The following is a 72089-nucleotide window of genomic DNA, read 5'->3' on the forward strand; positions in this document are numbered from 1 at the left end:
CAGAATGGCAACCATAGTGTTTCATTGTTCACCTCATTCACTGGAAGTACAAAGCACAGAGAGAGACCCTGCTATCTGGACTATGCCAAATGCTTTGGATCTTGGTAAATTGTTTAGTTATAGAAAATCAAAGAATCAAGCTTCCTCCTCTCAAGGTTATTTGCACTTCTCAAAAATTCGAGATAAACTGGATAATCTTAAGTCAAATTGACTTGCCAGTTTGTGTTTATCTGATGTTTGGTTAAATTATATAGATTTCATCTCTTTTTATAGTATCTCACAAGGTACTTTAGGGACACAAGAGAAGTTAAACATGTAAATCAACTCTGGCCAAAAGAATGTTACCTGCTTTGTTTACCCTACAGAGATATAGCTAAGGCCCAAGCATTCCTTCAATGCTCTATCTCTAGTAGCTTAGGTATATTTTTCATATGTTGACTTCTCTTTTGGGTGGTGTGAGATAGCGTTTTTTTGAGATATTTCAACTCCTTGTGGTGAAGGAAATTTTATATTCAGTGTTTTCCCCTAGCACATGAGAAAGATGAATAACACACTATTGCTGCAGTTTCTCTTGATAGTTTTTGTATATCTTTACCAAGACATAGAAGAGGAACTTAATGCTACGAGCATGATTTCTACATACAATGTCAGATGTTTGTTAGATTCATTAATTTTGAAGCATCAAGTGCAATTATTTGGAAATAGTTAAAATATATTGGGGGTTTACATCTTCGAGTTTTTATATCTAAAAACCTTAACAAAATGACATCTCTGTAATTGGTCGTTGCAAAAAATTTCACATGTTTTGTAGAGCTCCCGTTACAGTGTCTAATTTTCTCTCTTTTGAAGCTACAATCTAATGTCTTCCTTTAGACATGATTTGGCTCTATGCTTGTTACTGTTGCCTTAGAAAAACTAATGTGATATATTGATGCTCAGATGCCTTTGGTGAGCGGGTAAGGATGCTGATGAGGGGTTTGCTGCGATTCCTCCAAATGGTGCTTTCTCAGATGCCTTCGTCTCTAGTGGTTGTGCCCCTACCTTTAATGTCTTTTCTTTAGCTGATGGGTAAACAACTGGTGCTTCGGTTTCGAATATTTTTTTCATGAACAACAGAGAAATATTGCCCCGCTAGAACATATTTATATCTCCAAATTTAGAAGTTGTATAACTAGAGGAATATTCACATGCCACTTTGTCTCCCGGATTCACAACATTGTTGGACAGATAGTTTAAAGGAGAATTTACTGTGGTCTTGACATTGTGCATTCTTAATTACCTTCATAGTGTTCATTGAAACATGAGATTCAAACCCTAGTACAACATAAAAATAAATTGTTCAGGTTTCAGTTATTGTTTACTAATATATGAGAGTGCCCTTAATTTTAGCTTTGGCATGAATTCCCTGTTATACCAGTCACAAAACACTAGCACATTTATTCATTAATTTATCACAAAGAGAAGTGGACAATCAATAGAGAATAATTCACAGGCCTCCTGGTAAAAATTCTGCAATCATTCACAATTGAATAATCTCACGACAAGAGGAATTGATTAAAAAAAGAGGTTTATGAAATCCTTGAAAGTACAATACAATTACTGATAGCATTGTTAACATATCACTGACAACATTGTTAGCATAATAATTCCTGGATAAATTTACAAGGAAAGATTCACACTATTGAACTCTTTGCAAGAGTTTCTCCACCAGGATTTTTTGCTGAACCCCACTCAAGTATTCTGCATTCATAATAGCATTTGAAACAAGAATAATTGTCGAATGAGATGGAGCATTCACCTAAAATTGAATAAAAAAACACAAGCTGTTAAATTACACTAATTATTTTAATCCCAAATTGAAAAAAACTTTAGCAGGTGCATGTTCCAGCAAATATGTTTGTTGTAAGTCGAATTGCTGGATACGAAGAAAATAAGGAAACCAATATATTCGAATAAATATATTTACTGTATGATTGTAATTTATATACGTTAATTGTATTATTAGAATGCTCAGTACAATTCTAATTATAACAGCTATGCATTTTTTGAAGGATCCATGGATGTTTTTCTCTTTTAGTACGCGATGTCACAAGAAACATGGTTTATGGTTAGCAATCTCAATAAAGGATCTCACTCTATTGCTTCCAAGCATAGGATGTCAGTGAATTCACTGCAACAATACTTCAAAGAGAAAGATATTGTCTACCAATTAATTAAAGATATCGACCTAGACAACCAAGATCTTTATCCTTCCAACAATGGGCAAGAAGAAACCAACAACCGTGTTTCTCGTTAACCATTACGTTTTGTAAATTAATATGAATTCTAGGTGTTTTCCTAAGACTTTATACCTGCAAGGAATTTTGAAATACTATGACTCTGGGCATCTACAAAACTTTGTTTTGGCATATTTGGACTAACCATCTTACTTTGAAATCATAAAAGCACTCTTTATGTATTCCTTACTATCTAGCTCTATACAAACTTTTATAGCATAAATTTTCTTAGTTATCTTCTGATAAACGAGTACTAAAGGGTAGGGATTCAATTTAGATACACTCACAAAGCCACAAACCTAACTAGAGAGCAAACTAGCCCTTGCACGACCAAGAGGAATGTGGCCACTGTAGCTAAAGGTAGCCTTTCACTTCTTGACTCTGAAAATAACAAGTGAAATCTAATTCAACCCTCAGACTTTCTAAAGAAATCACAAAACTGCCTAATTGCAGAGGCATCATATGGGACAGACTTGAGGTGTGAACACACCAACAAACCTGAAGCATAATACTCTTGCAAGCCGAATTATAGAGCATAGTGAAATTTTAGACCACACCCATATTGTGATCAAAGTGTGTCTCGATGAAGGGTATTTATAGTCCTTTGAGCACTGGAACAAATTTAGTTAGGGCTGACATTCCTAAGGTGAGATAGGGTAGTTTAAAAATAAGAAGGCAATCACAATGATACTTACACTAGTCAGAGTTGTACCTATTGATTACTTATTAGCTTAAGTCGGAATGGTATCTGTAACTGTAAGAGTATAAGTATCATTAGTTACTATTACTATTGGGCATGCTACCAAGTTAACCAATCTTTTTTTGTATTATCCCTCATTAAATAAGAAAGAAACTATGAAAGTAAGAACACCTACAGCAAAACAACCAAGGAAAAAAGTTTTCTTTTGTAACAACATGCATCACAGAACAAACGCTTCTACTACACACACTAAAAACAAAATACCTATTTTTGGATCCATGACAAAAAAGCCACCCGAGATTTGCTTTCCACAAGATCATGAAAGATACCATATTATTAGAAATATATGTGATCAGTGTCCTGCCACCTTTGTAGCTTTGACCAGAAAACACATTTGTTTACATATATTTTATGTAAACAAGTAGCACTTATATACAGATGGATATGCCTTTACATTACAAAACCCCATACCATATCCAACCTTGACTGATTTAGGATCATTTCGAATTAAAAGTCTGACCTTTGCCTGGTAACCAACAATTGTGGCAACCCTCAGACTTCCTAAAGAAATCACAAAACTGCCTAATTGTAGAGGCATCATATGGGACAAACCTGAGGTGTGACCACACCAACAAACCTGAAGCATAATACTCTTGCAGGCTAAATTACAGAGCATAGTGACATTTTAGAGCACACCCATATTGTGATCAAAGTGTGCCTCGATGAAGGGTATTTATAGTCCTTTGAGCACTGGAACAAATTTAGCTAGGGCCGACCTTCCTAAGGTGAGATAGGGTAGTTTAAAAATAAGATATGGGAGTAGGATAAAGACAGTAAAAATTGCACTCTGGTTACATTTGCAAAGTGCCAACCTATTCTGTGAGTTGTTCTAGGGTGTGAGAATATCGTAAATAATTGTGCTTTTAGTTTGTGGGTTTCTTTAGGAAAAACTTATTGGAACTATTGAGTATAAGCCTGAATCTAAGCAGTTGAGATCATCCATAAAGATGGTCTTCACACTAGGTGAAAAGTAATGACAAATCTTTCCAACCTAAAAGCACATAAATTACGAGTAAATGCATGAAATTGTGATTACATACAATATCTAGTAGCTCTTTCTATACAACTTACAGTCTTCACTCGGATCAAAGTTGTACCATAGAATGTGCCCATTTTGAAGAGGGATTGCTCAACAGCTGGAATCATGCTAGTAATTTTATTATGATAAAGATAAATGAGAACTTGAGAAAACAGAATCACATGGTGGGAAAAAATAGTAATAATTCTAACTTGTCAGCCATTAAGGTCCTTCCTCAAACTTATAAATACAAAACAGTTTCAATTAAATCTAGTGACATGATGATCCACTACAAAGGGAACACAAAATAATTTTTAGAACATGAAAGGTGCCCCATAGAAAGTGCACTCAAGCTTTGTCAGCTTAAGGCATCGCATATTTTATATGACGATAAAGTTCACAAAAACATGAGGATAAAGCTACAATGAACTCACTCGAAGCTGCAACATGTGAAAAGGCTGGATCTGGTGACTCCTTTTCAGGAAGCTCTCTGAATTGCTCCTTCAGGAATTCGGCCGAATGGGACAGATTGATAAATTTTTGAATTCATTTCACCAATTTGGCCAAATTTTGTAACTATGTGAATTAAAAACTGAAAAGACATTCTAATTTCAAGGCTGATGAAGTAGCTTTACCCGGAATGAGATCATCCTTGTTTGCTGGAATAATCCTGTTTGCTGGAATAATGGCTGCGGTCTCATCTATCCTTTCGCTTCCCCTTTATTGGTTTGCTACATCTTGGCTCACTAACTCGAATGTCCCTTTTGTTTGCTCCTGTTGGAAATCCGGAATAATATCTGTTGGATTCTTCCCTCTGTCGGTTTTAGAAAAGAACGCTACAGCTGAGAATTTCCCCTTGATGCCCACATAAAGGAGACGTACCAAGCAATCTCTCACAGAATGCCAATGGCAAACTGACTCTAGAGAAAAAGTGATCTTGAAAATATGGTGGATCAAGGATCAACTTTAATGAGCGGTGGAAAATGACCCCTGTTTTTAGCAATCACAAATAACAAAACAAATAAGAAATAACAAATTATATAATTAAAAACTACATAAATTAATAAAAGCAACTAACAACAAAATAAATGTGGTTAATCACGACATGCTTGCATGCAACCCATGTGGTAGTATGACTAAGAAACTGGAAACTGGTGTGGAAGGTTCACCTTATGTTGTTGCTACCTAGTTAAAGAGAATAGAACTAGGTGGCCTTTCCGGGCAACGGGAGGCCCGACCAGAAGGGAGATTTATTGTAATTTCTCCTGTTATTAATCCTATCTACCTGCATGCCTATCTTGCCGATCCGCCTGTTCTCACTCGAACAACCTGCTCTTGGGGTGCTCCCTGACCCCTTCCTTATAAATCAAAAGGTAAGGGGATTCAATAACACTGGCTGCTGATATATTCTTACTTTGGTTCCCCCCTCTCTCAGGCAGGTCAAGACCGTAAGACATACGTGGATCAGACAAAAGCATACAAAATACTTTCAGGATCAACAACAATCGAATTATGGTGGTACAGAAGTATCCTGAGAAGCGGACTCCACGAACCAGTGCCCTCCACCCTCTGATTAATAATCATTCTAGACTTCCTCGGACTCCTGATTCAGCTTTTCAAACAGATCATTCAAGACTTCTTGAAACTGCTCATTCAGATTTCAAGCACACAGGGATGGGTTGGGAGGTAGTGGTTGAAACTTCTCATTCAGATTTCAAGCATGCAGGGATGGGTTGGGAGGTAGTGGCTCTGCTCATTTAGATTTTGAAACTTCTCATTCAGATTTCAAGCATGTAGCGATGCGCTAGGAGGTAGTGGCGGTGGCTCTGCTCATTCAGATTTTGAGCATTCATATTTCAAGCATGCAAGGATGGGTTGGAATTTAGTGGCTCTGACTATGTTATTGGATTGAAATTGGTGGAGAAACATCTCTTTGAGCAGTTGGACCGGATATGGGAAGCAGTTGGTCTGAATATGCTTCTCGTATTCCTTCGAGCAGGCAACCCATGGAGTTGAGCATTAGCCAAATCCTACAACGCTCTCTTTGAGGCCTTTCAGGACCAAACAAATAGGTAAGGTCAGTGTCGCTCACTGATATGAATAAATAAAGCATTCTTCTTTCTTTGTATTGGACCCCAAACACAATAGTAGATTAGAATGTCCTCATCCTCTCTCTCGCAATGGAAATTCTTGTAAAAAGAACTTCTTGAGCTGACCCTTTAAGGCCACAGACCTGTGATTAATGGCAGAAGTGTCCTCAGACACGTAATTTTATTAATCAGAAAAAATAATAACATATTTGATTCTGCAAGAGTTTACACTCTAACAACCAAACACTCTTGCAATGAGCTATTTATAAGCTCAGTGTCCTAACTACTTCTAATTATGGATCACTTATTAAATAACAAGTGTCCACTTACAATAAATGCTATTCAAAACAACTAGCTAACAAATCTCCTAAAATAGAGCCTAAGATACGACACATTTGGAGAGTCATATCTTGTTACAAAAATACTAATTCTAAATGTCTCCATTAAATAATTAAATATTCTAGAATAATAATTATTAATTTAATATCTTAAATTAATAATTAGTTTATTCCAACTTTATAACCTATGATAGTATTTTATTTTTGGATCATCTAGCATTCCCCCCATGATCCAAAGATACATTACAACAGATACCAAGTTCATCCCTGAACTTAGTAAATTTTATTTTGCCAAGCGGTTTCATGAAAATGTCGAAGATCTAATCTTCGGAAGGACAATAAACTAGCTTGAGGACATCTTTGGCAATCAGAGATCTAATATGATGATACTTGCTGTCCACATGCTTTGTCTTTGAATGAAAAACTGGGTTCTTAGCAAGTTTGATGGCTGACTGTCTGTCAATGAATAATGATGTAGCTTCTGCCTGAGAAATGCCCAAGTCCTGCAAAATTATAGGCAACCAAACAATTTCACATGCTACTTCCCATGCTGAAATGTACTCTGCTTCTGCTGAAGAAGAAGCCATTGTAGCTTGTTTCTTACAACTCCAAGATACTGCTGCTAACCCCATGTTCATTAAATAACCTTATGTTGATTCTCTATCATAAATACTTCCAACAAAGTCAGCATCCGAATATCCACCAAGTACAATTTTTTTAGTCTTTGTGTAAAGAAGACCAAAATCTTTTGTTCCTTGGATATATCAAAGAACTCTTTTGGCTACATTCCAGTGGCTGTCGCGTGGGTCCCACATAAAACGTGAAAGAATACTAACTACATAAGATAGATCAGGGCGAGTATTTGTCAAATAAATTAAGCTGCCAATCAACTGTCTGTAAGTCGTACTGTCGAGCTTCCCCCCCCCCTTCAAATTTTGAAAGTTTCAAGTTTTTCTCCATGGAGCTAAGAACAGGCTTGCAATCCTGCATGCGAAATCGTTGAAGAACCTCTACTGCATACTTACTCTGAGAAATGAAAATATGATGTGGACGTTGGAAGACTTCAACTCCAAGATAGTAGTGAAGTAATCCCAAATCTTTCATCTTAAAACCTGCATGTAACTCCTTTTTCACCTGTGCAATATGATCATCATGGTTTCCACTAATGATCAAATCATCTACATACATAGCAAGAATTACCATATATTTCCCTGTTGTCGCACATACAAAGTATCATCAAATTCACTTCATTGAAAACCAACTTTCTTAAGGTATTCATCCATCTTTGCATACCAAGCTTGGGGAGCTTTTTTTAATCCATATAAAGCCTTGATCAATTTTCAGACTTTATGTTCTTGCCCTTCAATTTCAAAGCCTGGTGGTTGTGTCATATATACTTCTTGTTGTAAATCCCCGTTGAGAAAAGCACTTTTCACATCCATTTGATGAACTTCCCATCCTTTCTGAGTGGCCAATGCAAGTGTTAATTGGATGATGTTCCATTTAGCTATAGGAGCAAAAGTTTCCTCATAATCAATGCCTTCCTGCTGTGCAAAACCTTTTGCGACAAGTTGTGCTTTATAATTTTCAAGTTCTCCCTTTTGATTATACTTAATTCTGTAAACCCATTTGCACCATATGGGTTTAACATTTTGTGGACAATCAACAAGTTTCCAAGTGTTGTTATCAATTATTGCTTGATATTCTTCAACCATAGCCTGTTGCCATTCTTTATGTTTTACTGCTTCTTTGTATGTGGAAGGTTCAGTAAAATAATTTTCTATCAAGGTAAAATTGCCTTCACTTCTATGTGACTTTCTAGTGCTTGTTTTATTCTGCTCATCAGGCTTTACATCTTTCAAAAATTGAACTGCCCATTTTGGTAGTTGATGCTCAGTTGTTTGAGTTTCTGAAAAGTCTTCATCATTGTAAAGAGGATTAATATAAACTGATGTTCGTCGATCAGTTGGAGATTCTGGAGGTGGAGAATCACTGTCAAAAGAATTGCTACTGCTTTGAGAAGCGGATGAACTACTATAAGATCCAGATGGTGTTGTTGAAGTAGATGGACTCGATGAATCATCTTCAGATGAAGGAAAATCAAGTTCATACCAATTTGGTGAATTTGGTTGACTTTGTGTATTTCCTTTCTTCGACTACCTTTAGTTTCCAACTTTTGAAGAATTATTTCAATTTCTTCAGCACTCTTACTCTCTGTTTCATAAAAAATTACATCCCTGCTCACAATAAATTTTCCATTGGTCAAAGATGGTACCCTTTCTTCTCATCAAAATAGCCAATCATTGTGCATTTTAAACTTCTTGAGTCAAGCTTAGTTTGTTTTTCTTTCGAAACTAAGGCATAACATATTGATCCCAAAACTCTAAGATGTTTAACTCATGGTTTGAAACCATACCAAGCTTCATAAGGTGTGATTCCATCTAAAGAAGTAGTTGGAGATCTGTTTCTTAAGTAGATAGCTGTGTGAATTGCTTCTGCCCAATATGTTGGACTTAACCTCTTGAAAGTTAACATGGATCTCGCCATTCCTAACAAGGTGCGATTCATTCTTTCTACTACTCCATTTTGCTGTGGAGTGTAAACATTTGTAAAATTTCGTCTTATGCCTTTTTCACTGCAATAAGTTTTGAATTCATTTGAAGTGAATTCTCCCCCATTATCTGTCCTGAGAGTACCTATCTTTTCTTTGACTTCACTTTCAACAAGTTGGCGAAAAATTTTAAACTTCTCAAATGCTTCTGACTTGTTCTTCAAGAAGTAAACCCAAGTCATTCTACTGAAATCATCAACGAATAGTAAGAAATATTTGCAACCACCAAATGAAGTTTGTAGTGGTCCACAAACATCACTATGAACTATTTGTAGCCGCCTGTTTGCACACCATGAACTTGTTGGAAAACTTTCTAGACTTTGTTTTCCATAAATGCAAGCTTCACATTTTGCATTTTCCTTTTTGAAAGTTGGCAATCCCTTAACCATCCCTTGTTTCTGCAATTCCTAAAGACTCTCAAAATTTAAATGTCCATATCTTACATGCCATAGTCTTTTAGGTGAAATACTTGTAGTCACTGCCCCTACAAAATCAGAATGCCTTGGAGTAACTGCCCCTTTCATCCGTAACAATTTTCCATCTTCATAACATGTCATCATAGTTTTCATGATCTGTTTAACTAAATTAATTTTAACTAAGTCATCTTCCATAATTACTTGATGTCCTGCTTGTCTAATCGTGACTAAAGACAACAGATTTTTCTTAAAGGTTGGTACATACCATACATTGAAATCATTTTTTCTCCAATGGCAGGGAGAAAAACTTTAACTGCTCCTTTTCGATAAGGAGTATGTTTTGTATCATTTGCAAGAAAAATGGAATTAAGTTGGCAATCTTGAAAATTCCAAAAAAAATTACTTCAACAAGTCATGTGTTGAGTTGCCCCTGAATCCAAGATCCACGCATCTTCATAGTCACTTCTAAGACGGGATGAAAGTTGTAATGCCAATGAGGAAGTAAAAACATATTCTGAGTTATCATCATCTTGATCATTTGCAAATTGAGCTGAGTGCTGATGAAACTTGGGAATTTTATTAAGAGAAGTGTGACAATGTTCAGCATAATGTCCAACTTTGTTACATCTTTGACACACAATTTGACTTAAGTCTCTTCCTCTTCCTGAAGATTGTCCTCTACCTCTGCTTTGACTTCTATTTTGAGATTGTCCTCTACCTTGATTATTATTTCCTTGTCCTTAAAAATAGCCTCTTCCTTGGTGTTTCCTCTACCTTGAAAATTACTCCTTCCTAAATTGTTGCCTCTATTAAAGTTGTTTCCTCTACTTTGGCTTCGACCTCGACTTTGTACATTATGTGTTGCTTGATTCTGATTGAAATTCCCTCTGCCTCTGCTTCTAGAACTGTCAGTCGATGATTTACTAGTGCTGGCCTCTGTGAAAAAGACATCTTCACCAACTTTCTTCTTCTTCCCAAAGGTTTTATCATGTTGGGTCAACATTTCGTAGAGCTCATCAAACTTTAGTTTCTCTAACTTTCCAGTTAATTGTAGAGTCTCCAAAAAATGTGTGTAGGAAGAAGGAAGTCCAGCAATTAAAATTGTGACCATAAAACTATCATCTATTGCTGGAAAACCAACATTAATGATTTCCTGCCTAATATTCTTAAGTCTTGAGATATATTCAAGAACATCACCTCCTTCAGTCAATTTTTGTTGCAATAATTTTAATTGTAGATCAACTTTCTTTGATTCAAGCTGAGTATCAAAGAGGTCTTTAAAAGTTTTCAAAGCAGACCATGCATCTGTAGCATTTTCTATATGGACATACATTTCATCATTGACAGAAGATTTAATGAGAGCTAAGGCTTTGGCATTCTTAACTTCCCATTTTGCTAGTGCAGCTGCATCTGTGGGTTTATTTGGCTTAATATCACCATCACATATACCCTGCCATAATTCATTATAAATGAGAGTGCTTTCGATGAGGCATTGCCATGTTTTATAGGATTTTGTACCTTCAAGTTTGTCAGAATCAGAAAACAAATTAATTAACTTTGACATTGTAGCATTGAAGCTTCGCACCAAGAATCAGACTCAGAAAAAAAAAATATCAAGATGGGCAACACAACATGCAACACACAACGCAATAAAAAACAATCTATCGGGGCTTGGCCTTGACCCTCGTATAGTCGTTGAAGCAGGAGAAAAATGACTGAGCTTTGCACTTGGCTCTAGTCAATTTCTCAAATATTTACAAGGTAACTTTCAAAATTTGACTGTTACAACGATGCTCTTGCAAAACTTGGTAAAAAAAAGTTACCCCCCTCAAAGTAAAATTACTTTGAGTTACAATGTCACACTTATCCTTCCAAATAAAAAATTACAAATAAAATCTCCTTATTACTCCAAAAAAATTACAAACGACCTTTTTTTCTCCAAAAAACAATAAATTCCCAAAATTCTAAAAATCACCAGATCTCTCCAAAATAAAAAATGAAAAATTACCAAATATAAAATCTCCTTATTACTCCAAGAAATTACAAAATTCCGAGTCGTTCAACTATTGACAACAACTGTTGTGTGCAGAAAAACCTCGGTGAAGTTGATAAGCCCAAAAGCCTTTTTGTTTTCGTATTTTTCCGGCAGTGAGTTAGGAGAGGGTTTAAGACCTCAAACCCTTCATACCTGTTTCTGTAAACTCCCAAGAATATGTCTCATTTCAGTAGATCGGGTCCTCAAAGATAGTTATTCTTCGCTGGTTTTGAACATCACTTTTCGTACAACTTAGGAGGACTGGTGATTCTAGAGAATTTGCTTTTGTCCGCTACAAATACACTGATGAGGCGGAGAAGGTGATCGAGAGGCTTGATGGGAGAAACGTTGATGGAAGGGATATTGTTGTGCAATTTGCAAAATATGGTCCGAATGCAGAATCAATTTACAAAGGAAGGCATTTATTTGTTGTACCAAACGCAGGCCGCCACTCCAACACAGGTCAACCTGATTTTTTTTTAAGCAGAAGCTATCCAATCACTTGCTTGTTGAGCAACTGAAGAATGAGGAGACTGGCCTTGAGATCTCAAGTTTCTCTTTGCAGTATAAATTCAAAATCCTCCAAAACCCTTGTGTCAGGAAGCAACTGCAGCCATGGCGGAGTACGATCTAACATCAAAGATTTCTCCCCATCTGGACCACCATCTAGTTTTCCCTCTTCTAGAGTTTCTGTAGGAGAAAAAACTCTATCTAGACGGACGAATTCTCAAGTCGAGGATCGACCTTCTCAGCAAGACCAATATGGTCGACTATGCCATGGACATCCACAAGAGCCTTTACTGCACCGAAGACGTTCCATAAGAAATGACAGACAGATGCCTTGAAGTAGTTGCAGGACTAAAGTCATTGGAAGAAATGGTTGCACCAATGATTAGTTTTCTACAGAATCCATCACATGTTCAGGAGCTTCGTTCTGATAAGCAATATAATTTCTAGATGCTGAGTGATCAGTACTAGATTGGACCTAACCAGATAGATGCGCTATACCAATATGCTAAGTTTCAGTTTGAATGCGGAAACTACTCAGCGGTAACATACTTTTTATACCAATATCTCACTTTTGTACAAACAGTGAAAGGAGTTTGAGTGCCTTGTGGGGTAAGCTAACATCAGAGATTCTGATGCAAAATTGGGATATTGCTCTGGAAGAGCTTAATCGGTTGAAAGAAATTATTGATTCTAAGAATTTTTCATAATAATAGAAAATCAAGGCACAACAAATTTTTATAATAATACAACAATTGATTTTCAGATTTAAAAATCTAAAATCAATAAAATAAAATAAATTCTTTTCTTTTGAACAAGAAAAGGACAATTTGCATACCAATCATTTGCCAATCAGTTTAATGGAGTTTTCCAAAAACTTGTACAACTAGAATCTCCTCCTCATATCCACTGTAGCATTACTAGAGCTCTGATACCACAATAATGGCAGAAGTGTCCTCAAACACGTAATTTTATTAATCAGAAAAAATAATTACATATTTGATTTTGCAAGGGTTTACACCCGAACAACCAAACACTCTTGCAATGAGCTATTTATAAGCTCAATGTCCTAACTACCTCTAATTATGGATCACTTATTAAATAACAAGTGTCCACTTATAATAAATGCTATTCAAAACAACTAGCTAACAAATCTCCTAAAATAGAGCCTAAGATACGACACATTTGGAGAGTCATATATTGTTACAACAATATACTAATTCTAAATGTCTCCATTAAATAATTAAATATTCTAGAATAATAATTATTAATTTAATATCTTAAATTAATAATTATTATATTCCAACTTTATAACCTATGATAATATTTTATTTTTGGATCATCTAAAAGTGATGAATTATCAACTTTCTTAGTCCTCGAGTTCCTTGCCTCCGCCTATGATCAAGGGAGTTGTGGATCATGCTTTGAGCTTCCTTAACCGATCAAATACAATTCTCCATTAAATTTTGCAACTTGAGCTTGAGCGATGGAGGACCAGGGTCTCATTCAAAGGTTGGTTGTTCACTTCCAAAGCTTCTACTACCAGGTGCATTGATAGTTAGTCATTTAGTGGCGTGTTTGAAGTCTTTAAGGACCTACTCCTTCTCCTTATCTATGAAGGACTATCATATGATGCGCAACCGCACAGTTTGACAGCACAGGGCAAAGCAACCTCACAGTTTGACAACACAGTTTGATAGCACAGGGCAAAGGGATTCAGAATGGCAGACACCTAAGCAACATGCAAAGCAACATGCAGGGTTGGAAACAAGTGGCAACTTCAGCCACTTATAAATTAGTTCGGTTTTTTGACACTTCCAAACTCTACTAGCATTTCATACTGCTAGACTAATGCTAGCATTAGTTTAAACCAATTCCTAATAGTTATGGAATATGAATGAAAACAAGAGAAGGTACTATATTCTTATAGCCTCTCACCTCGGGAAGAGGCCAAATAAGACCACACAAAAGAAGAATATAGTTTTCGAATCACATAGTGTGGACCGAAGTAAAAACAAAGTAAAGACTAACAAGAATTAATGCTATAACAGTGGTTTCCAATTACTATAGTCCATGCCATCTGCCAGATGGCAGGGACTAATAAACTAATAAGTTAGAAAATCTTGTGATGATAAAATGATTTAATCTCCAAACATCCTCTTACAGTTTTTTTGTATTGCTAATAAAGCGATAGATTTGAACTTTTTATATAGAATTAATTATTCCTTTGTAATAATTATTTTTAATTTTTGTATTGTTGTAAAATTTATTTCTTTAATATTAATACAAGTTGATATTAATTCTTAATTTATTAGGTATTCAAATGAATCAAATATCTTAAAATACAAATTTTTTTAATGTAAAATTTGAAAAAAATACATATATTAAAATATTTTTATTTTCTATAAATATATGTTTGGTACTTTTCTGACATGATTTATAATTTTTTAATGTGATATGCAGAATAATTTTCTTTTGTCAATCAAGATGTTTTCATTAGATTATCCGAAAAATGCTGAGTACAAAATTCATTTCAACAAGCCCTTTTCCCTCATTCCGACCACATTTGTTGAGATTGAGACCTGGAGGAAAACATAGACAAATGATGACATTCTTTATTTCCGATAGGCCTATTAGCCTTAGCATACATAGAAAAAACAGAAGAGAACCCAAAATAGGAGGCAACATATTAAGGAGGTGGGTTGGGAGGAATGACAGGAGGAGCAGCAAAGTAGCCCACATGTTCATGCATGTGAAAATCAATATGCTCCACCCTCGCTTTGAGGTTGCGAAGGTGATTGTTGGTGCTTTGATGTTGCTATCAAAGAATGTCTAGTTGTTCCATAATTTTGTTTTGACTGTATTGGATGTCGTTGATGTAGGATACAAGGTCATTACGATCCTCATATATATGCTCCCTCAAAATGGCCATGCTCACCTAGACGTTGCATAGCTAGGCCATAATGGACTCGAGAGTGGCTGGAGAAAGCACATGGTATGGGGAATGGGATGGAGAGATAGCAATTTCCTCCTCCATTTCCCAGTTATCAAATGTGTGTGTGGTGACTGATTGACCAAGCTCGCCACTCAGCATGGCAGTGATTGCCTCCCCGCGATGAGGGCATCCCCTTTGATGCAGCATGATGTCGAGCCGAGGCTACCAGAGGAAGGGAGAGGCTGGAAAACAAGAACCACAAGAACCGTGTATGACCCAATAATCAAACCTGTAGAAAAACCACCGCCGAGATATATAACACCATGCAATACAACCAAACACAAGAATCCTGGTGGATGACATGAGATTATAGTCCCAGGGCATGCCTAAGTGTGGGGCTTTCCTCCAAACCCAAAACTGGCCGATAAAAACACCCCAACCCATGGACACAAAGAATTCCCACTCGTGGTTTGACATCGTGCTCTTAGACTCGCCTTCCTGATTACAGAGGGTAGCAGTGTGAATATGGACTGCCCGTTCTCTTTAAGTTCTGAAAGGAGTAGCACCCCAACAAGCCTGTAGCCAGAGACGAGCCTAATTGTGTAGCTCGGTAGTCCAACACTTGAAACACAAATTGTAGTGGGTAAAAACTAGCTTACGTTGAGGACTAGATGCCTCCTCCATCACCGACACTAACTCTTCATCCCTCGAGAAGAGGTTCCAGGTGGGAAGAGAGAGGAGCTCAAAATTATCGCTTGTGCTAGGATCCTATGGACAGTCCCTAGCCTCAGTGTTGCGCCACCTCGGGCTATCCCATACAATTGTCGCTTTGTGCACCCACTACCTTGACCTCAACAAGGCGTTCAAATACTGAGTACCACTACCCTCTGCACCCTCCCAATTCATCACCCAAAACATACAACTCGATAATTTCCCTCTGTGCCCTAGGTATTTATCAACAATGTTGTGAGCAGGGTGCTCAACTGCAAGTAATTAGAGTAGACCTGACTCTTCATGGGAGATTAATGAAGTGCGTGGAGGTTGGACAATCTTCGTATTTGGCCTAGCTGCTAAATGGTGATCTAGATATAAACCCCCATCATGGAAATATGCATAAAATTACTTACTTTTTTTCCCCTTGGAAAAATCGTAATTTCCATTATGTGAAAGAAAATTACATGTTGTATATGCATAATGCATATGCTGTAAGAGAGGCAGAGTGCCTGTCGAAAAAAAAAGATAAACCAGTGTAACAAAATTGGTGCCTTATATCCACGCAGGGAGGCACAGATCTCTGATGAAGTTCAACAAAATTAAACAAAATTACTCTAGCATAGAGAGTGCATGACTGTTATATATACATCTGATAATTTAAAAGCATGTATGAATATTTACAAATGGTAGCAAAAGAAAAATATAACCAGGCTCCCTCTGAGCCATCTAGTTTGTTATGTCCATAAATGGCCGATGGTAAAACTGGTAATGAGAGCCATCCCTATGTTCCTTAATCATCCAAGTGCCGAGATACCTGACCGCAGCTTCTTTGGATAATATATCATCAGCTAAATTCCATTCCCTGAAGATAACATCGCCCCTGCCCTGGTGAGTGGAGGAGAGGGAGGCCGATGAGGTGTTTTGTTGCACTTCTTTGGGGCCTCCTTTGTAGGTGTCTCCTTAGCTGCTTCAGGGTCAGCATGAATCTCTGCATCTCTAGAGGGGGATGCTCCCCTTGCAATTGAGGTTCCCTTGTCGGAATTTCCTTGCCAGACTCCCCTGCTCTTGCTTTGCTATTAAGTGGGCAGTCCCGAAAGAGATGACCAACCTTATGGCATCTCCTGCATCTGAAGGGCACCCCTTCATAATCCAATATCTGCTGCCTTGAGAAATTTCTCCATTGGAGGGTAATGTGCTCCTGTAATCCCTCCTTGGTATCTAAGTGTACCAGTATCCTTGCATAAGCCATCATGCTGGTCGAAAGGAAGGATTTTTCATGTTCCAGGTATGTACCTAGGGTATTCCCGATGCGCCTAAATATGTCTTCGGACCAGAACTGTAGGGGTAGTCCTAGTAGGCGAACCCAAAGGGGGCCAGCCCCAAGTTGCTCTCTCTCTGGATCAAAGAGGGGATTCCACCAGTGCAGGAGGACGAGAGCCTGTTCAATATGCCAAACTGATGACAGGACCCAGTTTGTATGCTCGACCCTTGCAAATCTTAACGTGAACCATCCCCTGATGAAGGTTTGGACAAAGGGAAGATCGGCCAGATGATGTCCCCATACTTCGGCCGTCCATTGCTTCAGCCTGGCCGCAGTATAATTCCGTCCCCGTACTCTTCCAACCAGAACTTTGTCCGTTGTATCCATGGTGTCTCCCCACTGTATATCCTTGCCCAAACTGAGAATTACGTCCTGTGCTTTAGATCTTACGCACCTCTGCTTCTTGCTTGGCTTGTGCCCTGCATCAGATTGGGCCTGCTGAGGGCCTCTCGAAGGAGGGTTTGTAGTAGGGTTAGGAGGATTTAAAATAGGCCCAGAGGGGAAAGCTCCAGAGATGGGAGGGACCTCGGTGAAACTTTTGGATGGAGGAGCCAAAGAAATCAATGTCGAATGATTCCCTATTGTAGTGGCCAAGGGTTCCCTGGATAGAGTAACAACGGGGTTGTGGGAGCCAGCTGATGGTGGGAAGGATGCGAGGCCTGAGAAAGAATCAACTAGATTAGGGCCTATGGAATGGGCCACAAAATTTATGGTGGACGACGATGGAGGTGGAGTTGTGAAAGCCAACCAGGAGGGGGTGACCTCTGGGAGGGTAATGACTGAGCACGAGGGTCCAGAGATCGAGGGCAACGCTGCTATTGTGTCTATTAGCTTGCAACTGTAAGGGAACATGCTTGTCAGGCTTGTATGGGGGAATGTCTAGATGGGGGCGTCCTCTAATGGGTCCTCTGAATAATCCACTAGGTCCTCCATAACCATCCCGAAAGTCCCGCGCCAGCTACCATCGTGAAGAATTTTGTGCCTGTCACTGTTGAGACCGGGAGCAGGTGGAGTAGGTCGAGGAGGGGGTGGTGAAAAACAGAAGGGTAAAAAGCCTAACCGCAACGGAAGACGGCAGAGGTGAAACGATGTTAGGCATACGATAAACAGAGTGACCAGAACGACACAGGCGCAGGCTCAGAGGGAAACGCTTCAGGCTTCAGAACTCCAGCCCAAACCCTAACCCTTGTCGGGTCTCCACTTTCGTCTCCTCCAACTCATCCTTCTCAATAATTTATTTTTTCATAACATTATTTATATATTTTCTTACTCCTCATTTTTTCATTACTTTTTTAATTGACTCAACATTATATTTTATTATTTTTAATTTTTAATTTAACACTTTATAAAAAAAAACCATTAAAACATGTTTCCATATTAAATTGTAAAATATATCTCAATACAAAAATAATTATTTTAACAATATTTACTATATTGTTAATTAGTTATTTTAATCACTAAATAGTTTTTGTTTTAAATTAAAATAATGAAAAAAAATCTATTTTTTAATATTAATTAGTTTATTTTTTATTAAATAAATAATCATATTCTTAATCCGGATAGAACTCCACATTCTAAAGGAAAAATAATATGTATATATAATATGCTTTATTCACTTAATTTAATTTAAAGGTTATGTCTTGTGTATTTTCTCAAATTTCATCCATATTTTATAAAGAAACCATGATGACACCATAATGCCAATCATCGATTAGTCATATAAATATATGAATGATTAGTCATAGAAATATATGAATGCAATAAAATGTGGGGATACAACAAACCCAAATCTTCATTTTTTAAAATGTGGGCATACAACAAACCCAAATCTTCATTTTTTAGTCCCTGCCATCTGGCAATGGCCAGGGACTATAGTAATCAGATTGACGATATTTAACATTAATTCATGCGGTTTATACACTGAGTCTGCGGCTTATGCAACCAGTTCAGTATGTTAATTATATGGTCGTTTCTTTCATCATCTTATTTGGCCTCTTCCCGAGGAGAAGAGGCCAAAAGCATATGCTATTTTCGACTGCGTTGTTTTCATTATTTGGGAAGTGGAGAAGTGGAGATTAATGCTAGCATTAAAGGACGAGATCTGAGGCGTCCGTATAGGCAACAAGAAATTTAACCAAAGTTTTCTGTACCACCGCCTTGTAACTGCCACCTACACCTTTCAAGACGGTGAACCCTACAACTACACGTTGCATGGTGGTGCCACGAATACTTGCATAGTGGTGCCACGAATACTGCAATGGAAATAGGAATAAAAGGCATTATCTCTGCTAAAAATTGCAGCGCTTTGTAGTCGACTTTTCTGCAATTTGACCTTCTACCCTGATTGTTTCTGTGTTGCAGATCACAACAGCTATTGCTTTTGTGTTGCAGATCACAACAACTATGCAACAACAACTCTCTGCAACAGCTATGGATACTGAATTACCTCTTCTTCATTCTTATTATGTGCTTCTGCTGGTCACCTCGTCCTTACTGCTGCCTTTTCCTCTTCTTCATTCTTATTATGTGCTTCTGCTGGTCACCTCGTCCTTACTGCTGCCTTTTCCTCTTCTTCATTCTTATTATGTGCTTCTGATATGGGCTGATGTGCTTCTGATATGGGCTGTGGACAGAGTCGTCTGTGTTTCTGCGGTGAAATACAATGAACAAGGTGAGATAAAACTGAAATGGTTACTAGTATATCTGCATGGGAGACCGTAAATCCCTACAAGCTATTTTGATTTAATTTTAAGGAAATAGTGTATTCTGTAAAAAGAAATCCCCAAAAATGGATACAATTATTTCTTTATACGATCTACAGACTCTAAAGCTATTACATGTCTAGTCTACTATATCAGTTTCAGGCCACCGAAAATCTGTAAGGGAGGATTTCACAGGGAAAACTGACTGTAATTTTTCATTGATATAATTTAAAACATTTGAAATAGCAGTTTCACATTATATAATTTTTTGTATGTAAATCCGTGTTTTGCCTCATGCATTTAAAACGAATCAAATATGCCTAGCCTAGTATATTTGAACTTTTTTCTATAAACCATGAATATTTTTGGGCGAAATATGAAGTCGCATTCAAAATTTATTTTCTTGAAAAGTGGTCAAATAACCATGAATGCGATATTGCTGTTGGTAATCCTACCTACTGCCTAGTTAAATTATTTCGAGGCTGTAATGGTACTAGCAACAAGTACATTAGATCAATATCATGTCAGAATATTACCAAGAGAATTTATTCTATCTATACATATCAGTAGATAATTTAGTCTCAAATCAGAAAAATAATCTCTGCATGTTTATTTCTTGTGCGACTGTAGATCAACTAAGATGACATGGAGACTAAGAGGATCCCACAACACATGAGCACACAAATGCTGAAGCAGTCAAGGAAAGAAAAATTCATCAACCAAACCTAGAGAAAGGCAGTACTATATGACAAACAGAGATGCAAATATTTACATTTTGATAGAAACGAAAGTTGTGCAAGTTCAACCAACGACCTGGAGGCAGAAACAACTTTCAGGTTTCACTATGGTGGCACAAAGAGTACAAAAACTCGGGCTCTGAGATGTGTATTTCATAGAAGCAGGAGTCCGTGAAAGAACAGGAGTCCTATCAGCATGTTACCAGGAAGGAGGAAAACAAGAAACAATGGTAAGAATGTATCCCCTTTAAGCTCCTTTAAATTACAGAGAGGATATTGTCCTCCAACAAAGGATTTTTATGAGGAAGATGGCTCTGAAAATTGTTCTTCAGAGGCCTTGTCCTATAATCTAGGCTGCAATGCATGCATAGATGACGAAGGGATGGACACGAAGTGTAACACGTCATATCATGAATCCTGTATTAATCATTCAAACACAATGACATCATAAATTATAATTGCAGGCTTACAGATGCAAATGGCACTGAATAAGCCACTTATATTGTTGAACCCCTGCATGACTTGATTATTGTCCATAAGAGAGTCGGGCGGGCTTCAGACATTCATAGGACTAATCAAAAATAGTATACAGGGTAAGACTACAAATCCATAAAGGGGAGTATCCAGGGCATGAAGTTACTACCTCTACCAGGACAAGAATTAGATGCAGGAGTAGGATACCTTCGATATGGAGCCCGAGATGCACGAGTAGCAGATGGAGTAGCACCAGTACGATGAAGGGAAAATCCTGAATATCCAGACACAAAAACGCAGGGCAGGCAAGCTTAAACAAGCGTTGTTGTTGCGATTTTCATGAGCTGGTGTTATTAGGATTTTAATTTTCTCTTACCACATGCTGGTCTTCTTCATAGACATGAAGAAAAGTTTTATTTTCATGTGACATGTTTCATTTTCCTTACACGCATGTTTACAGGTTTTGTTTTCTATGGGCATGCCATGTTTCATGTTCTTTCACTGACCACATGGTTTCTTCGGCCAACCGGAGTCTAATCTATTTGTGTCAAGATTTCTGGGATTCTACAACCGAAAGAAAAAATCATTAAAAATGCAGTTCAATGAAAACAGTGCTAAGTCCTTTTTATAATATAGTTAAGAACAATATGATACTTTCTTTATTTATGTTTTTTATGTGGTTTTTTTATTTTCTTTTGGATTGAAACAAACATCCATTCATCGCCGTCAAACTCTATAACGAAAAAAATTCTTCGATGGTAACTATGGTATAACATGGAACAAAGCGGTTGATATTAACCTACAGATTATTTTGGATCTTTGAAGCAAAAGCTAGGTCGACATTTTTTAACTTCTATTTTAGTATTAATACGTATAACGCTTCCTTTAATTATATCTTCTGCTGCTTCAGTATTAGTACATACATTGCGTGACAATCCAAATTTTATCATACTCTTGCGTGTCTGTATTTCTCGGAGAACTTTGGTACACAACATTTGATCTTGTTCACAAGCAACGCATCTCTGCACTGGAAAATGAAATTGTAAGATAATTTTACTTCGCTACATGGAATCGTTACGATAAGTATTATATTGTATTATGGAACCGTTGAAACGAATTTAAACGCACATGCGCAAGTAGTGGTTGCCCTATGTGACAGGTGTCAAAGCCATACTTTGAACAAGTATTCTCTTCACGGAACTATATTTCTTCAAAATCCTTTAATATGATGAATCTGCTACTTTAAATATTAACGAAATATCATCATGAAGACTCGACATGCATTGTTATTCTCTTGGCTATCCAAGCAAGTAGTGTGTGCATTCTTGTTGCCTACTAATGCAAGTTCAAAAGACTATGCAGGTGGATCATGTAGACACTAATGCATGGCGTACCTTTCATTCCCACCAGATTCGGCTGCTTCTGTTTTAATTGCTTCTCTTTTCTTTTCATTTAGCGGCAGGGACTTGCTGCTTTGCAGCCTCTCTTGTTTACTTATATATGATTTGCTTAGTTTGAATGGTCATTAATTTTGTTCTGTTTTTTTATTTTACATGGATGTTGAAAATTACATGATTTTGTAGAGAAGCGCTTTTTATAAATGTGGCCACGCGCGGTTAAATATTTTAATATTTTTTATTTTATTAAGATAAAATAAAATATGTATAAATATTTTTCCTTGTTGTATTATTTTGTTTAATATTTTAAGTTAAAATAAAATAAATATTTAGTTTAGATTTATTGTAAGTATGGATATACCAAAATCTAAGAGTGATTAACTATTTTGAGATGCAATCTTTTTTTAGAGTAAAAAAAAATTGTCTGGGAGTTAGCATGGAAAGACATGATATATGAAAAGATAATATGATATATGAATAGTTATTAGTTATGTGATCAATTTTCTTTTATATTTCTTTTATGTTAAGATAATATCATTTGTGTATGAGAGGAGGATGACTAATTTTATTATCATCTTTTCTTAGGAAATATTTTAATTTGTTATATAAATAATAAACAGTTATTTGTCAATTTATTTTAGCTTGGGTTATTAAGATAAAATTAGTGTGGTCCTTCTGACCTAAGTTCAAGATTCATAGTTTGAGTTTTGTGATTCATAGTTTGAGTTTTGCATCTTGAGTAAGGATGTTGCGTTTTTAAGTAAGATTTTTTTGTCAATTTTTTAGTTTGAGTGGTTGTGTAAGATTGTTGTGATCCTTCTCACCTAAATTCAAATCTCATAGTTTGAGATATTGTATCTTTGGATTAGAGTAAGTTTTTTTGTTAATTAAATTTAATTTGGATAGTTATATAGAAAACATTATTTTTAAACACATTGATTGTAACATATAAAAATATTAAAATAAATATCGGTTATATATAAATATGAGTAATTTTCATTTAAATTAATTTGAATTAAATATGTATAATTATAATTAATGATTATTTAATTATTTTTATTTTGTTATTTTCCTATTTGGCATTTACATCGATAAGTTTGAAGGCTATTTAGAGGAAGTAGGATGTGATGGCATGATCTTAGCTAGGATAGTCGTCATCCTTCTTCTCTATGCTGACGATATTGTTCATTTTGCAAGGCGCCCATCTGATCTTGATAAGCAACTCAGTCTTCTTAAGGATTTATGCACTACCATGGGTATGACTGTTAACACTGACAAAAAAAAAGTTATGATTATCAAATCCAAGAAGGACAGTTATGCTAATTTTATGTATGACAATAATAACTTGGAGGAAGTGTATTCTTACAAGTACCTAGGAATTGATATTCATCACAAGCTCAACTGGAACCATAGCATTGAGAAAAGGTTTAATGGGGGGTGGAAAGCTTATTTTGGTCTTGAAAATAATTGTAAAACAACAAACCTCGTAATGTGGGATAAAAAGAAGTTCCTCTTTGAAACTTTAGTCACTCCTGTTATCTTATATGGCTGTGAGGTTTGGGGTTGCAACATCTCCAGAGAACCATGGAGAAATATTGAGCAAATCCAGAAGAATTTTATAACTTATAACCTGAAAATTAAAAGTAATACACCCTATCCTATTCTCCTTATAGAAGCATGTATTTCCCCTATTGAGAGCCTAACTATGATTAGGTTTCTACTGTACAAGCACAAACTCAATAACATAGACGATCATAGACTTCCTAAGCTAGCTTTAAATTCCATCCAAAACCACCTAAGGCTCAATTAGGGGTGGCATAAAGACATAAGGGTCTGGTTAAACTATTGGGAGATCAACGAGAATGATGCATTGCAAAACATAAATAACATAAAAGATATTGTTACTTCTAAGTTCAAAGAAAAAAAGTCGTGTGAGAAATATTTAGCGGCTAAAAGAAAATTAAGTTATTATAAGAAGGTCATCAACCCCACCCTAGAAGATAAAAAGTATCTCTCTATTTTAACTAGCTCAAAGAAGAAAATTAATATAGCAAAGATTAGAATGAATTCTCATGAACTCCATAGTGAAATAGGTCATTGGGCAGTTCCTAAAACGCCATGGATGGAAAGGATGTGCCATATATGTGAGAATAGGAACATCGAAGATGAAAACCACTTCCTCTTATAGTGGCCCGCGTACAACCACATTAGATCTCAATTTCATAATCTTTGTTACAATACTGACCTTCCTAGCCTTCTACAATGTCAAAATTATAGTGAGCTCGGGAGGCTTCTCTCCAAGCTTTTTGAGCATAGGAATAAAATCTTAAGTCAAAATAAATAATTTGTTTCTTTAGGTCCGATAGACCAATTTTTAGTTTCAGCAAACATTAACCACCACCATCATCATCATCAATAAAAATACAAAAAAAAATCAATTTTATTGAAACTTTATGAAAAAAATTATATATAAATTTAATTTTCAAAATATTCATTAACCAAGCCCTTTTATAAATTGAATCATCCCATTTTCAAACTAAAATCTGAACTTGTGTTAATTTCTCTAACTCTCATATCATCTTAGCTACAGAGTAAGTCAATCTTCTTATCCTATCAAGCGTCATCGCACTCATTAATTCCTCCTTTTTCCCGCCTTTCCCCTTCATTCAACCCTTCGTTCCTCTCCGTGAGTATTTTCCTCCTTTTTATCCCTCCCTTACCTTTCTTTTATTTCCTTATCATAGGTACAACCCCTTAATTTGGATTCTTTTTATCTCCTTATTTGTATTTATATATCTTCAATTAATATTTTACCCCCAAAATTAATTCATTATTCTTACTTTAGCTTTTACGCCCTTATTGGTTCATTATTCCTCATTACCCTACTTCCATTCGAGCGTATAACCACCCCCTCTTTCTTACTCATTTATTTTACCATATTCTTTGAATATTTAATTCCTCGTATGTAGTAAAGTTCACATTTATGTTTAATATATTTTTATATTATAATATATTTTACTAATTTTAGTTAAGAGGTTTTTTTAGAATATCAATATACTAAAAAAAACTTATTTTTTTTCATTTCCAAATTCTTATTTTGAACTTTCACGAATATTTTTTTATAAGGGTTAATTTTGTATTTTTTAAAATTTTATTAAAATTTCTCTCTAAATTCACAATTGCCAAATTTTATTAAAATTTCTCTCTAAATTGATAATTGACTTATTAATTGTCCTATAATGGTATATATATCCTTATCTATTTAAGGTTTTTTAGCACTTGTGTGATCATCAAGATTTCTCCTTTTTTTTTAATGATGAATGGAGCTTCAACCAATAATGTTTTTCTTGGACACGATAATTTTCATACACATTTTTCTTCTAAAAATTTTCAATAATATGAATAATTATAAAAAAATCGCATTCTCTTATAATTGTTCAATTTATTTTTACATAATACTATTATAATTTAAGGAGGTTGAAAATAAATTCTTAAATCTTTTTTATTTTTATGAATAACAAGGTAAGAAAATTAATACTATTAAAAATATTATGAATTGAGATTTAATGTATGCATACAAGCTATCTTATCAAAGTGTTTTTCTTCGTTTACTCACGTAATATCACCCTAGATCCATCTTAACCCCGGATCTATCAAACGTCAAGATGGATGAAATCTCTCAAGGTGCATACCTCTTTTCAAAGTAAAAAACTTGAGGAAAGGTTTGCACCTAGAGAGATTTGATCCCTCTCATTGTTTGATAGATCAAGGGTTAAGATGGATCTAGGATGTTTATATAATACTATGTAATATAGATATTTGTATCTATGTGTCTCTTCCTTATTCTCTCTATCTATCTCAGCCCCCAAACATACACATGCACTCTCCATATATATCTATCTCTCTCTCCCTCCTTCTTCCTCTCCCTCTCTCTTTCTCTTTCCCTTCTCTCCCTCTCCTTCTCTCTCTTTTCTCCACTCTCCTATCTCCCTCACGCCCTCTCCATCCCTCCCTTGTCACTCCCTCACTCTATCTCGACCTTTCTCCCTCTATGTATTTATTCTTCCCCCCTATAACTCCATCTCTATCTCATTCTCTATTGATTCCTCAATCTCCTTTACACTCCCACCTTCCTCTATCTCTCCCCCCTATCACTCACTCTCTCTCTCTCTTCCCTCCATATTTGTGTATCCCTCCCTCTCTCTTTCTCTCTCTCCCCTCCATCTATGTGTCTCCCTCCCTCTCTCTTCCCTATCTCTTCATATCTATCTCCTCTCATCTTCTCTCTCTTCCCTTCCTCCTCTCTCCCTCACTCTCTGTTCATATCTCCCTTATCACTCCCTCTCTCTCCACCTCTATCTCTCCATGTATTTTCTCCTTCCTCCCTCTCTCTCCCCCTCCAACTCAATCTCTCTCTCTCCCTCTCCCTCCCACCTCCCTCTCTCTCCCTCCTCCCATGACACACTCTCTCTCTCTCTCTCTCTCTCTCTCTCCAAATTTGTCACCATCTCCATGCCTCTCTCTTAAATTTGATCCCATTGTATTGTGTTTAAGAAAGTATCTAAACTTAAAAAACTCAATTGGTTGTAAAATATTAAACAAATATTTTGGATTAGTCATGTCAAATAAAATACAATAATCAAAGACTTAAAAAAGTCATGTACTATATTTCCTATATTATTGTTAGTTACTTTGTATAAATTTCACATCTTTATATATTAAAGTATTCTCATTTGTAATTTTATTAAATGTTGATTGAATTTCCATGATAAATTTTTAGTAGCCGCAAGGTAGAGGGTTTATATATATCTCAAAATTAATTATAACATTTTTCCTTTTAGATTCAATTAAAAAATATTATAAAATTAAATTAAAATAAATTATTTATATTGTGAAATAAGTTATGGTCTTTGGGCATGTGGTCTTGATAAGCCATGATATTGGCCCATGGTATTGTAATAAAGCCTACTTAAAGGTTAATAATATCCATGGTAAAGTGGCGGTGAATATCTATGGTTAAAATTCTTGTCATATTGTTATAAAATATTTTGAGTGCGAAATGAGTTATGATTTTTCGATAAGCCATGGTATTGTATCAAAGCATATTCACAAGTTCATAATATCAATATCAAAGTGGGGGTGAATATCCATGGTTAATAATTTTGTCATGTCGTTATAAAATATTTTGATTGTAAAATTAGTTAGGTTTTTTGGTCATGTGTTATTGATAAGCCATGGTATTGGCTTACGGTATTGTAAAAAAGTCCATTTACAATTTAATAATATCCACGGTAAAGGGGGTGAGTATCCGTGGTTAAGAATCTTGTCAAAGCCTATTTACAAGTTAATTATATCCACTTTAAAGTGGGGGAGTATTTGTGTTGAGGAATCTTGTCATATTGTTCTAAAATATTTTGATTTTGAAACAAGTTATGTTTTTTGGGCTTGTGGTATTAATAAGCCATGATATTGCCCCATGGTATTGTAACAATGCCTATTTGCAAGTTAATAATCTTTGTGTTAAAGTGGGGGTGAATATCCATGGTTATGAACCTTGTCATATTGTTATAAAATATTTTGGTTGTGAAATGAGTTATGATTTTTGGGCATGCAACATTCGTAAGTGTGCATGTTATTGTAACAAAGCCTATTCACAAGTTAATAACAAAATCAATATATATATATATAGATATATATATATATATATATATATATATATATAGATATATATATATAGATATATATATATATATATATATATATATATATAGATATATATAGATATATATATATATATATATAGATATATATATATATATATATATATATATATATATATATATATATATTTGTTATTTAACTTTTTATTATTAATTGAGCAACCATTTAAATGTTTACACTCATCCCCAATACTTAGGGTTTATATTAATTTTAAATTTTTGTTTATTATTTTTAGTTTTTTTTATTAATTGAACCAACATTTAAGCGTTTACACTTATCCCATATCATTTTTAGATTTTTATTACTTTTTATTTCAACCTACATTTGAAATTGTTTACATATTTACATTACAACTACACATCTACCCTATAATGGCCTGTAGAGCACCTCTTGCCTCAATTACAGCTAGCTTACCAGCCTAGATCCATCTTAACCCTGATCTATCAAGCACCGAGAGGGATCAAATCTCTCGAGGTGAAAACCTATTTTTTGAGTAAAAACATGAGGAAAGGTTTGCACCTTGAGAGATTTGATCCCTCCTCGCTAAAACTTTAACCAAATAAGAGGGGGCAATTGTTTCAGTTTTGAGTGCTTAAGAATCCTTCTTCCTTCTATTGAAACTTGAAATAAAATAAGAGGGGTTGTTCGTTAAAAAAAATAATTTGGCAGTCAATAATATAAATAACCCATAAAATAACAGGTAAATCGAGTAACCGTTAACAAAAATTTAGTTAACAGGTAAACATAATTTGAAATTTTGGGCCTCGTAATGTGTTGTTTGCCAATATGAAAACTGGGATACATTGGAAATGGTTCACATTCTAGTTTTTTGCATGGACTGTACATGACAAGAACCTCTCAAAAAATGCAAGTTGCAACATTAATACAAGTACTACTATAGTACTATGTCCATGCATTGGCATTGATGAATAGCCTTTGGAAAGGGTAATGGAGTTCATAATTATCTAAGTTGCAACATAAATACAAATACTACTATAGTACAATGTCCATGCATTGGCATTGATGAATAGCGTTTGGAAAAGGTAATGGAGTTCATAACTATCTCTATTGATTCTCACACACACACAAAATTGTATATATGTATATGTATGTATGTATATATATATATATATATATATATATATATGAGATTGAAATTTTTTGTGGCATATTTTATAATTTAGTTTTTTAATATGATATACATAGCATTGATTATATATTTATTTAAAAAAAGAAATTAGTTTATGGTAAATAATAAGTTTTTATATATTTATAATTTATATTAAATATGAAATTCTAAACTATTATGAATATGAATTATTATTTTAATTTATATGGTAAAATATTTTTATTTTTTATATTTTTTAAAGTAAGGCACTTGACATTGGCACTACAAAAAGTTACATAGTCCAAAAAATATCATATTTTGGTCTGTCTAGTGGGAAACTAGACTAGAAGCTTAGATTCAATGTCTTGAGATTACTAAGGTTTCTTATAACTAGAGTGTCTAATAAAAAAATATTTATACATAGACTAGCATTGCCATGTTCTAGCATGTCATGTCCTGACTAAATAAAAAACATTATGAAAACTATAATAAAAAAATCTAGAAATTTATGATAGTTACTGAGTTGAATCATCTGACTTCAAAGCTTTTTATGAACCATTCCCATCGAAGGAGAGATAACTATTGGTTGATATGATGCTGAGAATGTGAAGCTTATGATCAACTCCATTAATCTTCTCTTCCTATTATGTTATTCTAATATTTCTTCCTTGCCAAGTTTTGTTGTTGTCAGTGAGGATGTCACCCATAAGAACTTTAATGTGCACATATACATTGATAACATGCATATATCTAGAGAAGCACCAGTGGGTGGAGATCCTAGTTTTGGGAATCCGATATCTAGTCTCAACATTTACATGATAATTTGGAGTGCAACACCTCTCATGGCATAACTCGACTTTGATTCATTGAATTTCTTGTCGAACCAGTTCTGGTATAAGTTCCTCATATCGAGCCATGGTTTCTTACACTCATGTCTGAGCACAAAGTTGTGAGGTAAAGGGAATATGGCTAGAAACGAATTGAAAAGAAGTGTAATGTCTCATTCCTCATCCCCGACGAGTTGCAAAATTTAATGAGTGCCATGATGCTCGATAGGATAAGAAGATTGAATTACTCTATAGTTAAGATGATATGAGAGTTAGAGAAAGGAACACAAGTTAAGATTTTAGTGGGATCAAAACAAATAAGATGATTGGATTTATAGAAGTGTTCAACTAAATAGTATTTTGAAAGTTAAATTTTATACATAATTTTCCTTATAAAATTTTAATAAAATTTAAAATTATTTAGTTTTTTATTATAAATAACAAAATAGAAATAATTAAACAATCATTAGTTATAATCATATATATTTAATTGAAATTAATTTAAATGAAAATTCCTTATACATATAAAAGAATAAAAAGAAAAAAATAAAATATTTTAACGTCCATGAGGCTAAAGATAATTTATGGAACAGAGTGTTTTTTCATCTGTTTGATGTATTCGGCCTTTTTTCTATGAAGTTTTACAATAAATTCTCTCAGTTTCTAGACAAACCCCTCACTAAATAGATTATCCCAAGAGCTAGCTACCAACATATCTGCTTAACTTTCTGTGTTGTCTTTGAAAGCCTCACAATTTATGGAATAGATTGTTTCTTCATCTATTTGATGTATTCAACCTTTTTTCTGTGAAGTTTTACAATAAATTCTCTCAGTTTCTGGACAAACCCCTCGCTAAAAAGATTATCCCAAGAGCTAGCTACCAACTTATCTGCATAACTTTGAAGGCCTCACATTCTAAAATGAAATGATTTTTTGTTTCCACTTTTACGGAAGAACAAAAAATGCATACTCTTTCCTCCCACACTTCTTTTGGAATTTTCCAGCGCCATGTTTATATTATAAAACAATGTTTATTTTAATATTTCTACATGTCTCTCTCACACACATATATATCATATAAAACAATATTTGTTTTAAAATTTATACATGTCACAATTAATGTGTTTAAAAATAATGTGTTCAATGCAATCATCTAAATTAAATTCAATTAACAAAAAAACTTACTCTAGTCCAAAGATACAATATTTCAAACTATGAATCTTGAACTTAGGTGAGAAAGACCACAATAATTGGATGATGCAGGAGCATTCAGCTCATTAATATCATTGTACTTTAGTAGACATAGGGGGTCTTGTATTTTAAGGAAGTTGGGTTCCTATGTATCACATTAATGTAATTATTTAGGCTTTTGAGTGATTTTAATGAGAATAGGATTTAATTGAGTATTGTGAGGCATATTTGTAAATGTTCTCGAATGTTGGAGAACATGAGCGATTTAAGATAGTTGAAAGATTTGAGAATTAGTTTTAAATCCTAGATTAGGAATAGGTTTCATGATTTTGTGGATTAGAGAGGCTCCTTAGAGATAAGGAATATATTTTAGGATTTTGTTGAGAAGCTTATGGGTCTAAACCAGAAATTGGTTTCAGAATCCTTTTTGGTATAAATGTAAGCATAAAAGGCATAGACAGGGGTTAACTGGTTAGATGGTTAGATGGCTAGATAGTCAGATAATTAAGCTAGCTAGAGTGTGACTGTAAGCTTATGGGAAGATTGGAAAACAAAGGCCACTGACATTAGAAGATCAGGCTAGAGAGATAGAGAGTCTCAATGTGTAATCATTTGTTTATATTTACATATACAAAGATTTAATTCCAAAATTGTATAAATGTGTGGTTTGAGTATCGAATGTTAATTATGTGTGAATCAGAGTATTTTGTGTAACAGAGAGTGCATACAAAGTTGGCAGAATACACAGAGAAGAAGAATGACACACAGAGTCATAATGGATCGCTTGTATCCATTCGAAGGATCAAAGTAATATCCTGGAGTGACAGTGATCAAAGAGTCGCAAAGTTAAGCTCAGGAGGGAGTCATGCAATAAAATAACGAAAGGATGAGAACCTTGAAGTAACCCGAAACCACAAAGAAAATTGAAGAAATGGCGTAAAACCCAGGTAAAAAGAGGAACAGAGAAGGAATTAAATGTCCACAGGAGTCGTCAGATCTTATATATCGATGGTGAGTATTGACGATCAATGGTGGAAAGTGAGGTGAAGATGAGAACTGGTCTGGATCGTCAGATGGGTGAGATCGACGGATATCAGGCTAGAAGATGCACGCTGATTAATTAAAAAACTGGACCTGATATCGATTAAATCATAGATTAATATTCCCATCGGCTCTGTCCAAAGGAAATAGGCACGTGGAAGAAACCAGACCCAAAAAAATTATAAATTGCAATCTAAAGTCCTATCAGCTCCGAAAGGGTGGCTAGATGTCGTGCAAGTTTCTTGTGCAATGTTGCGACAACTGTTAGATCAAGAATGTGATGGACGATGAAGATTGAAATGACAGAATTCGGGTGAAGAGCATACTTGAGAAGGTAATGGACTCATATTTATTGTATTTGAATTCTGGTTGTGTTATCGCATATCATATGTGATAAAGAGTCAGGTGTTAGTGGGCCCGCGAGATTGTGATTGTGATAGAGATAAGGGGAGCCTCGTGAAATGTGCAAAGGTTGTGGAAAAGTGAAAAGGTATGGTTATGTATGCTTTATGTGTATTCTATTATAAAAGGTTTATAATAGAATTAAAGCACCGATAGATGGTTTGTGGGTTAAGTCTGTGAATAACCAAAGCATAAAGGTTTTATGGGGTTTGGTTAATGTGTGCGGCATAAAGATTAAGGATTAATCAAGACTTAATGAGGTAGAGTATAAAGTCCCGATGAAGGATTGAATGAAGGGTTACTCTGTGGTTAGTTTATGAATTTTTTTCCGTAGAGTTTAATAAAAGGGGCCTTAACCATTAAGAAATGAAGATTCAGACTCGACAGAGAGTTTGGAATTACTAGGGAAATTAGTTTATGCATAGGTTTATGCATACTGTGGGTTGACGTGGGTAACCCCGCGTCATTGGATCATAATAACCCAAGCTAAAATAAATTGACAAATATTTTATTATTATTTATATGACAAATTAAAATATTTCCTAAGAAAAGAAAATAATTAAATTAGTCATCCTCCTCTCATACACAAATGATATTATCTTAACATAAAAGAAATATAATAGAAACATGATCAAATAACTAATAACTATTCATATATCATATTATTCTTTTTATATATCTTCTCTCTCCTACTATGATATGTACTAGCTTAGATCTATCTTAACTCTAGCCACATCAATTTTTCTCACTTTAAAAAAGATTTACATTTCAAGATATTTAATCACTCTTAAATTGTAATAGATAAAAAATTACCATAAATCTGGAATGATTTAAGTATTAATTATAATGAGTTATAAATGTAATTTCATTTTTATATTTATTTTATTTTAACTCAATTAAAATGTTAAACAAAATAAAACAAAAACTATTCTATATTATATTAGGAAAATACATTTTATTTTATTTTATTTTTATTTTATATTTATGTTTATTTTAATAAAAAATATTACCATGTTTAACTGAACGTGGCAACATCTATAGAAAGGGCTTCACTACACAATCATGTAATTTTCAAAATTCATGTATATAAAAACAGAACAAAACTAACGACCATTTAAACTAAACAAATGTAAAAAAAGAATGAAGATTTGGTTTTTGTTGTATCCCCACATTTTATTGCGTTGATATATGTATATGACTGATCGATCATTGGCATTATGGTGTCATCAAGGTTTCTTCATAAAAGATGGAGGAAATTTGAGAAAATACACAAGTCATCGACAATAGATAACCTTTAAATTAAATCAAGTGAATAAAGCATATCATATATACATATTAAATTTCCTTTAGAAGTTGGAGTTCTATCCGGATTAAGAATATGATTAATAAAAAATAAACTAATTTACAATTAATTTTTTTTTTTTTTTTTTTTCATTATTTTACTTTAAAACAAAAACTATTTAATGTTTAAAATAATGAATTAACAAAATAACTATTTGATGTTTAGAATAACGAAATAACAATATAGTAATGTAGTAAATATGGTTTAAATAATCATTTTTGTATTGAGATATATTTTACAATTTAATATAGTAACATGTTTTAAGGATAAAGAGTTAGATTAAAAAATAAAAATAATAAAACATAATGTTGACTCAATTAAAAAATAATGAAAAATAAAAAGTAAGTGTATATATATAAAAGTAATGTTATGTGTATTTTTTTATGGGGGTGTATATATAGATTACCATTTGGAAAGTGGGGCGAATACAGATCTTGTCCAACCTCCACGCGTTTCATTAATCTTCTATGAATAGTGAGGCCTGCTCTAATTGCCCGCAGATAGACACTGTGCATACACACATTATTGATAAATACTGAGGGCACAGATGGAAATTCTCCAGTTGTATGTTTTGGGCGATGAATTGGGAGGGTGCAGAGGGTAGTGGTACTCAGAATTCGAATACCCTATCGAGGTCAAGGAAACGGGTGCGGAAAGCGACAGTTGTATGGGAAAGGCCGGGGTGGTGCGACAATGAGGCCAGGGACCGTCGATAGGATCCTAACACTAGCGATAATGTTGAGCCCCTTTGTCTTCCAGCCCAGAACCTCTTCTTGAGGGATGAAGAGTTAGTGTCAATGACAAAGGAAGCGCCTAGTCCTCGAAGTAAGCTAGTTTTTACCCACTACAATTTGTGTTTTAAGTGTTGGAGTGCCCAACTATGTAATTGGGCTCATCTCGGGCTACGGGCTTGTTGGGGTGCTATTCCTTTCGGAACTCAAAGAGAAGGGGTGGTCCATATTCTCACTGCTCCCCTCTACAATCATGAAGGAAAGTCTAAGATCATGGTGTTAGACCACTGGTGGGAATTATTTGTGTACATTGGTTCGGGTGTTTTTATCAGCCAATTTTGGGTGTGGAGGAAAGCCCTACGCTTAGGCACACCCTGAGACTGCAATCTCATGTCATCCACCATGATTCTTGTGTTTGGTTGTATTGCATGGTGTTATATTTCTCGGTGGTGGTTTTTCTATAGGTTTGATTATTGGGTCATACAAGATTCTTGTGGTTCTTGCTTTCCAGCCTCTCCCTTCCTCTGGAGGTGTCATCTCGACATCATGTCGCATCAAAGGGGACACCCTTGTTGGGGTGGGGGGGGGGGGGGGGGGGGGGGGGGGTGCAGGGGGAGAGGCAATCATCGCCATGTTGAGTAGCCGAACCCAAGCAATCAGTCGGCCACAGACACATTTGATAGCTGGGAAATGGGGGAGGCAACTGCTATCTCTCCAGCTTGTTCCCCAGACCATGTGTTTGCTCCAGCCACCCTCAAGTCCATTGTGGCCCAACTGCGCAATGTCTAGGTGAGCATGTAAATTTTGAGGGAGCATATATATGAGGATTGTAATGAGCTAGTAGCCTACATCAATGACATCCAGCATAGTGAGAACAAAATTTTGGAACAACTGGACAATCTTCGACACCAACATCGATGCGCCAACAACCACCTTCACAACCTGGAAGCGATGGTGTAGCATATTGATTTTCACATGCGTGAACACCTGGGCTACTTTGCTGCTCCTCCTGTCATTCCTCCCAACCCACCTCCTTAATATGTTGCCCCCTATTCTGGATTCTCTTTAGTTTTTTCTATGTATACTAAGACTAATAGTCCTATCGGAAATAAAGAATGTCATCGTTTGTTTATGTTTTCCTCCAAGGTTCAATCTCAACATGTCTGGTTAAAATGAGAGAAAGATACCTGTTGAGATAAATTTTGTACTCCTTAATATGTTGCCCCCTATTCTGGATTCTCTTTAGTTTTTTTTATGTATACTAAGACTAATAGTCCTATCAGAAATAAGGAATGTCATCGTTTGTTTATGTTTTCCTCCAAGGTTCAATCTCAACATGTCTGGTTAAAATGAGAGAAAGAGACCTGTTGAGACTTGTCCTCACGATGAACCACATTGGCTGGTTCGAAACGCGTCGACAAATGATAGATCTTGTGATTTATGCCGAAAAATCTCTCATAAACCGATATGGATCACAGAAGCCTCAATTCAACATTATAAATCATGTTAAAAAAATACCAAATATATATTTATAAAAAATCAATTTTTTTTAATATATGTATATTTTTTTTCCAAATTTTACATTAAAAAAAAATAATTTTAAAATATTTGATTCATTTCAATAAATAAATTTTACGCCAATGCAAAAATTAAAAATAATTATTACAAACGAATAATTAGTTCTATATTAAAAGTTCAAATCGATCGCTTTAATAGCAATATAAAAAACTGTAATAGGATGTTGGGAGATTAAATCATTTTATCAACACAAGATTTTCTAACTTATTAAGTTTATTTTGTCAAAAAATCAAATATATTACTTATTAATCTATAGAAACTAGAAAAAAATTAATATATTATTTCAAATTATTAGGTATAATAAATATGATAAATTAAAATTATATATAATTAATTATATATATAATAACAATTTTTGAAATATTTAATTTTTCAAATAAATTATTAAAATATAAAATTAGAGAGATATTAAAGTTTGATTTCTTGCGTGGCCTCCGTGAGATCTCCGCAAACCGTAAATAAACTCACTCTATGGCTTCGATATGCGTCCACAAAGATTTAAACTCTCCGGTGATATCTCTCTTATTTCTCTGCGTCCTTCGTGAAGATCAGTGAGGCACGTTTAAAAACACATTGCGACTCGTAAATAAACTCAATTTGTGGTTCACAAATATACCAGGTGCACTCTTTCTTTTTTTGCTAAGTTTTATTTATTAAAATTATGAGTACTTCTCTTCATATTTCTATGTTTCTATCTAGCAGAGGGAGACCACGAAAAAATATCTTTAAAAGTTTTTATGATTACCTTGAATATTTAGAAAAAGAAAAAAAATATCTGTAAGAGTTTTTACGATTACTTTGAATATTTAGAAAATATAAGAGAAGAAAGAGAAAGGCAATATAGCCTAGAATTATCTACCATACTTATAGAATAAAAATTTAAATTATCTATAATGTTTATGTAACATAAGCTAGAAATATCCATAATACTTGATGATAGCTACAAATCATTAGAAAATAAAATGCTAGCACTCAAACCAAAACTCCAAAGGAATGAAGAGTATGTTGCAGTATATAAAACACAGAAAACAATCAAAATGCACTATGAGAGATGAAATGCACTATGAAAACAAAAAAAATGCACTATGAGAGATGAAATTAAAAAAACAAAAAAACTAAATAATAATTCAACTTTAAATAGAACAAAGAATAAACTAGATATCAAACCCATAAAAGAGCAAATGAACAAACTAATTGAACTAGAGCATGAGCATCACAAAAGAACCCTGAACCTTATAATTGCTAGTATGAAAGAGAAAAATAATGATGACACATTAGAAATAGTAAAAGAACAATTGGAAGTTAAGTCACAAATTCAAACAACTTATCAAATAGAAGCAAAAATGGTTGGAAATATACTTGAGCACAAATATACAGAGGTCTATGTTAAAGTAAGTTGTAATGATAATAAATTAGATATAATTAGTAAATCTCCAAGCCTAAAAGGTTCATAAATATTTATAAATGAGAATATTATTCGAGAAGACCAAGATAAGCTAAGGAAAGAGTTCTAACATGTAAAGGAGGAAAGAAAGGAAGGTAAATGGGCAATCATGAGAAATAGGAAAGTTATTATTCAAGAAAGAGTCCAAAATAAGAGAGGGAAGTAGGAATTGGGAACACTACGGATCCTCTTCGGGAACTATCGTGGGTGTCCATGGTGTAAAGGTCTTATGTAAAGTTGGATCCTAGTTGATATTGATCTTATTTTATTAGTCAAAACTTGGGAGCATTGGGAATCTAGGGTCCCCTAAATAGATGGATTCATTCTCTGGTCAGCCTGAAATAAGAAATCCTACTGTAAATGTTTTGGTGGTATAGCTTGTTATATAAAAATTAATATTTTGTCTCAAATTTGACTTCATAAAATCAACTGCCTCAATTAATACATTTGGATCAAAAATTCTGACACTAATGCCAATAGGATTTTTCTCGCAAATTGTTTTTTCTCCTATCAAATCTATCTCCTATAAGAAAAAAATGGATAAAAATTGCTCCTTCAATAGTTTAGAATATGATATCCATAGTCTAAGGAATGAAGGTAATATCCTTTTGTTTCTATTCAAGAACCTCTACTAACCAAACTACTCTCCTAAGTAATAACTCTAGCCCTAAGCCCATATGACTAGAGGACAATCTTAACTTAGCTAGTAGTTTCAAAAGAAATTTTGAAGGTGTAACTGAAAACCTATTTGGTACCAAGCTAATAAAGATGTGTAGTTCCCAGGAAGTGATAATTTGTAATGGGATTAATAAGTGGCCAACCTCCAGCCAAAGGACTTGTATTCCTGGGCTTGGCAGTAGTTTTGTTGATTATGCGATATATGATACCCATATTCTCAATCGTATTTTAAGCGTTGACCTCTTAAATTGCACACCAACCACATGCATGAGAATTGTGAGAGTCAAAGGCATATTCATTTTGACATAAATTAAATGGATATCTTCTTTAAGGATATAAAAAGAAATTTAGGTCTTTTAATGTATAATGAGACAATTGATCTCATCGACCACAATTTTACTACCCTTAACAACATCTCTACCAACATGTTATATGTAAAGAAGAATATAAGTTCCAAGTCTTGGTATGTTAATGATTGTAAAATTTCTAGTAAATCAATTCGAGATGCCCTTAAGGAAACTATAAAGCTTGAAAAAATCAATATTTATAAATCTCTTATTAAAAGAAAGAAAATCTCATATATAAATAAGAGGTAAGAGCACCTCCTTCACCTTTCTAAAGTTGACCCTAGAAGGTTTTGGAGGAATATTGTTGTTTGGAAAATGATAGAAAATAATTCTGTCCCCATAAAGAACTGGTATATGTATATCTTATGAATCTTTATGATTCCTCAGACACCATGGCAAACATCTTAAACACTCCTATATAGGAGAACATTTTTTCTTTGGAAGTTGTGGAGTTTGGGATTAAAAATATTGCTAATGGAAAGACTAGACATATTGAAGGCTACCAAGCTGAAATTTTCAAGATGGGAAGATTTATCCTCATCCCTCATATACACAAACTCCTTGATTTGATAGTGAAACGTGGCTTACCTAAGCCTTGGATGCAAAGACCTATTGTTCTCATCTTTAAAAGAGGGAATAAAAATGTTCCCTCTAACTATAGGACCATTATGATCGACCACATTTTAGCCAAACTATATGGTCTCAATTTGGAAAATAAGATTAGCATCTGGCTTGAAATCCATGGTAAAAGAGTTAAAGGGAAAAATATTTTTATGAGACATCACTCAACTATTGACCATCTTGTCACTCTCAGGATCATTGCCAAGGAATGTCGAAATAATAAAACGAACCTCTTTTGTTGTTTTTTAACTTTAGAAAAGCCTTTGACATGGTTCCTAAGGATAAGCTCTAGAAGGGACTTGAAGAGACAATGGTTCCTCTCGATTTGAGGATTGTTATGACTAGTCTATATAAAAATGTTCTTTCCAAGCTCAAGACCACCGAGGGTTGTTCTATAGAAATTAAATGCAATATCAAAGATAAGAAAAGGTGTCCCTTATCCCCTACCTTTTTTGGCATTTATATTGATAAGATAGAAGAGTTCTTGGAAGTTTCAATATGTGATGGCCCAAAATTTGTTGGTATGGTCATTCATCTTCTCCTTTACGCCAACGATATCATTCTTCTTGCCAGAAGTTATGATGACCATGAAAAGAAACTTAGAATCCTCCATGATTATTTCTCCAATATGGGTATGACTGCTAATACCGACAAGACTAAAGTCATGATAATTAAATCCAAAAATATCAACTATGATAATTTCATTTATGATAACAATTACTTGGAGAAAGTTTCTTCATACAAGTATTTAGGTATTAACATTCAACATCAGCTTAACTAGAATTATAACATTGAGAAAATGATTATAGGAGCTTGTAAACCCTATTATGAGCTTGAAAATAGCTATAAACCAACATATCTTTGGACATGGAGTAAATAAAATCTCCTCTTTGAGCCTCTTGTCACCCCTATTATATTATATGGACGTGAGGTTTGGGGTTGCAATCAAGGAAAATTTTAAGAACCCCCTAAAATTTATATGTATAATAAATGGGTGAATCCCCATGATACATAGGAAAAATGGAAGATGATTTTATCAATAATATAATATGTATATATATATTTTTTTGCGAATCTCTCACCAGATTATATTATCTTTCAAAATCATGGCGAATCTTTCACTGAATTATAAAATCTTGTAAGATCTTGCCAAATCTTTCACTGAATAATAAAACATTGTGAAGTCTTGGCGAATTTTTTGTTAAAGTATGAAACCATATATGATAATAGGAAAACATATTCATTAAACTGTAATATACTAACTTAGATGTTTGGAAAAAAGAAACATAATTTTCTCTTCCTATAAACAATGTTGCAAGCTTCAGTGGGCATGTTTGTCAATGTTCTTACTGTACACTCTTGCATATCCCTCTATTAGTTTTGATAATATTCCACCACAAAGTTCTTGTATGTGTTGATCTTGACCACCACTTATGTCAAGGTAGGAGAGATTAATCTTTTCTCTACCACTTCTCTCAAGCTATGAGAGATTAATGTTTGCACAAATCATGGCATAAAAACACCTATTGAGTTTAAATATTTTGTTTACTAACAAGATGTAGAGACTTTCTATTGCTGAGAACTTTAGATCACAGATTCACTTAATTTTTTTAATCCAAAAATACAAAAATTCTGGAAGCCTTATTCCAAAATAGAGATGCCTACCAAGATATTCAAGCAATATGAAAATATTAAACATTTAAACATCATTTATAATTATAATTGAAAGATATATTTAAAGTTAGGGATGCTTCCAATAATCATGACAATTTGATGAGCAATGAACATAGTTGTACAGGAACCACTCCTCTTTTTGGTAAGTTGGGAACATGAAGGAAGCATCCCTTTGTTTGGAACTTTTTAGGGAATTTGGAAACTTTGTGAGAGTTACATTGTTAAAGAAATACTTGAAAATAAGTTTATAGTATAAAGAATTTTAAATTAAAATTGTATTTTGGATATTAATAAGTATTAATTTTCAATACTATTAAATTAAAATGTAACTATTTTTATTTAATTATTATAAAACTTAATTTATTACAAATTATTTTATTATATTTTAAAATATTATTATAAAACAAAATTAAGTTATATATAAATATTATTTAAAAATGATTTAAATAATAAAAAAATTATAATATTCATTTTTTAGTTGTAGATATGAATACGTTTTAATGATATAGATATGTTTTAATGTATGTATATTTACTTTTCTCTAAGTATATCATTAATTTTTATTATATTTTCATATTCGAAAAGTAATATTATTTAGTTTATGTAACTCATTAGATCTCAATTTCACAACCTTTGTTACAATACTGACCTTCCTAGCCTTTTACAATGCCAAAATTATAGTGAACTCGGGAGGCTTCTCTCCAAGCTTTTTGAGCATAGGAATAAAATCTTAAATCAAAATAAATAATTTGTCTTTTTAGGTCCGATAGATCATTATTCGGTCTCAGCGGACGTTAACCATCATCATCATCATCAATAAAAACAAAATAATGATTCAAAAATTCAAATTGATAAATATATATATATATATATAGGCAAATTACTAGTTTATACATTTAATAAAGATTAATATATTATAATACAAATACTATGTGGCAATTATAATAGGAAATATATAACATTTAAAATATATTATTATCTTTGTTTATTGTAATCTAAAACAATTTGTTATATTTTTAATATTTAATATAATAAATTTATTATTGTTTTTTATATTTGTATATTATGTACAAATACTATGTATCAATTCCAATATGTAGTATAGCTAAATAAAATTTAAAATGCATTATTATCTTTATTATCTTTATTATCTTTGTATATGGTAATTTAAAATAATTCGAAAGGTTCTGCCATATCTGTGAGAATACGAACATCGAGGATGAAAATCACTTCCTCTTGGAGTGCCCCGCGTACAACCACATTAGATCTCAATTTCAAAATCTTTGTTGCAATACTGACCTTCCTAGCCTTTTACGATGTCAAAATTACAGTGAGCTCAGGAGGCTTCTCACCAAGCTTTTTGAGCATAGGAATACAATCTTAAATCAAACTAAATAATTCATTTCTTTAGGTCCAATAGACCAAAGTTTGGTCTCAGTGGACATTAACCATCATAATCAATATATATATATATATATATTCATGATTTTGATTAAAAAATTGTATTTACCATACAAAAGTGTTAATATTGTTGTCCTCAGTGGACGTTAACCATCATATATATATATATATATATATATATATATATATATATATATATATATATATATATAGATATAGATATAGATATATATATATATATATATATATATATATTCATGATTTTGATTAAAAATTTGTATTTAACACACCAAAGTGTTAATATTGTTGTCCTTGTTATTCAAAAGCGCTAATATTGTTGCTTTTGTGATTCAAATCAATATGAAGTTTTTTTTTGGAAATCATGCAAAAAACTTTTTGATAGGGCCATGACCATTGTAGTGGCATTTGTTTAAATGAGCAATTTACTATCTTATAACATGTTTTGTACTATGTTTTATTAAAAAGGAAATTTCAACTTGTATTTAAGTTTATTGAAACAACTCAATTGAGTTTTATATTTATATTACATATATATTTGTATACTTAATTTTATAGTACTTTTATTTATAGATTTTGGAGTTAAGAATTTAATTTTTATAGTAATTTTATTTATAGATTTTTGGTTAAGAATTTATTTTCTCTATATATTTAGTTGGCCATTTTGTATAGCTTATTTTTTCTTGAATGATGATGATAAATAAACTCACATTAATGAATAAGAGTTAGTGATCATTTTCCTCAAAGGTGGTTCACAACTGATTTATTATAAGTTTTTCCACCTTAAAAAAAGTAATTTTTCTGCATTTAAAAAATTACTAAAGAAAACACATATCTAGGACTGCAAAGTTTCTTTAATTGTTTTTAAGCCTCCAATGATGTCAATCATGTTGGGTCATTTTTGGGGGGCTTTTCAGTGCATAAAAGCCCAATACTCATAAGTCCAGTAATAAGCCCTGCTTTTATTGGTAGTTCATTTGTGTCATCACTGGGTATTCTCAATAGACTATTGTAAACAAATTCCATTTTATTCGGAAAATTAATGGTTATCCATTTTGGAAGATTCAATCCCTCCACAAATATGTTGTTGGTTGTTTTCTTATTTGTTAAAATATCCAACAATACTATTCCATAACTATATACATCTCTTTTTTATGAAATGCTTTCACCCAATCCATATTGGGAAAAATGATTCAGACCATTTTAACAAAAAAAAATCAAATAAGAAATCTATAAATATCACAAAAAGTAAGACATGAATGCATATAACTAACCAAAAAGTCATACCTGGGGCAATATAACCAATGGATCCTTTAAGTGTATGTGAAAAAGTCACTGAATCTATAGCATTTGCAAAAATTATTCTTGCAATACCAAAATCTGTTATATAACCTATCATGTCATCTCCTAAAATCACATTACTCGGTTTTAAATCACAATGTACCCCTTTCACAAAACATTGGTGGTGAAGATATGCCAAACCTTGAGCTATGTCTATGGCGATCTATAGCCTTTGATTGAATCTCAATTGACATACATCTTCACCAAGGTATAACCACTTTTCTAATCTTCCATTTTGAAAATAAGGAAATACTAAAGCTTTGATATCAAGGTTTGAACAACAGGTAATGATTTTGATCAAACTGGTGTCTAACTTTTCCCAACTCATTACATTCACTAATATAACTTCAGTGAGCCTCTTCATTTTGAAAATTGAGGACCTTGATTGCAACCAACATGCCATCGATCAAGACTCCTTTATAGACTGATTTGAAACTACCAACTCCTAACAAGTTCGCACCACTGAGTCGGTTAGTTGCAGAAATAAGTTCCTCCTGTGAAATTCTTGGAGGGCCTGAATTCCAAGGAATAGCTTCTGTAATCTCGAGGAAATCTCTCCTTGAACCTGTCCCTTGCCATGTTGCCAAATTAAGAATCCAATGAATAAAATGCATATTACAACAACACAAATGCCAAAAGGAATTATTACCCTTTTCACAAGCCAATGATTATTGTGAATATTGGCAATAGGTGATGGACATGGTGGCAATTGTACCCATTTTCTGCTCAGACTGAGATATCCCATGAATGCTCCACTCCTATGTCTTCGAAAAATCCTGCCTTTGGGAACTTCCCCTATCAACTTATTGAAAGAGAAGTTCATATGGTGATGCATTTTAAGGTTTTCTAGGGACATTGGTATTGTGCTTGATAAATTGTTGCCAGAGAAATCCAAGTCCTCCTAAAATCCCATTTTCCCAAGTGAATCAGGAATTGGGACATCAAATGAGTTCAACGACAGATTGAGATATTGTACTTTTGTGCAGCTTTCAAGTTGGCTTGGAATAGAACTTGTTAACTGATTGAAAGAAACATTTATTTGCTGAACCATGGTCATTTTGCTAATTTCCAAAGGTAGAGGACCTTCTAATAAATTGTTGGACAAGTTGAAGAAGAATTGCAAATTTGGAAGACCTGCAACTGTTCGTGGTATATTTCCATGGAACCTGTTGTGAGCCAGGTCCAACACCTCCAATCTCAGGCAATCTCCTATGTTGGGGGATATGTTTCCAGATAATTTGTTTTGATCAAGGTAGAGGTCTCTCAGCTATTTCAGTTGACCCAAAGAGTGAGGAATTTGTCCATAGAACTTGTTTTGGCTTAGAGATAAGAGTCCTAATGTTTGTATCCTACCAATTTCCATTGGGATATTTCCTTGTAACTTGTTTTTTCCCAGATACAATCTTTCCAACTTTTGAAGTCTGCCAAGTGTTGAAGGAATGGATCCATTGAATATATTCCACTCTAAATTAAGGTATGTCAGATTAGCCAGTTTGCCAATCTCTGGTGGTATTTTTCCACCTATTTCATTGTGGCTCAAATTGAACACAAACAGTCAGGAAAGTTGTTCAATGGAAAAAGGTAGGGTGTCAGTAAGATGATTTTCACCTAAGTGTATTTGTTCAAGGAAGGAGAAATTAGTTAGAGCAGTAAGAATAGGTAATGTTGTGTTGATACCACTTACGAGTTGATTTCCTCCTAAAAAGAGGCATTCCAATCTGAATAGTTGACCCAACTGCACAGGAATTTCTAGGATGCACATAAAAGATTGGGGCTCAAGTATATGCAAGCCTGCAGCCTGTTACATTGGGGCTTTTTGAGAGCTAATTGTTGATTGTGGTTGGAAAAATACCAGCAATCTCATTCTTGCCTATGCGCTGGAGGGTAGCAACAAGGTAAAAAAATGAAGAAAAATATCCTTGAGCCATACCATGAATATGGTCTATAATCAATAATGTGTTTAAACTTTCGTACTCAATAGCCAATGCATGGCAAGAAAACCATATGCACATAATCTGACATTAAATTTTAATATTGCCAATCACTCTGTAGAATACACCTTATGGACAACATTGGTGGCCAAATAGAGACATTCCAACAATTGTTCACCTTTGCGACAATTTACAGAAATAGAAAATTGGTACAATTAGATACAAAAAATAACCTACAACTATTGATAAAATAGTCAGATATCTGTCCATCTAGCTAAGGTTTAGTGGCAAGTCCAACTGCTTTTTGTGAAGATAACTCAAGTTCAAATCCCAACAGGTGGGCTCCAATAAAATTTTCATCTGAGACTGGCGAAAGTCCCAACAACCTTGAAAACAAGTGGATGGAGAGAAAAATTAACCTACCCACTATAAGCCCAAACGTTCCTATTTAAGAAAGAACAATTTAGTTAAAAACTCAATTATTGCAATCATTAGACTGGAAATTGTGGAGAAAAAGAACAAGAAAAAACATAACTTTATAATGAGAATATGATTTAAAAGGGGGATTACTTTCAAGTGAATTCTTTTCCATACCATTCATTCTTTCTTTGAAAATTACACAACCTCTTCAACTTGAGAAAGACTGGGAATAAGATATCTTTCTGCATCTAACAATGTAAACTATGAAACGGGAACTGATACTGTTACCCGTTTCGTAGAGATAGCTAAAAGGTGACCTGATTTTGAAAATGGGTGATGCAGAACGCACATGTTTTTTCTAGAGCATAGTTTTTGGCACTTTAGTTTTTTTTATGTACATCACGTTTTAGAATGGTAGTGATTTTCATGCTGATTTTAAAAAGTGAGCATTCTGCATCACACTCATTTCATAAAAGCCCTGTTTTTTGGCTTTAAATTTTTTAATGTATAAAATGTAAATAATTATTTAGTAAATTTGATAATTTTTGAAGTGGTCGTTTTCTTCACATTTCCTTGTTTTTTATTATAATTTTAAAAAAAAAATTCGTGAGGTTTTTACTGTTTTGCATTTTTAAATTAGAAGGTCGATATTTAGACTTTTCGATATTCTACATATTTATACATCCTTAATTAAGTTTTCAATCGACATGAAATAATTGTTTCTAAAAAACAATATTTTTTAACAATGGACATAAAAATAACCATTTTTAACATAAATATAACTAAAAAACTACACGTTTTGATAATTTTTTGTTAGAATTGACATGTCAAAATCACAATTTTTATACGATAATTTTAACTAAAAATGGTTAAATAATAGTTTTTTCTATGAATTTCATGTCAAAAAAATAATAAAAATCACTTTTTTTTTCAAAAAATAATGATTAACTTAAAAATCAATGCAAAAAACACATATTACCAATATTGAACGTATAACAACCATAATTGAGTGTTTATTCTTCTCATAAAATGTCAAAGTCAAAACATTGCAAATCTTGATTTACAAGCATAACTTAAATTTAATCAACAATGTCACGTAATCCAAACTCTTCGTCCTCTAGAGTTTCATCATTGTCCTCTTCCACAATATTTTCTGTTTCATTTTGCTCATTTTCCTCTTCTAATGGGTCTTTGATGTCTGCGAAACTCCCAATGTATGTCTTTCCAAACATTCCATGTAATGGTGGTTGGGGTTCCTTTGCCTTTTTTGCCACACGTGATTCACTAAAGTCCCCTTTCTTCGACCCAATTTCTTGCATTGCATCTGGAAGAAATTGAAGAGCATTAATTCTTTGTTGAATGAAATTGCACTGTACTGGATCTTTTTCAATTGCAATGCAATTTCTTCCTTTTTGAAGGCAACATGCTAGTGTTGTACCTAATTTTCAAGCACAAAAGAAATAATGAACTAAATTAGTACAATGACATATTAATTAAAAAAATAACATATTGAAATTCAATTCCATATAATAAAACTTACCTGAGCTAGAAAATAAATCCAAAACCCAATCTCCTTCATTTGAACAAATGTCTATAAGATAGTTAATCAATAACTGTGGTTTTTGATAAATGTTAACTATCTCTCCTTTTGCTTCTTTGTCTTCATATGTTAGTTTTCTCACAACAACATCATAACTCAGTATTTGGCTATGACTCTTTCTGTCTACCCGATTAAAAATCATAGACATATGGCTATCATCTTTTGCCCAACTATCAATATGAATGAACTCACAATCATTTATAAATTGTTGATCTTCATTGTGAAGAAGATTTGGCTTTTCCCTGTAACACGAAATAGTAAAAGTTAAATTAACTTGTACATAAATAAATTTTTCAACATTAATCAAATATACATTTTAAATGTCTTACCATGTAAGCTGCATCCTTGAATTTGTTTTCCCCTTGAAGCTTGACAATATCATTGCCAATTGTGTGTCTGAATGAAATGTCACAAATCTCCATAATGGTGATGACGTGACTTCTACAAATCCCGCAACCACTTTACTAAAAGCTTGATAAGTATAAGGGTCACTATCATAGTCAATGTTTGGAATATTGAAACCATGGGGAATATCTGCAATGACTAGGGCATAATCCCTTTTAGGTATGAGTTTAGCAATGTCTTCACAGTCGCCTTGTATTACTTGATATTGAATAGTGTCTAGCCCATTCCAAATGAAATGATTAAGAGTTGGATCAAGTTGAATATCCTTAATACGTTGCTTCCTCATTCTTTCGATCTTTATCTTTTCGATAAAGGTTTTGAAACTATCTGGCACTCCATTATCATCCTTCCTCATCTTTTATAAAATAAACAAATATATGTGTAAGTTATAAATTAAAAATAGTACACAGGTGAATAAAAATGAATGTATAAATCAAGATACCTTTTAAATGCAAGATAAAAAGATTTTAATGTTGATGTAGAACTTGCATCTGGATAGTTGCGTACGACATCATCCCAACTATCTTCATTCAACAATCTAACCATTTGTTCTTGAATTTTCATGTAAACTTTGTGACTGCATAGATAAAGTAACAAAAAGTTAATATAATGATATGTATAACAAATACTACCAAGAACAGCATGTTTTATTTAAAATATAATTATAATCTAGAAATAAATAAGAATATTTCAAGAAACTTACTTTTGAAATTCTTCAGACATTTCCTCCATTGATAATTCCACTGACCTCACACGAGATAATATTGTTTTGACAATTTTCTCATCTTTCACTCCTTGCATCGCCCTCGAAGGTGTGATAGTCATATCGTCTGGAAGATGCTTCATTTCAGGAGCTAATTTACTGTTGCCACATATGATTGGCTTAGACTTTTTGACCTTCTGATTTTTAATGGAAATGTCTTCCCACATGCCAAAAATATCATCAATCAACCTCCAAACATCTCCAGTTCTAAATGCCAATTGGAAAATGTTATCAACACCTCTGAATAAATCACTATGTTTGTTGCCCTTTCCACCTTTTGAATTGGTTTTCTCTTCAATTTGATATCCTATTTCCATACAACATTCCTTTCGGAACTCTGTAGTAACTTTTGTCCTATCCCCACCACATTTTTCTTCAAATTCACTATGAATAAATCTAACCCTTTGGATGAAAGTCATAGACATCCTATATTCATTATCTGAATTATGATCCCATGCCACTAACTTTGCTTCTGTATCAGATAAACCAGCGTAAATGATACATTTCATTGTTTCAAAACGTGGGTTATTAGGATATTCCTCCATCAATTATCTTTGAGCTTCTACAGAATGGTTCCCCCCAAGCACATAATAATTGTATTCAAAAAATTTTGACTTATCAAATGCTTCTTTGTTGGGAACTTGAAGTGGATCAACAAGAAGCACATAACTAACCACATGAGCATATGGATTGTACCTCATCAATGTCTTCAAGTTGTGAACATGTAGATGATGTGGCTTTCTAACTTGATATTGACATTGTCCTTCACTTGCTTTATAGGTTTGCCTGACATTAAGCTGAAATGTGCGACCACCATCAATTAAGTTTCTCTTTGTCAAATTCTCTCGAATGACATTTTGTTTTGTTTTGATAATGCCATCTTCTAAATCAGCTCCTGGTGTAATGATTTCTCTGCTTTCTTTTGAAGTTTCACTAGGTTCTTGACTGCTGGTAATGACTGCTTCAAAATCATCAACTCTACTTTTCTTGGTCATAACATTCCCACCAGAGTTATTCTTGGGCATTGTTACTTTTGGATTTTTATGGCTCTTCTCAGTTCCAATGTCATCTTCAGTAATGACAACATATGCTTCATCGTCAATTTCAACTTCATCATTCTCAAAAGTAACTTGTTTACCCTTGCTAGATTTATCCACCAGAGACCTTTTTTTCTGATTCTTTGGATGTAGTTTTGTAGCATTATCAATTACTTCATTTTGCCTCTTTTCCATATTTTCTTCTGACACTGAGTAAAAACTGCTGACAACTTTCATGATATCAGTCTCAATGAAATGAATGCCTCCCAACCTTATTGAAAAACTTTCAACGAAATTCTGCCAAACAAAATATCATATGTCAATAAAAAACAAAGTTAAAAAATATAGTGAGACACTTTAAAAAACACAAAATACAAATATAAATAATAATACTTATGATGTTATCTGTCATCTCATTTACGATTTGACTACACAACTTTGTAGATACCTCGCTCGTGTCATACAATGAATATGATAGTTGGTATTTAACCCTTTCATGTGACTTGGGAGCTTTTGTAAGTACGTAAACAACTTCAGTGTTCGTTACCGAACACATATCTACGACTCTTCCCATCACCTCAAAAATTCCACTATCATTCGGTATATCGATATATAGATATATATTCACATTTGCGCTTTCTCTTTCTTTCACATACCACATGCTTGATGGAAATTTCACCTCTTTCGAATTCTTCCAGTCTGAAATCATCTTCTTATCACTTGAGGCACTTGATAGATTTGTAGTCATGAGCTGAGGTGGAGTTCGTTCACCAATGTTTCTTTTAGATGCACCTTTATTAGTCTTCGGTCCAGAAAGATTCACTGAAATTCTCTTTGATGCCATTTTCCTGAAAAATAGAAACACATAAATCAGTAAATAATAAAAACATATTGACTTAAAGTAACAACGAAAACTTATCATAAATTTTAATCAACAATCGCCCCCCGCCCGGCAACCTCACCCACCCGCCCGCCTCACCCGAACCCCCCTCCGCCCGGGCTCCCTACCTCTTCCCACACCCGCCCACCCCGCACCACCTCACCCGCCCGCTCCAAACCTCCTGGCGCTCTCACCCCTTCGGGTGCCCTCGCCCGCCCGTCCGCCCGACGCCCTCACCCACCCCCCCGCCCGGCGCCCTCACCCACCCGCCTGCCTCACCCGAACCCCCCTCCGCCCGAGCTCCCTACCGCACCCCCTCACCCCGCACCCCTTCACCCGCACACCCCACACCCCCTCACCCGCCCGCTCCTGCCTGCCTGGGCGCCCCGCCCTGCCTGTCGGGCGAGGGCGCGGGCGGCCCGGGTGGCGCCTGCACGAGGGCGCCCAACCCCCGTGCAGGCGCCACCCGGGCCGCCCGCGCCCTCGCTCGGTAGGCAGGGTCGCCCTGCCTGCCGGGCGAGGGCGAGGGCGGCCCGGGTGGCGCCTGCACGAGGGCGCCCCTCCTCGTGCAGGCGCCACCCGGGCCACCCGCACCCTTGCCCGGCAAGAAGGGCGATTCCGGGAATCGCCCTGCCTGCCGGGCGAGGGCGCGGGCGGCCCGGGTGGCGCCTGCACGAGGGCGCCCCTCGTGCAGGCGCCACCTGGGCCGCCCGCGCCCTCGTCCGGCAGGCAGGGCGAGGGCACGGGCGGCCCGGGTGGCGCCTGCACGAAGGCGCCCCCCCTTGTGCAGGCGCAACCCGGGTCGCCCGAGCCCTCGCCCGGCGGGCAGGGTCACCCTGCCTGCCGGGCGAGGGCGCGGGCGGCCCGGGTGGCGCCTGCACGAGGGCGCCCAACCCTCGTGCAGGCGCCACCCGGGCCGCCCGCGCCCTCGCCCGGCAGGCAGGGCGACCCTGCCTGCCGGGCGAGGGCACGGGCGGCCCGGGTGGCGCCTGCACGAGGGGCGGGCGGGCGGAGGGCGGGTGAGGCTGAGGTCGGAGGGCAGGTGAGGCGGGCGGGCGGAGGGCGGGTGAGGCCGAGGGCGGAGGGTGGGTGAGGCGGGCGGGCGTCGCGCGGGTGAGGTGGGCGGGTGAGGGCGCCCGGGGGTTGGTCGGGCGGGCGGTTGAGGGTGCCCGGGTGTGGGTCGGGCGGGCTGGTGAGGGCGCCCACGGGTGGGTGGGGCGGGCGGGCGGGTGGGTGGGGCGGGCGGGCGGGTGGGTGGGGCGCCCGCGGGTGGGCCGGTCGGGTGTGGCGGGTGGGCGGGCGGGTGAGGGCGCCCGTGGGCGGGTAGGACGAACGGGCAGGCGGGTCGGGGCGGGCGAGGGCGGGTGGGTCAGGGCCCCCGCGGGCGTTTGTGGAGGGCGGGTCAGAGCGCCCGTGCCGTGCGGGCGGGCGGGTCAGGTCACCCGGGGGTGGGTGGGGCGTGCGGGTGAGGGCGCCCGGGGTGGGTGGCCCATCCAAAGGGGTGAGGTGCCCGGGTGAGGGCGCCGGGAGGGGTTGGGCGGGCGAGTGAGGGCGCCCGGGCCGGGCGAGCGGGTGAGGGGGGTGTGGTGGTTCGACCGGAGGGGTGGGGCTGGGGGGTTAGGACGCCCGGGCCGAGCCGGGCAGGCGGGTGAGGGGGGACGGTGTGTGTGGGCCGGGCGGGTGAGGGGGCCCGGGCCGGGCAGGCGGGTGAGGGGGGGCTGTCAGGGCGCCCGGAGGGGCCGGGCAGGCGGGTGAGGGGGGGCGCTGTTAAAGTGCCTGGAGGGGCCGGGCCCACCGTGCTCACGATTTTTCATGAAACTAATTTAATATGAAAGTTTTCAAGAAAAAAATTTAACTTACCTTTTAATTACGAGAATTCTTCGTTGATTATGTTGTTGATAGCGATTTAGCTGCTCCACAAATTCACGACCTCTTTCAACGATTTTCAGAAAATCTGGATGTGATGTTAGTAGTAGTGATAATGAGATTTTAATATGTAAGTGAAGTTACAAGGATGTTTTACTGTACAATTAATATGGGATAATTTGTTTTACAATATTATAAAGTGAATATTATTGATTTGTTTTACAACATGTTGAATGTGGGATAATTTGTTTTAAAATATTTTAAAGTGAATATTGTAGTATTGGAAAGCGAATAATATATGGTTTAACTATTATAATAATTGTAGAAGTTGTAGTGTACAATTTTAATTATGATTTCATAAAAAAATTTAGTTTACATTTTCCAATAAATTGTAGAACAAAGTAATAAAGGTAAATAAATTTAACAAATTTTTTGGAGGGAAATATTTTCGCGAAACTTTTTGGAGGGAAATATTTTCGCGAAATTTTTTGGAGGGAAAATTCGATTCTTTAAGCTATATAATATCTTTAGGAGACTCTCCATTTGTATCATTCAACATCTTCTATTTGAAAGGGATGGATTGTTCTGATAGTGAAGTTTCGATTTATACACCATCAACTTCTGCATCGCGTAACAACTCTATTCATATTGATGAACATAGCGGGAATTCTTCCACTATGAATAGAAAGTCACTTCTTCCACTTAGTCCTGATTCTAAGGACTATGAGAGCAGCACTGATGAAAGAGGAGATGGAGAATTTCAAATAAATAAAGAGTCACATATTCCACTTAGTCCTACTTCTAAGGACTATGAAAGCCGTAGTGATGAAGAGCATGATGGTGAACTTCAAAAGAACAGAGTGTCACGATGTCCACTTAGTCCTAATTCTGAGGACTATGAGAGCAGCAATTTTGAAGAGCATGATGGTGAAGTTCAAAAGAATGGAGGGTCACGGTGTCCACTTAGTCCTAATTCCGAGGACTATGAGAGCAGCAGTTTTGAAGAGCATAATGGTGAAGTTCAAAAGAAGGGAGTGTCACGGTGTGCACTTAGTCCTAATTCCGAGGACTATGAGAGCATCAGTTTTGAAGAGCATAATGGTGAAGTTCAAAAGAAGGGAGTGTCACGGTGTCCACTTAGTCCTAATTCCGAGGACTATGAGAGCAGCAGTTTTGAAGAGCATAATGGTGAAGTTCAAAAGAAGGGAGTGTCACGGTGTCCACTTAGTCCTAATTCCGAGGACTATGAGAGCAGCAGTTTTGAAGAGCATAATGGTGAAGTTCAAAAGAAGGGAGTGTCACGGTGTCCACTTAGTCCTAATTCCGAGGACTATGAGAGCAGCAGTTTTGAAGAGCATAATGGTGAAGTTCAAAAGAAGGGAGTGTCACGGTGTCCACTTAGTCCTAATTCCGAGGACTATGAGAGCAGCAGTTTTGAAAAGCATAATGGTGAAGTTCAAAAGAAGGGAGTGTCACGGTGTCCACTTAGTCCTAATTCTGAGGACTATGAGAGCAGCAGTGATGAAAAGCATGATGTTGATTTTCAAAAGTATGGAGTGTCAAAGTGTCCACTGAGTCCTAATTCTAAGGACTATGAGAGCAGTAGTGATGAAAAGCATGATGTTGATTTTCAAAAGCATGGAGTGTCACGGTGTCCAGTTAGTCCAAATTCTAAGGACTATGAGAGCAGCAGTGATGAAGAGTGGGATGATGAAATTCAAAATATTGGAGTACCACAGTGTCCACTTAGTCCTAATTCTGCGGACTATGAGAGCAATAGTTATGAAGAGCGTGATGATGAATTTCAAAATAATAGAGTGTCACTGCGTCCTCTTAGTCCTAATTCTGCGGACTATGAGAGCAGCAGTGATGAAGGACAGGATGATGCACTTAGTCCTAATTCTAATGAGTATAAAGGTAGCAGTGACAAAAGACGGGATGTAGCATCTTCAATAAGTAAGTCACATTTTCAACGTAGTCCTAATTCTATGGACTATGAGAGTAGCACTGGCAATGCATATGAGGAAGAATATCCACTAAACATCGAGTCAGATTTTCCATTCAGTCTGAATTCTAAGGACTACGACAGTAGCACTGAAGAAGCAGAAGATGAAGAATATCCTCCAAGTCAATATTTGAAAAGAAGAGCTGATCATAGTGTGGATAACATTCCTCTTAATGATGATGAAAAGCCTTATACAAATGATGATCAAATGATGGAGATGTTGCCAAGAAACATTGTATCAAGCAGTAGGAGCAGGCCTTTTCGTATCAATGCAAGTTGTTCTAGTTATACAAGGGGTAGAGCAGAATATCTGACGAGAAGAAGTTCTATCAGTGCTCTCATTTCAAGTGAATGTTGCCAAAAAGATTGCTTGAAACATATGGATTTCAAATTTGCATTAGAAAGCAGGAAGAGATATTTGTCAATGAATAAAAGCATGCAAAATTCATATTTAGTTGGGTGCATGCAATCTACATTGTCAGGTTATGATTATCATATTGGGACTTTTTTTATCTGTAGAAAAGGTTTCAAAATGTTTCATTCGATTGGGAATTTTCGTCTCTTGAGAATTCAAGAAAATTTGGAAAAGGATCCCACTTTTTATTCAGAAGTACGTCATAAAAAACACTTTGGTCCATTATCAAATATTGCAATGTCATGGATGAAAGATTTCTTTTCAAAGCATGGAGAGTGTATGCCAAATGGAGAGACAATACATATTCCAGATAATTTTTCAAGACGAGAAATCTACAACTTATACAAAGAATATGCAGAAGGTGCTGAGGGACATGGCCAGTTTATTACATATCAATATTTTGTGAAGGTATGGAAGAAAGAATTCAACAATGTCCGTATTCCTAAGAAGACAAGGATGGGGATTTGCAGTACATGTGCTTCTCTTAAATCAAAAAGGGACAAAAGTGAAGGCTCAGAAAGAGGTAAGCGTTTATAACTTTAACTTTTAAAATTGTATAGTCATCAACTATGAAAACATATTTCTTAATGAATCTCTTTTATGTTGTGTAGATTTAATTGTCAAACAACTTCAGGAGCATCGCGAACAACAAACAAACGAAAGGAAGAAGTTGTACAAGCATCGAAAAAAGTGCTATGATAATCCAAATAAATATTTGGGTTTGATAATTGATGGTATGGACCAGAAGAAAACACTTTTACCACATTTTGTTCGCACACCCAAAAATTTACAGGAGGAAAACTTTATTAAATTTCACTTGGTCGGTTGTATGGTCTTCAATGGGAAAATGTTGCCAAGGGTGTACTTCACAGCTCCAAATATTCACAATGATGCAAATCTGACCATAACTATAATTCATGATGTGATTTCTCATTGGTCTGGTAATCTTCCTGAAGTTTTGTATCTACAATTGGACAACACTTGCCGTGAAAACAAAAATCAGGTTGTTTTTGGATATCTAAACATGCTTGTTGAATTGGGAATTTTTCAGAAGGTAAAGGTTGGTTTCCTTCTTGTTGGGCACACTCATGACCATATTGATCAGATGTTCAGCCGTTTTTCAGTCACATTGAGGAAGGAAGTTGGTAGCTTGCCATCACTAATTGAATGTATTAAGAAATCATACATGCCAGAGCCTACTTTTGATGTGTTGGAAGAAACTATTGACATGCGAAGGTTTATTCTGGGATCATATGGTGAGGGGAGATGCATTGAACAACTTAATGACATTAGCTTCCAACATCAATTTCGTATCAAAAAAGTTGATGGGAACACACTAATATGGGGCAAGAAGTATTCAACTACTACAGAATGGGCACCGTCTTCAGGATTGAAATTTTTGAAGTTCATTCCAGATCATCCAATATTTGCATCAAAAATATTGTTATTACAATCAGTTGGTGAAGTTCAGAATGCACGTAGACAGAACAGGGCTATAAATTATTCTGATTGCCTGGAAGAAATTAAAAAATGTATTAGATATACATATGAGTACTTTGACATTGTTGATTCTGTTTGGTGGGAGTCGTTTTTCAATAATCAAAGTGATATCATTTCGACAACAATAAATGAAGATATACCTTTGAAAAATCCATTTATTTGGCCACATAATGTGTCGAATGAACATGAGGAAGTAAACATTGTTGAACAGCAACAATCTCAAGGTATTATTAATTCTTCACAGGCAGAGGAAAGAGAGATGTATATTGGTTCCAGAAGATCTCGTGCACAACGTGAAGCCATGGAAGACCTTTATAGGGGTTCAGTACAAGATATTAAGGAGGGTTGCATGATTGCAGTGCTAGCAGATGGAGATCCCAATGGCTATCCATTTTGGGTTGCTAAAGTTATAAAGGTCTTTACAAAAAATGAGGATGTTAAAAGTGTTGAAGTACATTGGTATGCCACAAATCAACAGGCTTCATTGCAGGTATCAACTTGCATGTGTATTTTCCTTGCTATATTTGGCATGCATGGGAACACATGTGTTTATTTTCTACCATGGCATGGGTCTTTCCAAGTGTGACAATATTTTTAGCCTAGATGCCATTTCCTAATAGCTTTGATGAGATGGGTTCTCTCATGCTTTTTGTGGGGGATGGCTAGATTGGATTCAAAGCTGAGTGCGTTGGCTCTCCGAATTGACAAACACATGGTGGTACTGGTCCCTGAACTAGACTGAGGATGCACGAAGCCACTAGCCTAGTAACCCCTAAAACGGACTATGGGTTGCGGTAAAGCCATTTTGTGTGCCTCGGTGGGCCTAGGAATCCTTGCTGGTGAATGGCGGGATATATGGTAAAGCCAAGAGGTGGATTTTCTCTCCGCTGGGCCTAGTGATTCTGGGATGGAATGCAAGGTAAATCCTAGAGAGTATGTCTCGATGTAGGGCCTAGTGATCCCTGGATCAGACTACAGATGCATGATAAAGCTTGAGAGACTAGGAGGCACTCAAATTCCTCATGGTGTAGGTGGAGAACTCCAGTGGCATCCACATTGATTGATGTTTTTTGATGTGTTCTATGAGTCCCACATTCATGCTTGGAATATGGCACGAGGGCGATTGGCTGAAGAGAGTCTTGGCTTAGCCATTCTATGGTTGGGTGGAACGTGGTAGTCCCACCATCGATTGGTTCATTGCATTTATTAATGAAAAATTCATTCCCTTGATTTACATGTGCAAATGTACTCATATATATATGGATTTTGATGGTTGATATGTTTATTGTATTTACCTATTATGTTGTTTATATGCATATTTACCCCAAAGGGTGTTACAGAGTGGTATCAGAGCTTCCAGGTTCAAACACTTGGATTGGATGGGCTCTATCATAGGTGAAATGAAGAACAAAGGTTAAATTTTATACCTTTCTGTCATATCTATTATAACTTTTCTTCTATAGCATATTAGTAGTTGAAAATTTTTCCATATTGAAGGTAAATCCCATTGATAATGTGGTAAAATTTTAGATATTGGTTCACAATACGTTAGGAATTATGATCCAAGGAAGATGACCTTCTTGAATGCACCGTTAAATAGGTCATGTTGGAATTCCTGCAATAACTCATCTTCTGTAGGCTTTAAGAAGCTGAAAAATTGTCCACATTGAGGGGACATACCATTGATTATGTGGTAGAAATTTCAGATATTGGGTCACAACATTTTAGGAGATATGTGTAGAGGGAGTCGAGCCTTCTGAATGCTCCTAAAATCATGCCTCAAACAGGTCATGTTGACATTTTTGTTGTAACTTTTCTTCTGGGAACTTTCAGGAGCTGAAATGTTGTCCACAATGAGGGGAAATCTCACTAATATTGTGATAAAAATTTCAGACATTTATTCGCTATATCTTAGGAGAAATGACCAGTGGAAGTCGAGAATTCTGGATACTCCTAGAATTGTGCACCAAATAGGATTGTGTTGGTATTTTTGTTACAACTTTTCATCTATGAAATCTTAGAAGTTGAAACTTGAACCATAGTGCAGGAAAATACCACTAACCATATGGTTCAGTTTCCATAACTTGTAATACTACATTTTATGATATTTTCATTGAATCATTCGCTATATTAGTTTGCATGCAAAGTGTTTGATGAAATGCTTAAATGGTTCAATGATTAATTGCATACAAACTATTTGATAAAATGCCCCAATGAGTATGTTGTTTGTGGTTGGGGATAGTATTGATGTGTAATAGTATTCTTGTAGTTGATATATGCTTACTTGTATGCAAATAGTTTTCTATATTAGTTTTCATGTAAAGTGTTTGAAGAAATTCTTACATGAAAATGTAATAGTATAGTAGTTGTTTGAAGAAAAATGTAAAAGTATGGTAATTGTTTGAAGAAAATGTTATTTTTTTGGATGGGATAGTATTGTAGTATGATAATATGGATGTAGCTGATCTATGCCTATTTGCATGCAAAGAATTTGAAGAGTTGCATGTAGGGAATTTGAAAGGTTGCATGCAAGGAATTTGAAAAGTTGCATGTAAGGAAATGGAAAAGTGGCATGTTTTTAGTTATTATGTTACAAGTGGAATAAGTGAATTTTTTTTTACTTAGTCTCATACAAATGTATGAGAAATAAAAATCAATTTCTTTTCAAGTGTGGTTAAATTTAGTAGAGCTTTGGAGATCCCATTTCCATAATTGGACATTGGAGATCAGGCCATTATAGTAGCTTCCTCCTTCTACCTTAGTGTGGACCATGGATAGTAAGGGGGTATGCTTATAGGTTGTTAGTATTGGTGAATGCTGATTTCAAATTAATAGACACGATGTCTTGATTTTTGGAACATGTGACTGACTGTGTATGAATTATATGTCACTTACATGTTGATTTCATGATACCTACTTATGTCCTTGTATGTTTGGTTAAATTTTTAAATGTTTTGATTACATGTATTAGTCTTGTAGGTTGGTTAGAAGAATTGATCACTTATGTTCAACTACATTCGTTTATGTGTAGGTGTATTTGATTTGGCATTTCTTATGCATACTATTGGTTGCATGTGGCAATGTGTATAATGGAGAAATAGTTGTTGTTATGCATGTATGGTCATGGCTATGATTATGCATGTATAGTAGGTCAAACATGCCTTGTGTAGTCATTGTATGAAATTTAGGCCATCATGATGATATTGGTTGTTATGATGATAATGATCTAGTTGAGGTAGAGCGAGGGATGCAGATCATCATAATGAGGTTGCCGCATTAGACTTTGGGATAAGAGCAGATCGTCATACATGTAGTGTATGTTTGGCATGTAAGTACGTAAGTTAATGATTATTATATGCATTAGGGTTATATATATTAGGTTTATGAACATGTATTTGATGTTATAGTTATGTTCATGATAGATGTTAGATGATTAGTGTGGCTATATGCACATGTGTTAGATAGTCAAGAATGATAGTAACCTTTAGTTGTATGCATTTCTATTGTTGTTTTATATTAGATAACCTGATGATTATGATGTATGTTGTTGATGAGTATGATATATAACTTATTTTTGCTATATTCTATTAACTTGATCATTAGGGTAATTTAATTGAGATATTAATGTTATAATTTGGATTGGTGATATGCGTGATGGTCATGTTCATTGCCTTGAAGATCTTGATGTTATATGTATTATGTTAACCTGGTTTGACCTATGCATATGGTTATGGTTGCGATATTCAGGTATGAACCGACATATTTGTGAGATGGTGGCATAATAATCTACATTGACTTTGCATATGTGTATGAGTTTACGATGCGAACATGTTAGTTATATATTGTTATGGATATCATGATCTTATGAGTGCTTGAGCTGATGTGTTGTAAAGATATGTCATGCTAACTAGATTGATTATGCAGACAAGATCACCTCCCCTGAGATACATTAAGGTCTCAGTTGCTTATGTCATATATTTGGTTTTTGACTATTGATTATGTCATCTAGTTGATTTATTTAACATGGTATGAATGTTTGATGAATTGCTTAATATGATTATGTGTTCCAGTGTTGTTATTTTAAGATGATTGTACTAAAATATATGTGTTGAGACAGTTGCTATGTACTTGAGTATAGTAGGTGATAGTTGTAGTATTAGAACTGATAACTATGAGTTGACTATGGATTATGACATGATTGTTAGTCTTGGTAATGGTTGAATTCAAATTAATAGATATGATTTTCTTGATATTTTTGAACATGTGGATGACATGTATGAGCAGTTGCAGCGTAACATGTTTGATATTAGCATGACAAGGTAATAGTTGATGTGTCTATATAACTAATAGTTGGGTGGTGTGACAATATATAGTAAGCCTTGATTCCAACAAGGTAAAAAAGTAAAAGAAAGGAATTGGGTAAGAATTCCCTTGGCTATGTTTGGAAACCCTAATTTCGAACGAATGAGTGCTTTGCACATAGTATGTCTTATTAACCTTGATTTTGTCTGACATTATGTGGATATGTGTTATATTCATGAACATGTACTTGACAGGTATATTAGCTAGTATTTAGCTACAGGTGGATATGTTAAAGGATTGGAGTCCCTTGAGAGATGGCTTGGATGTGTTCAATTGCAAGCAGTGTGCTTGGAACAATTAGATGAGGTAACTTGTGTATTATTATGCTTAATTATATTGACAATTATGTGTTTATGGCAGCATGATGTAGGGAGTTGTGTTTATGGCAGCATGATGTAGGGAGTTGCATGGCAAGACAGGTTTCCATGAAATCTTGAAGATGGCTCAGGTTGAGCTTTCCTTGGGAACCATGGGGATTGAGTCATGGTGTCAGTCTTGTGCTTTTGGTCTTTTGAGCTTGATTTGCGGTTTTGTTTATGTCTGGTTCAAGGCTTTGCCACTTTGCAATAGTGTCATATTGTTATGGGATTCTGTGATCTTCTTCTTGGTTTTCTCTTGTCTTCTCTTTTATTGTTTTGAGTCTTGTGAATTGGTTGGGAAAGAGGAAAGTTGATGGAGCTCAGCGAGAGCTCTGTGGTACCCGAAAGGTAATGTAAGATTCATATGAAGCTTGGTGCATGAGTAAGCACAGTGGAAGGTAAGGATATGACAGACAGTTGGACTGGCTAGGTCCATTGTGGTAAATGTATGGTAGTAGTATAGTAATGAGAAAGGTAACATGAAAAGGTAAAGTAAATGGATTGGAGGCATCATATGCCTTGGCTATGTTGGGATATGTTGTTATCAATGTTGCACATGTGTTACATGAATAAAGGAATTTCTATTAACCTATACCTTATGTTATCTAGTAATTATTTTATGATCATGGTTATGTTGATGTTTGCATATGTATACATGAATGTATGTATGTCGTTTTCTGACAAGGTGATGATTGTTTTATGCTAACAATTATATATGTATGTATCCATATATCTATGTTACTGTCTGACGGGGATGTCAGGTATTATTCTTCTAGAGGAATGATTGCTTATGTAGGAGAACAAGATGAAGAGGTTCCCGGTCTTACGAGGAATCAATTGGGAAGAGTAGTCACGAAAAATATACGAGGTCAATATCATGTGGATATGATTTGATATTGTATGCTTGTATTATGCCTATGTTTATGTTATGACAGGTAATGTTGAAGGATACATTAGCAAAGTGAAAGACATGTGGTCTGCGGCATGCTAAGACAAGCATGGATAAGACACCGGATGCAAGGTTTCTTGGTAAGGATAGTGTGACTTTGGATGTGTGGTACTATTGTTATGCACACGTTGTATATGTCAATGTACATGTTGCATATATGATGTGTGCACTTGTGGTGTTGTGTATACATAGCATGTGTACATGTTATTTATGCAATGTTATGTACAAGATGGTACAAATAGGGTTGTGCAAATATTGCATATGGGGTGTTGTATACATATTGTACTGTCTTCATGATGTATATGCAGTGTGTGTGCATATGGTTCTATGTGCATGTGCGATATGAAGTGCTATGTACGGATGATGGTATGTACATGTTGGATATGCAGTGCTATGTACACATGGTGTTGCGTGCATGTTGTACATATGGTGCTATGTACATATGGTGTTGTGTGCATGATTGTACAAGTGGTGTTGTGTGCATGTGGTACTGTGTACATGTTGTACAAATGGTGCTATGTGCAGGTGGTGCTATGTACATGTCTTGCATCTGGTGTTGTGTACATGCGGTGTCGCGTACATGTTGTGCATATGGTATTGTGTACATGTGGTATTGTGTACACGTTGTACAAGTGGTGCGGTGTACATGTGGTGTCGTGTACATGTTGTGCAGGTGGCGTCATGTACATGTGATGATTGTGTGGTGCAGTGTATTGGTGGTAATATGTGCATGTTGTACATATGGTGCTGGTGCACGTGTGGTATTATGTGCATGTCATACATGTTGTGTTGAGGGCATGTGGTATTATGTATGTGCATCATGTAGTCATGGTATTGTGGCATGTGTACTCGTTGTGTTGTACTCTATCTAGGTACATGTATTGGGTGGTATTGCACATTAGGTATAGATGGATGCACTATGTTGTACACTAGCTGTAGGTGTATCCGTTGTACATCAGGTGTAGGTGCATGTATTTCATGGTGGTGTGTGTCAGTGTGGTTGTATATGTGTGATGCACACTATGCCTATGTGCACCTAGTAGAGGATAAGGCACTCAGTGTTTTCTGGGTGTGACAACAGATCCGGTGTCTATACGAAATAATAAAGGTAGAAGTAAGGATTGATGAAAGGATAAGTATCATCATTTTATTTCTATCTTATTATGCATGTGATTTATGACTATGGTATAGGATGATTATATGTGATCTATGATTTTAGTTTATGATGATTACATGTGATATATGATTTTGGTTATGATGGTTACATCTGTTTTATGATTTTGATGGTTATGTTTTTAGCTAACCTGATGTGATATATTTATACATGTTAATTTAGTCAAATATGCTAGTTTGACTTGTTGTGACAGGAAGCGAACAAGATTGCAAATATACCTTATTGACGAGCTACCAATGAGGTATGATGTGAATTTATTTCAATTTATTTTAAATCTAATGGAAGTTATGTTCATGGTACAGGAATGCATGAACATGCCCAGTTGAATAGCCGAAATTGACTGAAAGTACTAGCAGTAGCAACAAAGGAATTGAAACAAGCAGTAGTATGCTGGTAAAGCACTTTAGGAACAGGGCCATTGTGGGACACTGGTACCCAATAGTGTCAATTGATTGCCATGATCATGCTATGACTGGTATGATGTGTTGAGGCAAAGATATGCCTTGGTTGTTGTATCTTTCGATGCGAGGAAGCCTTGCCAAGGGATGGACTGCCCAAGATGGGGGTGCCAACGGAACTTGGAAGGTGAATGACTACATGGAAGGGGTGACTAGGTTCCCGAGGGACTGTGTAGCAGAGAAGGGAAAGTCATGGATGGATTTTTTTTGGTCATTAGCATTTCTAGATGGAATCAGATGCACATTGGGAGTGTGCCATGGAACAATGAGCCAGTAACTGTTCGCCGAGAGGACAAGTGGCACAGGATTATAGCGCTGGACATTGGATACATATTTGATTGTGTAGTGGATTTTGGACTTCCTGGGAAGGATGTGGATACCGGTACTACTTTTACGGTGGAGGTGTGAGCCTTTGAATTCCCTTGTTGCGGATGTAGGCATCATATTCTTTTATTTTCTGGCTAAGCAAATATGCATATGTCTATATGTGGTTATCGTAAATACTGTAATGAGCTATGTTATAAAGTGCTAATATGCAGTATGTTGTCATGTTGTCATGATGTTTTGATTTTGAGTAGATATTTCATTGTAAATGCTGCAAAGTGTTGTATTATAAAGCTCCATGGGAAGTATGTTTTGTTTTCAGTAGTCATGTTGGTTATAGGTGTCATTGAACACCGAGGATGGCATTCCCCCAAGGGGGAGGGTTCTGTAACAACCCTAGTGAAAATTCCATGTAAAATATATATAAATACCATGGCTGATGGGACACGTATTCCAAGCTGAATGGTGGGCAAGACATCCTATTGTGTGTTCATTTGGTTGTTTATGGCTAAGGAAATTGTCAAAGGAAATGGCTAAGGCATTAAAGAGGAAAAAAGGTATTTTGGCACATTGATTTATGAAAGTAATGAAAATTAGGAGAAAATGAAGGTGAAAGGTCACATGTTGCATGTGAGGAGGAAATTGAAGGAAAATAATGGAAAATGAAGAAAATAGAGGCCTCATTAATAAAAAGGCTAAGATTTGGTAAATTTAGCTTTGGAGCTCTCTCATTATTCTCTCTTTCTCTCATACTCTTGGATACATAGAGTTTTCTTGGAGCGCTTTGGCATTGGAGAAAAAAAGGCAAAGAAGGTAAGAAAAAGCAAATATCAAGTAGGGAAATCCATGATCAAGTAGCTACAACAGGCTTCATTGTAGGTATCAACTTGCATGTGTATTTTCCTTTCTAGATTTGGCATGCATGGGATCGCATGTGTTTGTTTTCTACCATGACATGGGTCTTTCTAGGTGTGACAGTATTTTCAGCCTAGCCTTGCCATTTCCTGATAGCTTTGATGAGATGGGTTCTCTCATGCGTTTTGTGGGGGATGGCTAGATTGGATTTGAAGCTGAGTGGGGTGGATCTCTGAATTGAAAAACACAAGGTGGTAGTGGTCCCTAAACTGGACTGAGGATGCATGAAGCCACTGGCCTAGTAACCCCTGAACCAGATTGTGGGTTGTGGTAAAGCCAGTTTATGTGCCTTGGTGGGCCTAGGAATCCTTGTCGGTGAATGTTGGGATATACGGTAAATCTAATAGGTGGATTTTCTCTCCGTGGGGCGTAATGATTCCAGGATGGAATGCATGGTAAAGCCTGGATAGTATTATTATAGGAGAAATTGACCTCCTCATCAACTCAGAGGCGAAAGACAAGGTGACTCAAACAATGACCACAATTGCAGGCCCAGAATCCACACTAATGCTCTCTATACACTGAAAACCTGCTTTATAAAGCTTGTTACCAAGCATAAAGGAGCGTTAGTCATCCTGCTAACTCATGTTGTTAGACCAGGGGGAGCGTTAGTGAACTTAAGTGATGTTCAAGAGGTTATGCCAATGAATCTACTCATAAATATCTAGATATTAAATCCCTAAATTTGTGCAAGAAAAGCAAGGAAACTCCAAAAATCAAGATATTTGGAGAAATTCTATTCTGAGAATGAAGGAAAATGGGAAAAAGCTTGTAAATAGGGTAGGTTCATGGTTTTTTCCCTAATGAACTCTAGATGGAGCTTGGCAGCCCTAATTCGATTGCTACATAAGCAGCAAGAGGGCCATTGCAAAAGGGTCAGAGCATTTAGAAGGATAGCTTATAGAGCTGTTGTGAAACTGTCATATTCTTGAAGGAGCTAGCTGAAAGAAGGAGAGAGAGAGAGGAAGAAGGGGTAAGGAAGGCTAATACAATGGATTGTTGTAATCACTCTTCCATTCTGAATATAGAACTGCAGTTGTGTTCCCTACTCCAAAGTGTCGGTGATATTGTGCATTTATTTGTTCATTTTGATGCTTGTCAAGTTGAGTAGTAAAGTTATACATTTATACATGTTCGTTATGGATTCTTACATTAGTTTTCAGAAGTGTATGTTGTGATTATTTTTCTTTGTCCTTTGTGCAGGAATCGACTTGGAGCCAGCTTAGAAGGAGTTCTTCTTGCTGCACGGAGATCCCCAAGCGAATCTAGAAAGAACCAAAGGTGATCCTCTTTCCATACCCTATCAATTTATGTTTGATAGATGAACATGTGTGTAACAGGTAGCTTTTGCAGATAATCTTACAATCTATCGAAGGTCCCGAGACTATACATCTATTTCCCAGCTACCAAGAATCCTCTCAGATCTTCTCTTTCTTCTATGCGCTTCCCGCTTCTTCAAATCCCTTTCTGATCCACCATCTATCTTGTTGCATCCTGCAAAGTTGCATTCTCCTCAGAAACTGATCTGAAATACCCTTTGTTTGAGCTATTTCCCTCACTAACGTAGGTTGCTAGTCTACATAGGGCTTTATAAAGCTCTTTGACTGTGCACAGGGAGCGTTAGTCACCAAACTAACTCTTTGTTTACAAAGAGATAGAGTGTTAGTTACCCATTTCCTACTTTTCCAAAAGATTCTGTGGACCAAAAGGGGGGAAACTTGTCTCAAGGGCTAAAGTAGGATTTGCAACAGTATCATGTTAACAAATTTGGTGTCTTGAAAATTTATTTTTAAGAAAATGTTTTAGTTTTTCTCTCTTAAAATACATTTTTTTTGAAAAAAATGATGATAAACTGTATTGTTCCTTCTGTCGAAATAGTTGTAGGTTGCTTCATTTTAGTTTTCAGTAGTTGTCAGGGAATATTGAGAAAAGAAACTTTTGGTTATGCAAGTGTTGAATGGCTTTAGATGGACTGACGAATCCATGAATATGTGAAAAGATACATGTGTAGAATAAGACTTGTTTGCATAAGTAATTGAAAAAAAATTCAGAGCATTGTTCTGCATGGTTTATTGAGTCGAGAGTCTCACCATATTCATACGTCAACACCCATACCAAAGACAAATAAGCAAGTACACTAAAATTTACATTAAAATCAATCAGTTACTCTTTTTTGAGCAAACCAACATTAGCTAGATTAGGACCTTGGGATAAGCATGTGAGTGAACTGCCCAAGGTTGAAAATCAAACTAGTGTCATTAACCAGTGAAAAATCCTGCTGCACTCATATTACCAAGACCACTCCACTAACAATGGAGTGAAATACGAGACAACATCAGATTGTAATTGAAGGTAGCCCACCTTCTCTTACAACTCCTTTGGGCATTCTGTGTATTGGGGGTCCCTTCGAGGATTTCGGAACTGAGTCGGGGACTCACGTATCCTGCCCACATAACGTGGTGTCTACGACTATGTCCCCCCTGGTAATGTCTGTGATTTGAGATATCTCTAGTGGCCAAACCTTCTAGGTACTTACATAAGGTGACTGGGATGGGCTGTCCTGGTACCTCAAACAGACGAATCTACTTTGTCTTCAGTTTTTGGGAGGGTGCTCATCTTCATGAGAGTACTTGGCCCCTCAATATGAGGTTTGGGCAAAGCTCAAGAGTGATCGTAACCGCACGTTTGGCCATCCTTCTCTATTATTCATTGAGAGAATGGGTTTCATCTCCAGTGATCGGTGCTTATTACACGAGGTAATTTCCCTCTGTTTGCTGATTGACATATTTAGTGTATTTTTTCTTTTTAGGTACCTGAGTGCTATCATTTTTGAGACTTTAAATAATATCACATTACAATTTATTTGATAAAACTTAACGGTCACTCAATTAGTCCCATGGTACCTGTACTTCCTTCTTCAATAGGTGAAACTTCCCCATCTATCCAGTTGATGACTCACAGGTTGTGGAATTATAGAGACACTGTTGGTCCTCTACCACTTCCCCAGTTGACGATCATCACAACAACGGTAATGTGGAATCCCGCTATCTCGTTTGTCCCAGGTACGGAAACTCACATAACACCCTCTATAAGTGGAACCCTGGAGATACCAGGTTCCACTCCTATGGTGCCACAATGCATACCTTCGACTAGTGCCACATATAGTGCTCCATATAACACAATGTGGCATTATGGGCATGGTTCCATTTTACCAACAACAAGGTCAGCCACCAATGTATAGTTCCGACCCCCAGATTCAGATATTTGGGGCGGTTCCCAATATGCACATGCCTGCAGGGAATGTCACAGTTCCCACGCCATTCTCAGGCATGCATGGACAGTCGCTAATTGATATGAGTGTTCCCTCTGTCAATCAAAGCCATATGGTTAGTTTTTTGTCGGTTGTAAATGCACAAGGGATTCCCACCCAATCCATAGGGGCACCCTACTCACAAGCTCAGATGAGTCAAGGGGGCACCGCTTATACTGGGGGCAACTTCATACTCCAGTATCAAAATCCTCATGGAAATCCACTCTACAACACCTTACCACAAAGCAAATGCTACACCATGCAACCCATGTACACCATGGGGAACCAAATGATGGGAGGAGCGCAAAGCTCCTCTGTTCATCCATCATTACCATGGTCTGAGTCAGTGGCACCCAACTATTTTCCTTTTTTGGCAACATTGGATATTCCCGACTTATACAAGTTGACAAACGACCCCATCTACCACAACTTATAATGGCCGCCGATCCCACATAAAATACCGATGGACATTCCTAAGTTCGATGGAAAACAAGGGGAGGATCCGGGTACTCATGTCACCACCTACCATCTTTGGTGCGTTTCTAACTCCATGGTGGATGTTAGTGTCTGGTTACGTCTTTTTCCCCGCACCCTCACTGGCAATGCTGCAAAGTGGTATATTGAGTTACCACGTGCATCAGTAAATACCTTCGATAATTTAGTGATGGAATTCCTGAAGCACTTCCAGCTACCTATCCGCTATGAGATTGGGACAGAGCTCCTCACTTCATTTCGTCAGGATACCGCCACCCACATCTCCGATCATATTCATGAATGGAGACATAGGTGGAGGTTAGTCAAAGCTCCCCTCCTAGACTTTCTCTTAATGAACTGGTTTTGTAGGTCGTTACTTCCGCAAATCGCTAGAGATGTCGCTCTAGGTGGTACGGTCACAGAAGACCAATCCATACGTCGCGCCCATCACTTAGATTTGATATATTCACAGTTTGTCACTCTCTACGACATAATCCCCTATGCTCCCGATAACCCAAATCCTCCCACCACTCAGCACCATGGAGCACATGTCGATGGGATTGCTGGTGCAACCTCTGGGGTCGCTGTAAAACAACTCAGTGGTTCCATTGCCAAGCTGGCAGTGGACCCGTCTACCAAAGTGACAACTCTTCTTGCCACTGCGATTAACTCTGTGTAGTCTACATAGAAATCTGGTGGCAAGAACAAGAAGAATAAGAACAAGACCGCTCCTTCTAAGGAGCAATCATCTAAGCGGCCCAACCCAAAAAAGAAGGCCGCTACGCCTACTACTGATAAAAAGGATACACCTGCCAGATTTCCTTGCAAACTCTGTGCTGAAGACCACGAAACCTGGCGTTGTTCGCAGCTTCAGGAATGCATAGATTACCTTGCCAAAAGGGATACTGGTAAGACCCCCGCTGTCCTTAGGAATCCTTTTCCCACTCAGCAATAGCAAAATCTTATTGCCAACCAATAGCAACCCACGCCAGGGGGCAATGATGGTTCGCAACATCCTTCAGTTGGTGAAGGATCTTCTGCCATTTACACATTTGGAATGGTAGATCTCACCACAAGAGCCAAATCTTATGGAGCTCCGGTAGCAGAACCATCTGCAGGTCAAAACCCATCGCCACCCTATGATCTGCATATCGAAAGGCCAGTTGAGGAATTTGTAATTCGACCCCCTAAGGGGGCACTTCGACGCACAACGCACAACACATATGCACGTGCCACCCAACACTACAACATCATAGAGGATTTGGCGCAAGTGTCGTTGGCTATGTCGGAGCTCGAAGTATTATAAACATGCCCCAGCCAAAGGAAAGCTTTGCTTTCGGCTATCAGGGGTACTGACCCTACGGATTCCATGCTTGCTATTTTCGACATGGACAAGTGTAAACCTCCCCTTTCCCACCAGCTTGCATTTCAGGTGCATATCACTTTGAAAGGTAAAGGTATACACTGAACTGTCATCGACGAAGGTGATTCAACCTGCGTCATGTCGGCTTCATGTTGGCTCGCCTTGGGTTCCCCAACCCTATCCTCGTCGTCAAATTTCGTTAAAGTTTTTGATGGTCAGACCTTTGTCCCAAAAGGATACTTAGCCAATTTTCCCATCACTTTGGCTGGGAAAATAGTAACGTTGGTTGTAGAAGTTGTAGACAAGAGACTCGACTATAATCTGTTGCTGGGTCACAGATGGACATATTACATGACGACTGTCGTATCTACTGTCTTTTGCATCATCCAATTTCCATTGGATGGAAAGATTATTACAGTAGATGAGTTGTCTTTCTACACCCCTAATTATTCACCATTACCAAGTGGTTCTGTACCACTAGTAGGAGGTGGAACTGACCGTTACGTCAGTTTAGGTACCAGTCTACTGAAGGCTTCTTCCCTCATGGGTTGTTTCCCTCTTCAACCACCGAAGGTTTCATAATCAGTCAACATGATTTCATATTTCCCTCATGAACAGACCGATCCATGGATCCTACCATCTCCTTTAGACATTGACACTTATGGAGAACAAATTCCGTTGTCACCAGCTGAATTGGCCTGCGAAGCCATTCAAATTGCATCTGGATCTCCAGTCACTTTGGTTTCAGCTAATGGTATCACTGCCCCTCCCATAACTTCCCTTTCTTTCGATCCACTCAATCAAGTCCAACTAATGGACGATTCTATTAGAGAGATCACGAGGTTAGAAGAGTGACCTTGGGAGGATTCACACCATCATGTTTTGATATCTGATTTGGACATGATGCCTCTTCAAATCATGTCACCTGACACACATGAAATCGTTTCCTGACCGTATACAACTATCCAACTTTTGGACTCGGAAGGAAATATGGGCAATATTTCACAAACATTGCTCCCCGATATTTCTGTCATGACGGGCATCGTGGAAAACATACATAGTGGAGCCAATCACAATCCTCAAGAAATTGTGAGCTTCACCTACCCGTTTAGGGACTTCCGTGATGTTTTTCCTTTGTCTTATGAGGAAATGCATAACATAGACCCTTCTATTATCAAGCATGATATCAAGGAAGGTTGAGTGTTCTTTTTATGGTATTTTTCTTGCCCGTTAATTCAAAAAACCTCGAGTCTTCTTCTTTGGGCTCGTTAAACTACTACAAAGACGAATAGAGCACTTTTGGAGATATTTTATTGCTCTTTAAAAAATATAAACATCTCCGAGTTTTCATTGTTGAGCTCATTAAAAACCATCCAACCATGGAAAGAGCACTTTTGGAGACATTTTATTGCTCTTTAAAAAATATAAACATCTCCAAGTTTTTGTGGTAGGGCTCATTAAACATATATACCACAATCAGTAAAGCACTTTTAGGGATATTTTATCGCTCTTTAAACAATACAAACATCCCCGAGTTTTCATCATTTGCACTCGTTAAATATATGCAACGATGGTCAGAGCACTTTTTATGATATTTTATCGCTCTTTAAAAAATAATAACCATATCCGAGTTTTTCATCATTTGCACTCATTAAATATATGCAAATGCTACTCTGAGCACCTCTTTTTTGATCTTGTTCCAGCTCATAAATTGAAAAATACCAACAGAGCATCCTTTTTAGGAACTTTTTTCTCGCTCTTTAAACTGAAAAAATCCGAGCTG

This window comes from Pinus tabuliformis, chromosome 2_1 (genome assembly GCF_031772625.1).
Source record: "Pinus tabuliformis cultivar Carrire ecotype Pingquan chromosome 2_1, CPIR1, whole genome shotgun sequence".
Taxonomy (NCBI): Eukaryota; Viridiplantae; Streptophyta; class Pinopsida; order Pinales; family Pinaceae; genus Pinus; species Pinus tabuliformis.